This window comes from Limanda limanda, chromosome 4 (assembly GCF_963576545.1).
Source record: "Limanda limanda chromosome 4, fLimLim1.1, whole genome shotgun sequence".
Classification (NCBI taxonomy): domain Eukaryota; kingdom Metazoa; phylum Chordata; class Actinopteri; order Pleuronectiformes; family Pleuronectidae; genus Limanda; species Limanda limanda.
Genome location: NC_083639.1, coordinates 1,058,973 through 1,131,061, shown reverse-complemented (window position 1 = coordinate 1,131,061; position 72,089 = coordinate 1,058,973). Strand labels below are relative to the sequence as shown.

Below are 72,089 nucleotides of genomic sequence, written 5' to 3'. Positions count from 1 at the left end.
TCTCACCTGTGTTCAGTTTTTGTACGAAGCTAATTTAGCTGCTAGCTGTAGTTTAATATTTATGTCACGGACGTGAGAGTGTTATCAGTGTTTGCATCTAATTCTCAGCAAGAAAGCAAAGAATTGTTTGACTCGCAGACTTAAGATTTAAACTTCCAATATGTAAAGTATTCTCAAAACGTTTTCAGCAAAACTTTTAAATTTTTTGACTTTTGTTGATAATTTTTCTTGTTTATTTGGGTGTTTTGCCTCAAGACATGATTATTATTTGTTTCTTTCTCCATCTGTAGCCTGTCCTGTCTAACCAGGCATCAACCACTGTGAGGCGCTCATGAGGAGGCTGCTTTGCTAGCATGGGAATGCAAGACGGAACAAATAATCAGTGAAAGACAAAAAACAGACAAAAAAAAGCAGCTACATGCAGCAAACAACCCTTTTTTCTTTCTACACATTTGTACAATACTTATGATAACAACAACACAACGAAATCTTTCGCTGATGTCTGAACTCAAACGAACTGAGAACTGAACCCTCACAACACACACACACAAACACACACACATTGGAGGACAACTTTCCTACACTATTCCGAGGACAACAGCCTTACTTGATTTATCAGGGTTATCTATAATCAACTAACCCCGACCACCTCCTGCCCCTTGACCTCCCTGAGCACCACCACCCAACAGCTGCACGCCCCACCCCTGCTTCTACAAGACTTTTAAAAAAGAGAAAAGAGACAATGCGTCTGACTTCCTGCTGTCGTGTTGAACTGACTCCGACTGGCTGGGATCACGTTGCTCTCTCGCTGGCACAGTTCGGTCCAGATGAGTCTCTCCACTCTGGTCTCGTTCGGCCCTGTGCCTCTCAGCAGTCACGGTAGCACCGGGAGAGAGAGAGACTGCAAATCACAGCATCTTCTTCTTATTGTCAATTTAAAAGAAAACACTGTGTTAAAAAAAATAGGAAAAATACAAAGAACGTGGCACTATCCCTTTTAATACCTTCTTTTTTTTTCTTACGATGCAAATAGGAAAAAAATCTGTGCATTTTGTGATACTTTTTGATAGACGAGGGAAAATTTGACTGAACCATATTTGGGAGCGAGCGATTATAAGATGGGATCGAAGTGGAGATCCTGAAACTAACACAACCAGAGGCGAAGGGAGAAGACACAACACAAGCATGATGGAGTGTACTGACTTTGCTTCTGAATCTCACAATTATGGCAATCGGAAAAAAACAAAAAAACATCCTCAGTTAAACTCCAGTGAATTATCAACCAGCCCCGAGCACAATTTTGCACATTTCCCCAAACGTAGCATCTTATCCTTATCGTTTTTTTCACACCAATTTAGAATAAAGAAGAACACGTAAAAGTATGTCACTTGATAAATAATCCTAAATAAAATAAATGATTAAATTCCACGACATTAAAAAAAGGAGCCAAGTTTTTAAGAGAAAAGATGAATCTGGTGCGGTGGCGACGCGAATGGATTTGTGACGCTGAGGACGTGACACAATCTTTTTTTTGATTTCTATTTTGAAGAATCTTCCTTCTGCTGCACTGTGACTCAGAAATGCTCGTTGTGGAGTCCCCCCCCCCCCCCCCCCCCCCTCTATGTGTGCGCTACCTGCTGTGCGTGCTTGTGTGCCTTGTTCCTCTGCGTGTCCTCATGGGAGTTTGGGACTGTTACTGTTACATCACCGGCCACCGTCCTTGTTTGTGTGTTTGCTGCTGCTAGAGGGAGAGGCGAGGTTTCTTCTTCATCTTTCGAGCTACTCTCCGGTGTGTGTGTGTGTGTGTCTGCTGGAGACTGTTAAAGAAGATGTAACCGGTCTCGTGTGCGGCGGTCGCCATCGTTCTGACTGTTCACTGTTAGCTTCCACTGGCGATGCATGTTGGCAGTGTCTCCTCTCTGTGTGTGTCCTGTCCTCCCTCGATGCACTTGGCCTGAGCAGTTGTCGTTTGTACCGTAGCAGTGTCTCGTCTCCTCTCACTCATCTGCTTTTTATGTTCCCCTCCTCCTCCTCACACACAAATCATCCTCATCCCTCCTCCACTGTCGTCATCCCTTCCCCAACTACAGATTTTCTGTCACGTATGTTTCTCCCATTTTGTGCGTCACCAAGACAACCTGCTCCAGTATGGATGCGTAATATAAAAAGAAAGCATTACACTTTAATGAGCAGCAGCTATTTCAAGCAAGTTTTGGTGGCATGATAATGGCTGTGCATGTACCAGTCTCTTTTAACATTGGTGTTTTCCTTGTGTAGCTCGCCCCAGCGTTCAAGTTCCCGGATACCAAGCTGTGAGTTGAAGGGGAGCGGCCGCTGTGAGTGTGTCTGCGTGCAATGAGTTTAGTGGGCAGAGCAGTGGAAAGAGAAGAGAGGGAGGTAGGTAGAGAGAGAGAGAGAGAGAGAGCGAGAGAGAGAGAGAGAGAGAGAGGAAGAGAGGTAAAGCCTTACGAAAAACATGCAGGCCCGACCAGCGCTGCTCTGACATTTAGATCCCGCTGATGCCCCCCCACACACACACACACCACACCACACGATATGAAACCCACCATGACACGGACGAGACGCAACCCGTTGTCCCACATCAGCGGCCGAGCGGGACCAGGTGTTTCCCTCCCGTCTCCAGGAAAGGTCAGCCATGAAAGGTCGAGACTAACTCCTGGCCTCCGTGTGACTCTCTGATCTCATCATGTAGGTACTGTAATGTTTTAGAGCACCATAGACCATTAACGATATAGAGCATTAATGAGCATTTCTATAGATTCAGGTCTATGGGAGATAGTCAAAGCAGGGGCGGGGGGTGAGGAGAACTGTAACAGAAATGTAGAGACGAAAAGAAAAACAAACTTAAACTGTACCAGCATACGATGCTTTGCCCATGTTTTGTGGACAGAGTGTGGCTCAATGGAAATGTGATACTGTCTCAAATTTCAAAGCAATATTATATTAATGAAATAAGACAATGACAAAAAGAATCCCTCTCACGTCTGTTGTCGGCATGACTTTTTGATTTGGTGGTTGAGTGATAAAAGACAGAAAAGAGAACGTGAAACCAGCCGTTGAACAATAAAGAGACAACTATTACAACCTGCTAATTATTGAACGATTACAACCTTCACTGTTTCCCAGAGATTAGTGAGGTGTGTGCGACTTCTAATTTAAACCATCAGCATCAATTTGCGTGTGATTAAGTCTCGGAGCAACACATTTGGTTCTGTATCCTTTTTTCTGTATCGTCACAAACTCCCCGAACCAAGTGGATGAAGAAAATCAACAAAACAAAATGCAGCATTACTTAATTTATATGAAAATATTATATAATTTCCACTTATTATATTTTTATAATGAATTATTGCATTTGTGTTTTTTTCTCGTGCCGTAGTAAATGTGGAGATACGATGTTTCTGCCAATCTGGACTAATAATTGGGTTTAATCTTTTTATGTTGTTGCAGACTAATTATTCATGTTGTTAGAAACGTATTTGAGGATCCTGGAATTACCTTTAAAACCAAATGAAGTGTTTTTGTGTTTTTTGTTTTGTTTTTAAGTTTCCACGCATTTAAATGTTCAAGCCCCAAGAAGATTCCAGATCTCAAGAGTGGTTTAACACAAATTAATACAATTCCTCTAAAGATTCTGCAGAGAACACTAATGCTTTGTTTACTGTGGCAGGTAACCTGTGTATTTATTTCTGTACAATATGAAAATGTCCTCATGTGACTTGCTTGAATAGTGTTCAACTTTTCACCCTTTGAAACTTTCTTATGTTGTATAATCGATCACATGTCCGTGACCTTCAGGGACAACACATCCGATCTCGCAGGAATAAACTGTTAAAACTTAAACCTGCATTTTCATTTGTTTGTACGTCAACGTGCACTGATCAACCTGAATAAATAGAAAATTATTCAATGTGGGATTTAAGCACAGATAACGAGCTGTTGAATGATAATACAGCCGTCACTTATATCAAGTCTATGTTTGGTTTGTGAGATTAAGAAAATCAACAGAGATCAGCAGAAAAAGAGAAAAGTGGAAACGTACCCAAACAAGTTGTGAACATATTTCTTGGTACTTTTTTTTTCTTTTGACAGTGAAAGAGGTGAAACTGAAAAAACAAACCAATATTATTTTATTGTTATAGCCCCTAAAAAACCCTATTAACACACATCACACACCAAACTGTACCACCCTCTAATAATACGAATTCAGTTCTTGACCTATCCTGAGTTTTTATTGTCTAAATATTATAGTTTTAATGAATTATAACAGTATACTTTTTGGCATTTTATGACTTCTTCTTAAATGGAAGCAGCAGACTGTTAATGTTTTTACGTCAAAATAACAACTTAAAAAAAATAATGTATGCATGTGTACTGCTCCTCATGCTGAATGGAGGAGACCTGAAAAACCCCAACGAGTGAACCCACGACAACTTATTAAAGTTTGTTGCTTCGACATCTCTCGACTGATTTCCCATTTAACATCGTCGATCACTGTGTTAACATCGAAGCCACAAGCTCAACCGTCGAGGTCACTTCAGGTCGAGGTTACTTCAGGTCGAGGTCACTTCAGGTCACTTCAGGTCACTTCAGGTCGAGGTCACTTCAGGTCGAGGTCTCTGCGGCCCCGGCCATCAGCAGTTTCCGGAGGATCGGTGCAAATAAGGGACCAAAGGCCGCCTTGTTGAAGTGGACGATTTTCCTGAACACTGTCCACAGCTCAGCGAGCTCAGTTTTTACCAGGCCCAGGGGGGCGGGGGGGTCCAGATCCCCTTTGGCAGGACCAGCCTGCAGCATGGCCCAGAGGTAGCCCTTCAACCTTTCTCCTGTGTTGGATTGAGATAGAGAGAATGTCAGTTTTCTGCAGCGGTAGCAGAGATAACCGATGCTACGTGACGTTATAAGACATGTTTCTTTTGTTGAATAAAAATCAGAACAGACCAAGATATTAAAACTATATCAAATGCAGTTTTAGCCCGGAAGGTTTTTTTTATCAACCTGAAATGTACGAATTTTCTAAATATAAAGTGAACACATGACGACCATCAACCAGTGGTTAGCGGAATAAAGTTTTCAACATGGGATCAAACAATTAACACTTGAAAAATAAATATATAATATATATTAGCATTTACAATTTTTTTCAATTAATCAAATTTAATACATTTTAAGATAAAACTGCTGAACATCTCATGGTACCAGCTCTTAACACGTGAGGATTTAAAGCTTTAATTTAACATATGGTTGCAAATATACAAACATTTGTTCATCATTAGAAAGGAGCTGCAGCGATGGACAGTCTGAGGAAAGTCATGTGACTTCTATCAGAGCAAGTAAACCTTTTCAAGTCTTAATGAAATTAAAATTATGACCCTGAATATGAGCATAATAATAATGTCTCCTTTAATGGTTGGATTAATTCATAATGAAAATATTGAATGAGCTTTGAGGGGTTTGTATTCTCTATCATCTGTAAAACATTTCCTGAATACTCCTGAAATTAAATTAAAAAATAACCACCACTAATATCCAGCTATAAATACATGGAAATGTAAATATAAAAAAAGGAGTTATCGCATTTCCCCCTCATTGGTGCTGCAGCTATTCATTGATCAGTGTCTCGTGCTCTGACCTATGAGTGTCCGGACGCGGTGGTTGTGTTTAAACAGGTCACATATTTGTCCCTTCAGCATATCCTGTTTGTCCTGAGGCAGCGCCGCTCGTCCCTGGCTCTTCGCCGCGTCGTTCACCTGCAGCACGAGTTTCTCCCCGAGCCCCAGGAGCGCCTCCTTCAGGTCCTCCTCCCTACAGCAGCCACAGGCAGGCTTCATTAGATGTGTGTTAGGTCACAGGCAATTCACAAGCAATGCTGAGAGATCTGGGACTCGCTCAGGTCAATAAATTTGGGTCTTAATAACATTTTGGTCTCTCAGGAGGTTTAGATTGAATAAAATTACATTTTAATAAAGATAATTAAGGAAGAAATGGCCTGTGCTACATTTATTACTGCAGCTCAGCTCAGAGTGTGAACAGGCCTTTGGTTTCACAAGCTGCTGTTCCACATTTATCCACTAATCATGACCAGGCTTCTCTTGAACAGAAAGAATGAGGTCAGCTGGATCCGTTCTGACAGGCCTCTTGCCTCCTGTCACCTCCGTTGGTTTTCCTACTCGTACCATACCCGTTATTCTTGACAGGCGCTACATGCATCACCGTGTCCCCCTCTTACCTGGCCTGACTGTCCTCCAGCAAGGCAGCAGTGGTCTGCTTCAGCTCATCAACAAACCCCTGCAGAAAGAAAACCGCATCCCCGGTCTGAGCTTTGGTTAGAAGCAGCGCCGACGCCTCCAGGACCAGCTTCTGCAGCCGGAGGGCCACAGCGTCCAGGCGAGCTTTGTCCAGCAGCACGATCTGTGTCGGGGTCACATGGGGTTAATCACCAGGGAATCTCAAGCTAAATGAAAATTCTTCCTGAATACGTAAATTTTCACCACTTTTTGGTATGAGTTTGAGCATGTTAAAGCCCTCAAAAAGCCAATTAATTTGCCTGAATAATAATAATAATCCTTACAATTTCAATAGGGCCTCACTGTCTGTCAGTGCCTGTCAGTGCTCCTCGGACCCTAATTAGCCTCTTCATAAAAAAAAAAATGTCTTTATCTAGATGAAAACAATCTGGGTTGATAAGAAAAAAAGCTGCAATGGATATTTTTCACCAGTTTGTTTGATTCTCAGCAGGAATATGCAGAAACTGTAAAACAGATTAGCGCCAAACTTGGTGGGAGGATGTGATATGAGTCAAGAAAGACTTAATACACCCTGAATAATCAATAAATCATACTTCAAATCAAAAAAAGGCCAAGTGTGTGAGGCTGCCGCTGACCTCAGGATACTTCTGGTCCTTCGGGTCCCAGTAGAGAAGACGCATGTAGGCCCGGTTGAGGATGGTGGGGATGCTGACTTTGCCACTGGGACCGGAACAACCGGACTCTAACACAGCCACCTGAAGCCAAGCGATGGTATCAACCATAACATCTATTAAAAAAAGACAGAAATATTGTTAATAAATGTTCATATGAATAAGAAGATGAATAAACTGCAGAGTCACAGAATAGCTCCCATGTAGAAAGGTCTGGATCATCTCTCAGATTTTGCTAAAGGTGGAAATGAGGCTCTGGTTTGTTTCTATTTGAACGACACAGACGTAAAATCAATGTTTTCTCTGTTTTCTTGATCAGAAAATATTGAAAGTGTCTGAGCAACAAAGAGTTTCTGCTCCGTCTGGAGACAGTTGCCTTCTGAAGGAAATGATTGAATATTCTTTTGCTTAACAGCTGAAATTATGACTAAATTTGCCGAACCGAAGAGAAGTTACAATGTTATTTCATAATGTATTATTTTTCATTGTTTTTTAAAGACGGAAACAAGTAATCAAGTAACAATAAAACACTTGATGATAAAATAATAGTTCGATACGGTAATATTTTACTTATCAGCCAAAGTATTGGATTTGCTGACGATGTAGTTGGAGGACGGAGTCAAGAACAGACGACTAACAGTTTGTCATCAAGGATATTTAGCAGTTGAGCCAACATGACCTTGTCAGCTTGTCACTTTGCCAGCGACTGTGACTGCACAGCTGTACTCGCACAGAATATTATGGGAGCCCAAACAGCCACAGGTCATCGGCGATTGGCCGGACGGCGCTGACGAGCGACAAGGGGTCAACGTTTATTTTTAAATTGAAAAAACTGGAATGGCCAATGATCATAAATCCCACGCTCACAAAGTCACCTTTAACATCTATCACTCGTATCGCAGCAGCTGGGGGAACAGAGGTCCCCCCCCCCCCCCGGAGGGACGTCCTACTCACTCACCGGGCATCCTGTCCAGGATCACCTGGGACTTGCCCTTCTCGTTCTGCACGTGCTGCAGCAGGAGGTGGTGATACTGGATGGTGAAGACCAGCTCGTCACTCATCATCAGGCCCAAGACGCGGAGGATGTTCCTGAGGGGAGAGCGAGGGAAGGGGGGGGGTCATGTTTGCATGAAACGTTATTGGAAGGTGATATCTCAAAACTACACCAGCCTGCGAACACGCTAACTCTATTTGTGCAGCACTAGAGGAAGGGACAGACAACAGAACCAATACGTTTTTAACCCACAAAGTAAACGCTATCAGTAGTGGAAATCTAAAGAAGATGCATGAGACCTTATCCAAAGATAAACTGACATGCAAAGGGATTATTACAAGACACAAGTCTGATGAGGTTCAAATCATCTGGATTCAGTGATCTTCAGGCTCAAAGGAAACATATGATGCTCATATTCAAATTCATAATTTGAACATGTGTTATCGCTTGAAAAGGTTCTTATGCCCTAATGTTGAGAAAAAACACATCTCTCCTGTCCAGTGCTGCTGCTCCTCTTTGCACCCTCTGTCTGAAACACTTGGTTTTAGACCCACCTTCCAGTAAAGTTACTGCTGGAAGTTCATTATGCCAATATCGGCCATTGCGATATCTGCCGGACTACCGACACACAATGTTTCAGGAGCAGTGTTTTTTCTGCAGAACTACTGATCTCCCTTTACACTCTGATCTTTCCAACTTTGCCGAACTTTCACATAAAATACCTCTAAGACACGCAGAAGGAAAGAGAAACCAAAAAAAGCATCATGTGTCTCCTTTAAGCTCATTCTGCCAAAAAGGTTTGAAATCCGAGCGTCACCTCAGCTGCTCCTCAGGGTCCTTCAGGTCCTTCAGTGCCAGAATCTCTGGGATCCGACCCGGAGCGCTCATCGACGCCACGGTCTCGATGACGTACAGCATCAGCCCGGGGACGTCCAGCAGTCCGTAGTCAGCCGCCTTCTTGATCAGCTCCATGTCCAGAGACTCGTCGATCTGAGTTCTCAGTCTGACGTGTCGGGGGAGCAGCATCAGCAGGAGGATCTGATGGGAAACAGGTGAAGTTTACATGTAGTTGATGCACAGGAACTTTCAGTTTATCTGTCAAGGTGAATGTGAGCATGTGTCCTCTGGATTATTACAAAGATAATAAAGAAACACATTATCAGAAGCTGTGCATAAGAAAGATTTGATGGCATCATTTCCACTGCAGCTGTCGAAGTTAAAACTGTCCATGTGTCTCTGCTCCGCCTCCATTCAGCATCAGTGAATCCAACAGGTGACATAAACCACAAGCTGCTACTCTCAGGTCAGTACGTTTGGGAACTGCTGCAACATTATTTTAATATTTTATTTGAGCTGTTCAGATAGAAAAACACTGATCATGCAGAATAAGCAACATTTTAATTTAGAGATTGGTTGTTATTGTTGATTATTGATTAGTTTGAGTAAACCTTGAAGAAAGCAGGAGCATTTTTTTCATTTAATATTTAAATATTTAGATTTCGAAGAGGCATCTGGGCTTCTGCCAATATGTAATGCTTTTGCTTTATCACATTTTAGGACATTCCATTACTGTGCTGCTTAAAATAATATTTAAAAAACCACAATTGACAAACGATGCAAAGCCAGTAGTGATGATAAGATTGTATAATATTATGTTTATGACTGATCATATAATTTTCTGAACGTTATATGTACAATACAATTATATCTCCTGTTTGCCAAAACCATCCAGTTGTGTAATAATAGTTCCTGGTGTCAGAAAATCGATTAAACAGTCAACATAAATTAGTTTAAACTATGAAATAGTTTGACCTTAAATAGGAACTTAAAAATTAGTTTGATGCTTTTATTCACACGGCCTTTTCTTGCTTTATGTGTGAGAAGTGCGTGACTGATAGTCGGAGGTTAAATAACAGCAAATAGGTCCAATAAATTAAAGAGTAATGCTGAACTCTAGATCAGTTAGAAAGTCATTAAAACTAAGTTTTTTTCTAATATTCAGATAGAAAACTTTTAAAATATGAAGAATTCTAAACAGAATTGAGTCACTGTCTAAAAAATTATAATTAAGCAGCCTCCTGCATGCACGATCCAATATTACAACAACCTCACCTTCACTTTATACACAAATAGACCACAAGTATATAAAAACACTTTATACAGCAAAAATGTATTCAAGACTTCTGGACTTTAAAGGAAATTAGGATTAGACTTTCTGAAAGCTAATTCCTTTTGTTGAGGGAAGTTGATTGAGTTTGGGACTCACGGATTTGACCTCCTGCAGCACGGTGACAGCATGAGAGTAGTTTGGAGGATTCGAGTTCAGCTGCACATGGAGAATGTCCCAAAACTTCCTCTGACAGATATCCTTCCCTCCGCCTGCCAAACTACAGAGAGGAGAACGTTTGGAAGGAACATCAGTAAGAAGAGCCTGAACTCCCAGATTTATCTTTAAAAAACATGAGTAACTGGAGTCACGTGACTGAGGTGGAGTTTGCCGTGCCTGCTCGTGGGAGTCTCCTGGAACTCGAAGCAGCAGTTCAGGTTCATCACCATCTCGTATGCGAGGCTCATGTTGGAGAAACGCCTCTTCAGCTCCATCAGTCTGGCTAACGAGGCGTTGGGGGGGCTCTCTGACACCACAGACAGGACACACACCCACAGATAATTAAAACTGCCACTGTGGTTATAATTCCATCACTAATGGTCCCTGAACGTGCCTTAAAAACAATAAGTGCTATAATCAAGCTGCATACCTGCAGGAGGGTCACACGCTTCCAGCTGGGGAAGGTCATCCGCCGCCTTGTTTCTTTGATTTGCCATTTCAGCAACAGTCTAAACATTGCAAACAGTGAATCATAAATAATACACAACCTAATGAAACTGGTCTTGAGCAATTCAGGCATTTAGAGCAACAGTGATCAGTTGAACGATCATTGATTTGATGAACAGAAAATCAATTACAGCTTTGAAAAATTACTAAAATGATCAATGAATTGACTTTGATCTTTTCAGAATGTGACAGTTTGCTGCTTTTCTTTGTTTTAACAACACACAGAATAGTTACGAGGTGTTCACTGTCTGTGGGACAGAAGAAAAGTTTTGATGGCGTCATTTCAAGCTCTAAGTAACTGTGACGTTAAATCCTTTTTTTAAGTCTTTGGTCAGACAAAAGTAAACATTGGTGTTGTGAGTCTAGTGATTGGAAATGATTGCACAACTCTGATGTTTTAAAAACTAAACAATCAATTAATAATGAAATATAACATAATACATTAATAATAATAATATATATTATAATAATACAACTACTAATAATACTACTTCTAATTTTGAAAGTTGTACATTATCTAAATCATATATTTAATAAAATTCCGTGCAGGTCTATATTATGACACAGTGGGATGTTCGTACTTTGAACTTTTTAACAAATTAAGCATCATGATCAATGCCTTATCGTTTCGAAGTCTGAGCAAATGTTGTGCATTTAAATATTGTAGTACCATATTTAATTATGTTGTGATGAGAATTTATGTTATTGCCCTAATCTTAGTATCTCCTATATAACCTGAATGCATCATAGACTTTTTTTTAACTTTATATACAGTTTATGGGATACTTTCAAGTTTCAGGTTTTATTTACCTACTTTTGGTAGTAGTTGGCACTATTAGTATCACTATGTTCAGACTTGTAGATCTGTCAAAATCACCTGTTTCTGTCCAGGTTGTGTAAATCTTTCACCTTTGAAACAGCCTAAGACTTCAGAGGAATCGATGACCACCGACATGGTGACATTAAAGTAAACAAACAAATTCTTAATAATGAATCCTATGAAGTACCCTTTGATATAAAGTCTGGGTGGAGAAATAGTTTGTCACAAAGAAGTTTTGTTCTTTCATCTCAATCCTTTGATACACAACATGGGTCAAAAGTGACCCGGCTCAGTTTTTATTTTGTGAAATGTGTTCAGGTATTCCCCAAGTAACTTGGAAAAACAAGATCAAACCCAAATCCTTATTTAAATTTTTTTCTTGAATGAGAAGTCGTTTTTGTATCACGACCCTTCTAATGCACAATATGGGTAAAAAATGACTCAACTTCAATGTCATCAACAGAGCTCGGTTTGCACAAAGAGGTACTCTCTTCAGTATTGGGAAATTTGAAATTATTTCTGAGATTCAAAAAAATGTATGTTAATGAAAAAAATGTAGTGAGACAATTTTAGGGATCTGATGTGTTTAAGTGTGTATAATTATGTGCAGCTTGATTGAATTTAACAGAACTGTTGGACCTCCTCAGAGACATGTGCTCTACTTGGATTGGATTTTCTATTTTAGTTTATGGACAGATTTGTTTTTTAACTTTATTACTAGGATCTTATTGTAGTTGTAATAAGTTTTAGAACTTAGTTTTGATGCAGTGACACTTAAATCTCCCTGTAAGTGACCAAATTCAAGTACATGTCGTTTAAATATTATTATGTATTCCAAACTTTTTTGGCCTGATCAATGATAGAATCATTCAAACATTTGATGTCTGAATGATTAACACATAACATATAGTAGTAACATATAACAAATAAAGGCCGAAGCCAGAAAATACTTGAGAATAATATGGTTTCCTTGTTTTTATACCATAGATGAACATAAGCAACTATAAAACTACCAAGAAGAAAATCCAAACATTAGTCATTTCTACATTCACACACTCAAATAATTTCCCAAGACACAAATGTACTGCAAATGATTTATAATTGCAAAATGTTGTGTAACAAACCATTTTGATAAATACGGGCATTAAACAAAGCATTATCTAAAAAAGTTGACCTTCCATCACAGCCACAGACAAATAGATATGAACATATTTTCATTAGAAAAGGAAAATAAAAGCATTAAAAAACAACTCCGGAGCAATATTTATATATTTGCATATTTCAAAATATTAAAACACCAATAAATTTCTGTTTTAAAATAACAAGGATAACTTAGAAAAAATGTCAGTTTCACACTTAGTTACAGTCTCTTTCCTCACTTGAGCAGCTATGTACAAATACACTTGTTTGAATCACTGCGCAGATGCGACTCAGGACCGTAAAGCAAATGAAAAAGAAAATAAGTGCCAGAAGCAGGGATGTGCAGGACGCAGCACACCCAGATTAGTTTTTTAGATAACTTAATGTCCTATGAAAACAGTTGTAAGCAGTTTGAATCTATGGGAGAAACTTGCAAATTCCTCATGAGAGAAAAATCAATGTCAAAAAAGAAGATTCTCTGCATCAAGCTTTGTATTCCAGAACAGTGGGAGTGCTGCTGAGAAAAAGGCAAAGGGGCACCTCCTGAATTAGAATGAGCAAGTTAACAAACACTGGGCCTAATCTACTAAGATCCCAAATAAAGAGTGCTAAGTCGCGTGTGCATTGTAGCAGATTGCACACGTTTGGTTTGTGGGCGTTTTGCGGATTATCTACTGAAGATAATTGCGCAAATGATAACAGGTGCAAACATGGTAGAGGAAGTAGCATTTAAATGAGTGTTTGGCGTGCGTTACTGGTTTACTGGAGAGCAGAGGGACCACAAGCGCACAGTGAAATTGAATGCTATGGAATTGGAGGTGTTAGTGAAAGAGGCAAACAAACATGACGTTGAGCTACAGCTAAGACATATTAATATAGCTCAAAGAAACGCGACATTTGAGAGTACATGCGAGAAAGTAAATGCTGGGGGTAAAACTAAACGAACAACCGATGAAATTGAGAAGATGGCAGGACATTAGAAGAACCAAATAAAAAATAGCTCATAATAAAACAGGTGCAATCTCCTCCTCACCACAAGAACTGCAGAGCCATCTGTGCGTAACACTGTGCCGATTAGCACCTTCCTTTCAAACGTACTAAACACACAGTCACAACCACCGCAATTATTATCAGGCTTTGAAAATCGTATTTGTCAAGTACTTGCCTAACTACTTGCCTCTACTCCACCTAATATTTTTCGCACTCGGGTAGAAACGCACGATAATGCATTTTCATTAAGGAAACTGACTAAATGGACAGCGCATGTTATTCTGCACGCAATCCTCAGTGCATTAGTAGATCAGCTAGCATGTTTTTTGTAGGTGAAATCAACATGAGCAAACCTTTAGTAGATCAGCCCAGAGTCTTCGCCCTCATTCGCACGCTAACAAAACTGTACGAATAACATGTCTAATAACATATCGATAAATCCAGATTTCACTCCTGTGTCATAATGCTGCAATTCACCAATGACTGTGTCGCAGTGTGACCCAACCCACACACAACTGAACATTTTGTCGTACACTTCCTCACCTCATGTTCTTCCAGGCTTATTGTCTCCACTGGGTTTAACTGCCCTATTTACACCTGCTTATATCATGTGATCTGTGTTGAAACATGTCATCAGTTGAAGACATTTGATAAAGACCTGTTAGCCGCTGCCTTCGTCCACACCTGGTACCAGTAATTGCTTCTCTTATCTTAATTCAACCTGCATTGGGATCGGATCTTTGAGCGCTAATGCACACACAGCAAGGCACGTGAAAGCAGTCCAAGTCATCTGAATCTTTGTAATGAGCAGCTTGAGATAACAGGAAGAGGTTTAGTTGGGTGATCCATCACTAGCCAACTTTACTCAGGGCCATGCAGTGCAACCAGGTACAGAAGCCGACCATTTCATTCGGCATGAATGAATTACTGGTCGTGTTTTTTGTAATTTTGTGAGGGTGACGTCATTTATTTTTTGTTGGAGAGAACTTTGTTCGTGATGGATATCAGGACATGAAGAGAATGTCAACAAATAAGATAAAAGGTGTCTCAGAAACCATTTTCCAACCCTGCCTTGAGCTGTATCTGGATCAGATATCAGCCACATCAAGTATTCATATACTCATGTATATAAGAATCCACTGTATAATTTGGCACACTGTCACCGTGAGTTTTTTGGCTGTTTCTTTGTTGTGTACTGTGTTTAAATGCAGGCGACATCTTGGAGGGGGGAGATGTGCCCGAGAAAGGGTTGGGTTTGGTCCGAGATATTAATGCATTGTAAATAGATGTGTTGTTGAAGTGCTCGTGGTGAAAACACCATCGGTTCCAGTTTCAACAGTCACATGGTTGTTAAACATGAGCGTGGAGAGAAGGCGAGGTCACAGTGCCGTCAGTGCTACATCCTCTGCCCTGTGCCAAGGTACTTACACGTGTACACACACACACACACACACACACACACACACACACACACACACACACACACACACACACACACACACACACACACACACACACACACACACACACACACACACAAGATGCACTGGGATCAATACACACACTTTACTGCTATGAGTCTTTAAGCATGTTGATGCGTGCAAAGATCTTGAGTGCAGGCCCCAGTTTAATGTTCATGGTGCTCATGAGGTGGTCTTCCTTCAACAGGAGCAGGGCCTGTCCATCGATCTCCTGAGACCGGAACTCGTCAGCGATCTCCTGACAACCTGCGTGAAGAGGAGGAAGAAAAACAGACTCGTGTCAATCACAGTCAAACAGGATTCATAGGCAAAAAGTGATTGATTCAGAATGTAAATCGTTTTGGATGCACTTCCCGCAAAACTGACCTTGCAGTGAACAAATGAACTCGTAAACTTCCTCCACGTTCCACCTGGTGGGGTCGTTGGGTAAGAAGCGCTGACAGAGTGACGGTGCATCTCTCCCAGCGCCGCCCTCCTGGTCCGAGGCTCTACTCTGCTGCCGGCGGACAGGGACCTGAGCCGGGGCCGGGGGCAGAGCCAGGGGTCCCGAGCTGGCTGCCGACAGGGGGGACGCCGGCTCCTCGTAGCTGGACATTTCAGAGCACGGGCTGGACTCCTCCTGACTGGGCTGCGAGGGATGAGGCGAGGACACGGAGCCGCCTTGAGTCTGCTGCGGACACGGGGACAGCTTCTGAAAAGGGAAACATTCAGGTTGGACTTCAGGGTTCTAGATTTAGAGAAAGTTAACGGCTCATCAGTAAAAACACTCCTGGGACATAATGTTAGTCACAGCAAAGATTATAAGGGGTAATAAGTAAGATTTATACTCTAGATGACTGCTATACCTGCAGGGAGAGGAGTGTTGGACTGAAACCAAAGCCTCAATGATTAATTTGCTTATAAAACTCTTCGATTGGTCCAAACATGACAAAAGCACCCCCCAACTGGATATTCTAGACCGAACCCTTGAGACATTACATAACTCGAAAAGCTTTGACTTGGAAAGATTGTCCTTAAGCCAAATAAATATTTTCCAGCAATAAATAGTGTTATGTTAGAGACTTTGGTATTTTAAGGGTAAGGGAAGAGCTGAAAGAAGTAGACGTTTTGTCAGAGAGCTAAAAAAATGATTAAATAACATGCGCAGGAGGCAGAAAATCTTAACCGACAGTTTCCCGTTTTTGATGGTCGCCAATAACGGTTGACAAGGATCGTAAAGCACGTAATGACCCTTTAAAGGCAGAGGGAGCTGATCAGGCACCGGCACAAATGATGCTTCAATTCATTAAAAGGCACCAGGCGTGAAGAGTGCAGGAGACAAAATGTGCAAGAGAGGCAGTATGTAATGGAGGTAAAGTGTTGATGAGGAAGTTTTACAGCGCAGAATGACTGTGACTGTGTCTGTGTGTGTGTGTGTGTGTGTGTGTGTGTGCGCGCGTGCGTGCGTGCGTGCGTGTGTGTTTGTACAGTTGTTATAGATCCTGGTCGGGACTTTAGATGAGATACAAACTTTGACAGGACCAAACATGGGGTCCCTCCGGTATCAAACTTCTTTTTGAAGGCACCAACTTGTATGTAAGGTTCTGGTTGTTATTATTATTATTAGGTAAAGTTGAGATATTTAGCTGTGATGGTTATGGTGTGTGTAGTTCTGTACCTGCTTCTTAGCCTCTACACTGGAACGACCCTGAGATCTTCTTCGCCAGCGGTTGGTTGGTTTACTCCTCTCTGGACGGAAGAGGCCTATCCGCTTCGTGCAGCCCACATTGTACCTGTTCACAAAGAGTCATTATAGTTTTCATTTACAGAAGGAGCAGCTGATGGTTTAACTAATAGCAAAATATATTAAAAAGGGGACTTGCCTCTTTGCACAAACCATGGAGCAGAATCTTTTGGAGGCCTTGAAGGTGTAGGCAAAGTCGACCCAGCCGCAGTATTCACACGTCAGCTTCGGCTCTGGTTCTTTGTCTGTGGAAGTGGAAACGATATATAACCATAAGACACACATGAATAGACAAGAGCCAGGCAGGAGTTAGGTGAAGAGAAGCAGGAGCATGAGATTACACTGAGACACAAAGAGGAGCAGAGAGTACAGCACCATCATCATTCATCCCAGAGGCTCCTGATCTTTGTCAGGTCTGTACCACCAGGCATTTCACTACATTAAGTTAACAACAGATGGGTATGCTGGCGATGCAGTCTCATTTTGAACATTTATAACCCTTAAAAGAACTGTAAATAAAATTGCCAAGGTCGGATCGGAGCACAAAGAATTTCTTCAGCACGCTCACAAACTGATATGCACACACACCGGTGTACTTGTCGGATTCTCTCTGGCTCACCTGGCTGGTCCATGTCCTCCGGCTCGGAGTCGGTGTTTGCTGCGTTGCTGGCTGGAGTTTGGTCGGGGTCGGAGGAGAGCTGATGATCCAGCTTCTTTGGGCTATCGATGAGAATTGGCAGACGCTCCACCTGGTGTAGAAAATATTTACAACTGTGAATGAACAACAAACAACAAACTCCAGGCTCTTTTCCTACCACACCATTCATACACTGCAGGTAAAGACATCAGGGGCAACATGAGGGTCCAGTATCTTGCCAAAATACACTTTGAAATGCAGACTGGAGGAGCCGGGGATCAAACCACCAAACTTCTGGTTAGTGGTCCTATAACTTTCTTGTAAAATACAGATGTTATGATCTTTCCTGCTGAATACTAAGTACATTATATCTGTTTGTTTGGCTCTTTATCTTTAGAGTCATTTACACGCAATGTCCAGGAGGAGGCACTGGGGTCAAAGTCTAGAACATTAAACATTACCATTAAACAAAATGTTTAGTTTAACTTTGTTGTTTCTTAGATATTATTGAGATGCGATGATGCAAAAGTCAATGACAGTTCTGAAGTTACAATGTACAAACAATAACTTGATATTCAAGGGAGACGACGAGGAATAAAGATGGATTTCGATGCCTTAAGGTAAATAGCTGAGAGACTTTGATGAAGCTCATTATACAAACACCTTCATCCATCTTCAGAGTTCTTACCCGACTATAACTAATGACTGAATCAAACTCAGGCTGCGAGCTACCACAGGTAACAGGCCTGTGTCTGCCTGCTGACAGCTCCCTGCAGGCATGTGCACTGAAGACAGGAGGCTTCAGGATGTTTATCACGTCTCTCTGCTGGCAGAACTGAGATCAGGTACTTACGCAGACCGGGAACGGCTCGGCGCCTTCCTGGATGACAAAGCCTTCGATGACATGTGTGAGGACCTGGGGCTTGACAATGGCCTGGGGCGGTTTGTTCTCCCCGTTGTGCGGCGCGCTGCCTGTCACGCTGGGCGCCTCGCTCTCATTTCCTGAGGTCATGGCTGGAGGTGGAGTCGCAGGTGCGGTGGACGGCTTCTTGGCCGAGCCCCCTCCTGACCGAGACATGAATAAAACACTGAGTGGTTAATATTTAAGAGCATGTCCTCTTTGAAGAATAGTCACTGCTGAGGTCAGTTGGAAATGAAATCATGGATAATTAGACAATTTATTATTGCTGTCATTTTGAAAAACAAATCCAAACATTTGATGTTTGTTGGCAAACAATCAATAACTTATTAAAGAAGTTTAATTACCAGCCTTTAGATAAATTGTCAGTTATTCTTTGAACAACAAATGAATACTCGGGCTGGGCGATAAACCCATATGACCATTCATTCAAACTTTTACCTTAATTGTGATTAATGAACGATTTAAGTCATTTAGAAAATATAAATTTTAGTTTTTTTTTTTTTTTTTTTTATACTTTATTTTTCGTTTTACATATGAGCATAAAACAACAAACAAGTAAACAAAAGAGGGCTAGGACACGACAGTACACACATTTGGAAGCAGGTATAAAGAAGTTAAGCATAGGTGCAGTACAAAATACAGATATTTCTCGCTTTTGATTGGAATGGCGCGAGATAGAATCAGGAGTCTTTATGTTTGTAGCGATCCCATTTTTTCCAGTATTCCTCTCCTTTATCCTTTTGAAGCCGCAGCACAAAAGTCAAATTCTCCATCGCCTGGATGGAGTTTATAATGTTTGTTAAGAGTCTCATGGTAGGAGGATTCTTCTGGAGCCAGCATTTAGTAATTGCTTTTTTACTTGCAACCATGAAAATCTTCATTAGGTATGTGTCTCCTTTACTGAGACCTTCAGGGAGTTCTCCAAGATATAAACAGCTAAAAGAAAAGTCAAATATTATGTCCAGAGTTTCCACAATTAACTCTCTCACTCCCCTCCAAAAAGGCAGAATACAAGGACAAGACCAAAAGACATGAACACAATCTGCAGAAATCCCACCACACTCCCTCCAGCAGGAGACCTGCGTACCGCTGAATTTTGATGTCTGGTTAGGGGTAATAAAAAATCTCATCAAATTCTTCCAACAGAAATCTCGCCAGAAATAAGAGTTTGTGGAAGTGGATTGATTTTTCCAAATTTGAAGCCACGTTTCTTCTGGAATTACTATATTAGCTTCTTTTTCCCAGCGTTGTCTAATATAATCTGTTGAGTTTTTATTCAATAAAGTAAAGCTTTTGTATAGTTTTCCAGTGATACCTTTAATACTTTTGGAATCATAAGCATCTATAAAAATTTGAATTATTTTCGAGGGTTCAGTTAAATTAGGGGTCTTTATTGTTTCCAGAAAAAAGTGGCGGATCTGTAAGTAACGATAAAAATCTTCTCCACCCAACTCATAAGATTTACGCAAATCCTCAAAAGATTTTAGGTTTCCGTTCTTTATTATCCTACAGAAGGAGGTGATTCCTCGCTTAGTCCATTGTTTGTACCTATGGTCCTGTAAAGCTGGAGGGAAGTGTGGATGGAACGCAGGCCAGCTCAACACTCCAATCTCTCTACAGAGCTGATATTTCTTTACTACATCTGACCACATCTTCAGAGAGAAACTAGTACAATGATTATGTAGCTGGTGAACATCCTTAACCCTGCCAGGGCAACCCAGAACTGACTGGATAGGTATTTCAATTAGAGATAGCTCAATATCTTTCCACCTAGCCTCATAAGATGGGTTACACCAACATACAAGATACCTCAGCTGAGCTGACAGATAGTAATCTTTAAGACAAGGGAGGGCCATGCCACCCCTCTCCCCCGGCTGTTGTAAAGTTGAGTATCTCACCCTTGGTCGTTTGTTGTTCCAAATAAATCTTGAAAAATGTTTATAAATTTTAGTTTTGATACATTTTAGGTTAATTGCTCAACACTAAACAAATCCAAACATCATATCATTTAAGTTTTTAAATGTGAGTATTTGCAGTTTTCCTCACAGGATTATAACCTGACTATAATTTGGGGTTTAAGCTGAATGTTGGGCAAAACATGACATTTAAAGATCATCGGAAGTCGGAGTCTGTAATGACCAATTGAAGGGTATTTTTGCACATTTTAGATCAAACAATTAATCAGCAGATTAATCATTAAAAATGCATTAAATCAATTATTATTTGTGATCCTAAATAAAAAACCGGTAAGATTTAAAAAGATAAGATGAGATGGTGAAGAACTACTCACTGTGGAGAAAGTTACATGTTGGTTAACTCACCTTTTAAAATTAGATTCTCACAGTCAACCAAACCTTTGACGAGGAACTTAGTTTTGAATTCATTTTATAATAATTGATTTGTCTTCTTATAGTCACACATTGAAGCATCGGGTACTAAACTAAACGTCACGTTAAATCATGCAAACTAACTACCCAACACGCAAACACTAGATCGTCCATATCCACAACAACACATTGTCCCTGCGTGAGTGACCCGCTGTCGGTCCCTGAACGCATCACGGACCCGAACAACTACAAAGCGAAAGTAAACACCCGCCATGCTTTGTCCTTTGAAAAGCCTGCAGCGCTGAATGAGAACAGTTTCCTTACCCCATCGACTTCCTCTGCGTTCAGACTGGGAGCACGTGCGGTTTGGTCTGAGCTGGTCTCTAACAACGCTCCCACAGACACACACACACAGACACACACACAGCGTGTAGTTTGGGTCTGATCGGGGGTTTCACGCTGCAGCAGCTTGGACCCAGGATCCGCCTCCTGTTTCCTCCCACAGCAGCTCGGAGCCTCCACAGGCTGCTGCTGCAGGACCACATGGTCCAACCATCAATCTTTATGACCCAGTCTCGAGAACCAGTTCACATATGACCACTCATCAAAGAGCCAGACCAGCCGAGACACTGCTGCAGGGGCGTAGCATAGATATCTGGGGCCCACACAGGGGGGGTCTCTGATATTCTTATACTTGAGTCCAAACATCCTGATTTTATGGCAATTACGACTAGAGTAGCCAAGGCTCAATAGTCCCTTCATTAAGTCAGATTAAATCCACTAGATCTGGATCTTCATTTGGAACAGCACCATAATGTACCCCTAAATATGTAAGAATTTCCCCCCAAAGATTCACACATCATCCTCTGAGAAATCAATGAAAATGTTGATAGACACTAACTCACAATGTTTAAGAAAGTGAAAAAAAAACTGAATCTGCACCAAAATGTAATGGCTTTTTCCCCAGACACATAACACACGTCTTCCACCAAGTTTGTGATAATCAGTAAAGTTGTTTTTGTGTAAAGCTGCAAATAAACAAACTGTCAAACAGATGGGAATTTAATTACCTTCTAAGCAGAGGTTATACATTTATACTTAATTATTATTACTTGAAATTTCACTTATATCAAACTTTAAATCAGACTCTTATGAGTCTGTGCAGTAGCGATTGTGTGAAGAGTTGCTATCTCAACCAATCAGAAGTCAGTCTTAGCCGTCAATCATGAACTTTCAGTTCTTTATCATTGCATCAAATAACAAATTAAAGCTTACTGGAAAAATACCCAAGTGAAAAAACCATCAGTGTGATTAAGAACTACCTAAATTGACAGGAACCAGGTGGGGTTTACAACTTGTACTGCAGCCAGCCACCAGAGAGGCTGTCAGTATGAATTTGCTGACTTAGTAAGTTCTGAACACTTAGCATTAATAAACAACACTGCAGAGGTGGAGACATCAATGAAACATGCAAAACAACTTCTGGTTCACAAAGTTTACTGCAGCTGTTGTAGAACTGAAACTGAAACCGCTATTTTTATATTTTGTGTCTCAGTGGGACAATCTCTCACAGCTCATTTGTGTGAATGGAGCCATTCTGACAGCTGTCATTCCTGGAGCAAACATCTGCATTTAGTGTCTGTTAGCATACAGCGCAGTTGACGTTTGACTCAACCAAACAACTTTTCTCTAGAGGCTCTTTCTTTCAACCACACATTTTTCTACAGTAAAAACACAAACTAACAGAAACTTTGTAGATTTACCGTCATCAGCCCCGGCAGACAGTGGATTACCAAAATAGTTTCCTGCTCTGGATCTGATAAGTGTTCCACACATCACACCCAACTCATTGCCCTTAAGGAGCAATTTGTGGTTTACTGAATGTTTCATTTTACAAGGAACACAGCATTAGTACTTATTTTTCAAGCAGTTTGGAGAAACATCACTGTAGAGACTCATCTATGACAACATTTACGAGACACAAGTACTCATTATGTGTTCAGCGAGAGGACTTTAGCTGCTGAACGATCATCCTCTGGCAGTACTAGTATTATAGTGCCAAACTGATGACAACAAAGTCAAATGTCTTATAAAGAACTGTTTTTCCATTATATCCAAATCATCTGGACGACACAACGTGCACAAGAAGAAGAAGAAGACAGTTCTGGAATTCAGACATAAAATATAAAAAGACAAAGTCCACAAAATGTCCAGTCCCAATTTTCCGGACATTTTCTGATGTGTTGCAAAAAAGTGCCCAGTAACATTTTTAGGTAACTCTTCATGCACAAATATTCCATTATCGGTATAAAAAAGTAAAAACAACAAGTGCTTGAATACAATTCATAAACCATCAGCATTGATTTTCCAATTCACTGAAGATTTCCAGAGTTGACCAAATCAATGAGAGCAGCGATATCGTTATAGATTCCATGTCAAGGTGACAAGTTCTGGTTAACGCAGATTTTAAACTGCCACCAGACTTATAGTCCCAGTGGCTAATTATTTAAAGAGTTTATTAACAAACACATTTAAGTGTTGCACAGGAAGTCAATTTGCAGGTTAGAAAAACATGCTGAATCATTACCTTGTTGCTGAACAGCTGGTGTAATGGTATCGACCTTGGGCTGCTCTACAGGCTTGGCAGGTTGTGATGGTACGGGGGCAGGTTGCTGCTGCTTCTGTTGTTGTTGTTGTTGTTGCTGCTGCAGTTGTTGTTGCTGCAGTTGTTGTTGTTGCTGCTGGTGCTGTAGGTGCTGTAGGTTCTGTAGGTTCTGTAGGTGCTGTAGATGTGGTTGGTGCTGTAGTTGTTGTTGTTGTTGTTGTTGTTGTTGTTGTTGTTGTGTGGACGGGGCCGGACACGTCTCTCTGACCACCAGTGAGGTTGGCTTGTCTTTATTGTCCTGAAGCAGCCGAGAAGCCTTCAATTGGAATTAGGAACAAAAGACAGAGGGGAAAAAACGTGAGAAAGACACATCAGAGGCCATTAAAGTGCTTTTAATGCCAGTGAGTCAAAAACTGAAAACCATTAGGTCTGGAAAACATCACACCAGTGGGAAAATATTTCAGCAGGAATTCAGAAGATCCCTTATTCACATGTGTGTCTTGGAATTGACATCGATACTGTGGGTGTTGTTGGAACAGTAGTTTTTTGTTTTTCTGGTTACCACATTCAAAATATTGAATTCAAGATTGGGAACGACACAAGAAGTCAGGATGTGAAGTAGCACAGAGAGTCACGCCTCATTAGAAACAAATGGAAGACAAAACTCATGAATCACATCCATTTCACAATCTAGGAAACAAGTAGAATGGATGATGTTTGGTAAATTACTGTGAGCGAGGGATTAAATCTCAGCTGAGAATTTACTTTTATTAGCCTGCATTAAAATGTGAAGGTTTTAAACAAAGCAAATTAACCAACGAAATATTAACTTTGCTTTTGATTAAGCTACAGTTACAAGAGCTTTTTCGTTGAAGATCATATTTCAAGTGTACTCACTGTTGGCTGTATTTGAAGGTTGATGGCGGTGAGCTGGACGGGCTGAGCTTTGGCATGGCTGAGGGAGGAGTGGAGGGCGTGGGGGCTGATGGTGGAGTGGAAGATGGTGGCCTGCTGGCTGGGCATGGAGGGCTGGTGTGGAGCCGGTTTGGGCAGCACAGGGACTGGGTGCTGCGACGGCTGAATGGAAGCCGTCTGCAGCAGCTGACCCGCCGTCTTCTGGGAACCAGGACTCTGATGGACGACAAACTGCTGCTGCTGCTGCTTGTGCTGCTGAACCAGGGACTGCGGCTGAATCTGGGTGTACGCTGGAACGAAAAAGACTGTGACACTTACAATATATAGAAATTATTCAAGCACCTAACTGCTGCCTCCACCATATATAAGTGTTTCCTTGATTCTAAATTACTGACACCTTCAATCCTCACTTGCCATTAGTGCATTGCATCAACAAATCCACAAATCCACAAAAGAGAGCTAGAGATGTTGTTGGAGAGGCAGATTATTATTTAATCGTATTTATCTAAGTCAATCGTGAATAATTATAGTAAAGACTGTGGCAAACATCATCTTTCCCCTCTTCTCAAAACATGAATATTTACCTCTTTCTTTATACAAAAAAAGGTTTTGGACTGTTGGTCAGACAAAACAAATTAAAGACACTCCCCTGGGTTTCACAGAAAATTGTTTTCAAATGTGGAAAGACATACTAATTGTCAGATCAATCAATAAGAAAATAAAGTTTCCAGCCTGATGTTTAAAAATGTATACGCAATTTGATCACATATAATTGTTTTCTATAAAGTAGTTTACAAATATCTTTGCTGCATTGAACTGTGAATTGCCGCAGACCATGAGAACCTAGTGTCTATCAGAGTCAGAGGCTCAGAATTAATGACAAATGTAGAGGTCTGTTGTTTTGTGGGCGTCTCTTCACCTTCCTGATGACAGGAGCCAATATTGAGTGCAGGTTGAAAGGTGTATTGTCGCGGCAGTTACAGTTTTGGCCTGAACATTACTCACAAATCGTTTCAAAACAGCCTGTCATCACCTGTCAGTGGTGTTGTGGGTAAAGAGACATCCTGAGCTCATAACCTGCCCCGGAGCCCACGACACAGAGCATCAATGTTGCATTGTGGGAGCATGTGTGAGTGGGCGAGTGTTCTGGCGAAGTAGCCCGAGGCTACTCAAACATTAGAAATGCCTCAGGAACTAACATGAGTAGCCAACAGTCCATGACACAGTCTGTATAGAGGTAATGTTGAGTCAGTGGGTCCCAGTCACTCAGTCTGCTGCTTCCCTCCTCTCCAACGACTGTACCAGGAGGCAATAAGAACTAACAGACTCAGACATGTTACTGAAATCCAAACAAGAAATGAGTTGTCCCTGCAGAGAAGAACTAGACGGTAGCTTCTGCTATATGAGCCGCATGAACATGGAGGTGTGTTTAGTAATGTTAATGAACCCCTCTCCAATAAATCCGAGAATGGAAAACTGCCAAGTACATCAGCATTTGTCTCAAATCCCCATGATCCTCACCCTCCTCCTCCTTCTCCTCCTCCTGTTCTTTTCATGATGTTTTGTGTGGGATAGGCTCCATCTGGTTTCAAAGTTTCCCTGCGAGAGACTAACCGCAGTCTGTGCTCTGCTGCGGAAAATGTGGATGTTTCAATCCAGCGGAGTTTGCATGTCATTAGTCCCTTAAACGCTACAGGATCGGGTGAAAACGGTTTTCTTTTTCACGTGGCGAGACACAGTGGAACCCACCAACAGAAAACTGGGTTAGCTATGGTGTACGCAGAAGATAATATTTACAGTGTTCAGAGCAGGGTGGATATACACATAAATTCTTGACTTTGGAAATGTTAGTTTGATGAGCCTATAGCTGAAACAATCAGTTTGTTTGATAAATTAAATGTATAATCAGCAACAATACTGAATCTTCATTCATTTTCGGTTATTCATCAATGTTGAAAATAAGCATTTATGGCCTGTGATGACAAATAGAACTGTTTTACTTGGTCTTTATCAGCAGATGCACTTGGTCGTCTTGTGCGTGCTGACAAAGACCAAGACTCCAAAATCCTGTCAACAGTTCTGTGCGCCTGCTGAGCAAAAAGGAGGTTTAAATATTTCATGTTGACCATGTTCATCATTTTCAGTGAGAACAAAGTAGAGAGGAGTCTAGTGGGATTGTCTCACTGTGGTAACAATTCATCCAATGGTATATGAGAGGTTTCAGTCTGGACCCACAGACTGACAAGGTTGACTCTGCAAGTCTTTACAATACACATGTCAAGTGAGGAGCCAATAAGATGAACGGTTCTCCAGCTATGCAAGCCACAAACAGACAAAAGACTAGAATTATTAAATAGATCAATATAATCTTGTGGAATATATGGCCCTAAAATTATAATAACTAACGAAGGCAAACCGCCAAGACTCAAAATACAACGATATTTGTTTTCTAATTGAATTGCAGAGCCCACAATGGAACTGTGCAGTTTTTTACATTCCCCAGCTCCAGTCTGTGCAAATGAAGGGGAATTCTGAATCAGTGCACACCGGATACAACAAGCCTATCCCATGAATCCTGACAACTTTCTCAAGGCCCTAATGAGGAACAGAGACAAGTCTTGGAGGAGGAGGTAGACAGGGGAATTCATTTTAACTGCTCTTCCCCCTCAAGGTCTTGGGATTAAGGACAGGAATGACTCAGGGCCCCCACACCCACACACATATATATACACACATGCAATCATACAATCTGCAGCTTGGCCTCCAAGTCCACTTACGCATGCATATATATATATATCCATTGGTGCAGAATTGTGCAATGCTCTGAGGTTGAGGACAGTATATGCTTTCTAATGAGTTCACAGCACCAGGCCCTGGAAAATCCCTGAGGTTCCACGCTCTCACGGGCTGCTGCTTTGGCTTAATTTCATAAAAGGCACATTCCAGCCTTAAACAATAGAGCGGCCTCAGGCCTCAGGCCATCTTTCCTCACTTCAATACAATTCATCAGATACATAATCAAATAGGAGACTTGCACTGACGGAATAATGGAAACATAACAGCCAGGTCGTCCTAAATTAAACCTATTTTACAAATAACTGAAGTAGAAGTTCAGAGCCTAAAGATGGGACAGAAATAAAAAGCAAGTAGAAAACCAATGTTGAACTTCATTGGTATTCCTCACAATCCTGGTCCTTCCAATCCTTTAAATGAAATAACAGAGTGGATATTTCAGAAGACTACAGACAAGGCTCAAACAAGGTGAATTATTTGCTCAGTGAAAAAGTTTTACATACATTTGAAGGCTGGGTTTTCATTTTGTTTAGAGGGTTACTTCAGCACTTGGTGTTTTGTTTCTCGAGGTTTTGTTTTGTCATCATATTCAAGTTAAACTGGCAACTGATGCCGTTACTAGAAGCTGCATAATATTGCCAAGACACAGGCATCGTGTTCAGACCTGCTCTTTAATCTGTGAGCATGGTTCTTTTGGGGGTTCCCTGCTGTGGTTTTTATAGTAAGGTGGCTTGTTTCTGCCAAGAGAAGGTGATCAAACACAGACTGCAACAAGCCAGATGGCCAAATGCTGGTATCCAGCCCAATTCCTATTATTGGAGAAAAAGCAACAGACTTCTAACGTTTGTTAAGTTTCACTGTTACAGAAGCATTGCTCCAAAATGAACTGTCGTGTATTGGATAGCAGGATGAAAACCAAATATAGCAAGTCGGTTAATCACACCTCCTCTTTGTTGCTGTCTCAGCTCGGGCCAGAACTGAGACTGTTGAGTCACGTTGAACACAAATAAAGAAAAGATGAGTTTGACTAACTGGTTTTGATGTTATAATTTTGTTTACCGATATGGTTAATATAAGGTTTGTTATGAAAAGTTATGAGCCTCCTTAATTATTCACCAGCATATTATCTGTTTATTAGTTTGTTTGTGTCTTCAGGCAGAAGAAGAGACTTAACTTCAGTCAAAGAAGTAATACGACATTGGAGAAAAAGAAAAAGCACGTAATTGTTAGCAAAATAAAATATTTCAAGCCTGTCAGAGTTACTTAATGACTGTATCACGTCTTATATCAATCGATTCACATCATTATAAATATCCTTACTTATTACTTTATCTTTGCTGCTGTTACACGGCAAGTTAAACCATAGTGAGGCTAAAAAAGGATGATCTTCTTAATGTCTTAGTCCACAATTGACCCAATGAATTTGAGCTTGACACAACTAATTTAGGGTAGAAAGCAAAAGTAATATAGCAAACTAGTACAATCAGTAAAAGGCTCTTTTCAGCAGTAATAAGTACATAAATATCATTGAAAAGAAAGAACATTAAAAGACTAATTAATTAGATTACTATTTATATCTACAGTCATTAAAGCCAAAGTTAGAGACGGGGTGTGAACTTATCAACCACCACCAACCACAACAGACTTCTATTAGCTGGAACAAGACACAGTTTTATTTACAATAGACAGTGAGGGCCCTGCAGAGACACATTTTCGGTGACTTCAGTGAAAGTGCATAATGACCCAGTCACAGTCAAGTTGGATCCATCAGACAGCCGTGTTGCTTCTGCTCTTCCTTTACCACAGTGTATTAACTCCCCAGCATCGCGTGTGCACACCTGTCCCTCATGGGCTGCTGCTATGGCAACTCATGTTAATTTTTTTTCGGTGTGCAGTCAGACTTTCTGCTTCCATCCTCCCTTTCATTTTATGTGAATCCATTACTGCAACAAAGCAGGACGCAGTTGTGCACCGGCACATTCGGATAATCCCCACCCCCGCCACTTTTCCAGACACATGCTCCAAAAAACACACGGGCACGCAAACCCATCTGAATAGGGAGACAAAAACAGCAGCATGCATGAACAGCGTATTCCAGTGTAAATAAGATTTACACTCATGTACACTCCACAGACAGTACATTCATACTTCATAACTTAAAGCTCACGAAGCGTCCACACTGTAAAGTATTTTGTCTTATCAAGACCCTCTGGAAGATGAGATAATGCATCTGAAGGGACTTATCCTACAGACACTCTGGACTTAATTTGACTTAATCAGCTTGTAGTGCTGGCATATCCACACAATTCACACAGTGCAAGGGAAGAGAAAAAAAATAACAGCTGCCAACTTCCAATTACACAGTAAGTGGTTTAGAGAGACTCTTGCATGGCATTGTGCCTTTCACAGCTTCTGGTTCAGCAGCCCCACTGTTTCAGACGCAACCCAACACACTTTCTTTAATACGCCTGGTTTCACCCCTTTACTGAATGACTGGGTTTGTGATGCAGGCCCCGACACGTCATACTCCCAAGCCAAGAGAAAGCTATTAAAAGTGCAAAGAGTAAAAACACGTCTTCTCATCTGAGCTTACTATAAACACGCGAGCACGTTTCTACTGTATATCCATCAGTGGATTGAAGCCTCACGTTTATTTAAAGGTTTAAAATGTACAAGAAGCAGCAGGCAGCAGGTGGAACACAATCTGGCAGCTAAATCTATCTGCCCACAATAAAAGCATTCCTATGGAACACTGAGTGTATTTGTATGTACAGAAATAACATGGACCTTCTAAAAAGGCAGCTGGTTTAAATTTAACATACCCATCATTTACTGTGTGGCCAGTGTGGCCTCTCTGTCAGAGACACGGACAAATACTGACAGGGGATGTACTGAACCTGGGCTGGCTTATGGGAAATTTGGAGACAAGTCACTAACTCTAGCTTGTTTGATCAAATGATCGATATTCAGGATTTCAAAAGTATGTTGTGAAATACCTGATTTATAAATGTGTATGAAATTTAAAAGGAAGTTAACCAAGCTATCAGTGTTTCTTTTTGATTTGGGTCACAAATTAGGTGTGAGAGAGTGTAAAAAATGTTCATGAAGTTAAAGGAAAGGTCAATAATAAATAATGAAATCCAAATGTTTAAGCTAACAAAGGATTTTTCTATTTCATGCCTCTATTTGCTTAAGGGGCTGAGAAAGTTTTTGTCACATTGACAATTCTATCAGATCTGTCAGCGACTGTCTGAAATAATGCTTAAGTTGTAGAGTGCATTTTTATTCAGGCGCCTGAGGTCTTTATGGGTTACTTGACCGAGCTATAAAATTAGAAATAAAAAGTGAAAAGTGCCTATTGCAATTTCCTACAGGCCAAAGTGATGTCTTCATGTTGTTTGTTTTGTCTGTTCTCTATCTTTTAAGATATAACAAGGGAGTAACTCTTCACAGGTTGGCTGCTGCAACTAGCAAATGTATCAACTCTAATATCCATAATAGTACTATTTATTATTATTGCTTTTACTCCTTAAAAAGTGATTCATTTTTCTGCAGAGGTCTGGGCCCTTTTGGTTTAGCTGTGGTGTCCTCTGCTTCATTGCTAAAAGGCCTCCATTGTACATACTCTACCACTATTTGAGCTTTTCAAGTAATGGGATTACAAGATTTTCTTACCTGGGGCAATGAGAGGCTGAGCACTAACAGCCGTCACACTGCGGCTCATGTTAATGGCTCGGACTTCTGTGACTGCTGCGCTCTCGCCCTTCTTCCCTCCTTCAGAGGAGCTGTCTAGGGAGCTGGTCCTCCCTCCTGCAGTGACCTGCATGCCCTGGTTAGGATTCTTGATGAGTGGGGTGGGCTGGATGGGCACAGGGCTCTGCTTCAGACTGAGAGCCTGCATGGTCTGAGTCTGAGAGGAAGACGTGGCCGCCCCCTGCTGGCCACGTATGGCAAGGTTCTGGGCCTGATTCTGGGCAGAAACATGGAGACAACTTTCACATTAGGTTAGGCTTTGGTTTTCCAGAATAATGATAGTGTTAATAGAAAAAAACAATACTACAATACTTTCAAACTGATAAATGTGTTAAAATATTTTAAACTTCCATTTTACATTCTCCACTATGATGCTCACCTCTGCATATACGATTATATTTACAAGAGGGTTCCAGTCCAGGACATAAACACTACATTTAAGAGAGTAATTCTAATTTTATCATAATAAGGAAAACAAAAAAAATCCCATACCTGTGAGGAAGCCTGTGAGGATCCGTCTGACTGGACAGCCGTCACGGTGGCTGTTGGGGTGAAGATCAGCTGAGGGGACAGAGGAACGGCCCGGCCGAGGCTCCTGGCCACCTGCACCAGGTTATTCTGCTGGGCCTGAAGGGAAAAGACCAAAAGGTAAAATTAATGAAAAAAACACAACAAAAGTGTCTTTAAACTGAATGTTCTGGAGTAATCATATACCTCCACTGTTTTGAACATCAAATGGTGAATGTGTGGAAAAACAATTAATTCAAAGAAATGTAAAATCTCTGTAGGGCCTAATTTCACACTAATTAAGGCATTAATTTAACCCGAGAAGGCTGCACCATGAATAAAAGCTATGACAATCTAACCTGACAAATGTGTTTTGCCGCCTTTCACAATGATCAAAGACACCCTATAATGCTGTGTACTCAGTTATAATGAGGAGGCAGGAGCAGTCTGTTTGTACTGGCAGCTGCATTATTTACAGCAAATTGAAACAAACAAGTTACCGACGACCAGCTGCACCAAAATAGACCAGCGGAGGGAAGTGAAGACTTTCAATTCATTCAGCAATTCTTCAAAAACGACAGGATATTAACCTACAGACAAGGTAACACATGTGACCTTGTCTGCAGGTCACGGGAAAGGGTTTCTGATCATTCATACATATTCAAGGACTTCTCCTCTGTGTTTGTAATGAGCCCTCTGGGGCCGGAGAGATCATCCTGAGCACCTACTCTGGTGGCAAGATGAACATAAAGCCCCAATTACCATGGCAGAAGATGTATGCATAACATTCATGCCAAAACACACCTATTCTGCAGAGAAGTTAATCTGAACCGGAGTATTCTGATTTATTTAAGTTGTGGGTGTGTGTTTGTGTGTGTGTTTTTTGTGTGTGTGCGCACTTGTGTTGATGCATATATGCAGGCTTATGTAAATGTGGCAGTTGCTACACCCCAGGTCTCACCATCTGTGCTCGCAGGTACATCTGTGCCTGGCTGGCCGTGAGTGTGGGGCTGGAGGAGCTGCCCAGCAGAACAGCCTGCTGGGAAATACTGGTGGGGGTGGAGCTGATGCTCTGGGCCCGGCTGATCAGCTGAGCTGCCGCCGGGGATGTGGTCAGGTTGATCTAATGGGGGGGCAGATGAGCAGGAAATTAATTAGTTTACACTTCTCTGTACATGTACAGATATGTATATCATCATACCAGTACCAGGGTTTCCACACTTTCTTTCACACCAAATTCAAAGACTTTTCAGCACCAATTACCTCAACACAAAATAGTCAACCATCACAAATTATTATAATAACACTAAGAGTCTTTATAAGTATGAATATCAATATAACATCAATTTCTATTTTTTCTATTTTCAAAAGGGTGTTCTGTGCTTTTTGTCAAATACACACAATTTCAAAGACCCAGCACATTTCACAACTTAATTTAATACAAAAACAGCAAAATATACAGAGCTGCAGCAGTCAGGGGCCCATATTGCTTTAAGTATCTTGGTGCTAAATCAACTTAGTTTCTTGATAATCTAATGAACAACTACAAGTTAAACTTAAGAGGCTCTTAGAGGACAGAGCCAACACTCAAAAGTGCACTTACCGTAGCCTGAGTAGATCCTGTTTGCTGAGATGAAGTGCCGTTCTGTGAAGAGCTTTGCCGCCCAGCTGCGATGCTGGCCTATTACAACATGAGAGCAGGAAATAGGTGTAAATGAGAGCGATAGCGATTCCTGAAACACATCTTACACCAAGTCAACAACTACAGTAATGATTATCTCCAACATAAATGACTTGTTCATGGTCAGTTACTGACTTGCTGTACAGCGGCCAGGCTCTGGAGCTGAGCGGTGCTGAGGCTGTGCTGTTGCTGGAAGGCAGCGGTTTGCAGCATCAGATGCTGCTGCTGGGCAGCGTACATCTGCTGCAGGTACTGTGCTGCTGTGTTGGGCTGTCTGTGTAGCGCCTGCTGAAACACCTGAATATAAAGACAGACAAACAAAGAGGTTTGAGTAATGCACTCTGCACAGAAAGGGGAGCCAAGACACAGAAAACGAAAAAGACAGAAATTCAGCTACACTGATACACAACATCTGTCCCAAATCCTGCATGAATAGGAAATGAACTGCATTCATAGAGCAGCTATTCCAGTCTCATCGACCACTCAAAGCACATTCACACATACTTCTGTATACAGAGCTTTTTCTGTCACACACCATTCATAGTACAGCCGTCGGGGGCAATTTGGGGTTCAGTATCTTGCCTAATGACACTGAGGAATGCTGACTGGAGGCGAGGATTGAACCACCGACCTTCCGGTTAGTGGACAACCCTCTCTTCCTCCTGAGCCCTGCATGAAATAACAATGCAGCCGTCAGAACCTAAAACGCTGTGTGACAAGTATACGTGTGTGTGTGATTTTGTGTGTGTGTGTTTGTGTGCGCATGTTACCTGCCTCTTTCCTACATTCCCAAATCACACGGCTGCTGCCAGCTATTCCCCCCCACAAACACAGCTGTGTACAACACTGTGTGAAATCATAACGTTGTATCTGCAGTCTATAAAACGTGCAACAGTATCATAAAAATATGCCGGTGGCCCCACAAGTGTCAAAGCAGAGAGAGCATGAAGTTAAATTACAGAGAGGGACAGTTAACACCAGGAAAGTGATGCTGGCATTCATAGCAAATACAGCATTTAACTAAAGACAAAAAGGGTTATGAGGCAAGGTGCTTTTTTATTTACGGGGAATGTGACCAAACTTGAAAAGCGAAACCTAACTAAGGACTGAGACATGATATACTGTCAGCTGCAATTAAGTGAAAAGGGTATCCTCCCAATAGTTAGGATCAGGGTCCAGTGAAATACTGCCTGCGTTTCCTTACGTGACATAACTGTATGGGATAATTTGAAAAATAGAAATCATAACTTTTTTAGTTATTGTATATATTTTAAACCATATGACCAGTTTTGTCTCCTTTATATAAAAGTATGATTTTTAGTGTAAAAGTAGCCTTTTTAGCCTATTTGGTTATCATGGTTCCAAAGGGTCCTTTGGAGCCTCCAAATGACATTTTTGGAAAACGCCTAGACATGCCCTTAGTAAAACATCTGTAAAATATTCATTTTCTGTGGTATTGTGTTCAATTTTGAACTTGGGCTAGTCAAGGCTTCATGCTAGGGTCCCATTATGTTTTCCATTTCATAAGTCCCAGCTAGAGTCATCAGCAGGCATCTGTTTACCAAAAATATTCAGGCGAAAATAAAAAGCTTCTACCTCACTGTGTGCCAACTATTAGTCAATGCCAGTAGCACTTAGAGTGATTCTGACTGTTGGGGGGGGAAAGTTCAGAATGTTACCTTTCAAAGAGACCAAGATCATGCATGTACTCCAAATGGTTCAAGAACAGCTTTCAATAACATGGGTGTCCTCAAACAGGCATTTTTAGGCGAATTTCAACCGACTCTTAAGAGGTTAACAAAACAGATTTAACAATTAGTTAATTCAATCAATTCATTGATCACCACAAACATAGGTCACTTTTAAGCATCACCTTTGTCACAGAGTTTTTAAATGGGAATTTATGATTAATATTTGTTATTATTTTACTGATGATTTATAGTTAAATTTAGGATGATTTGTTAACATCAGTCGATAAAATAATTAAAATCTGAATTTGTTGCGGTGTGTATTTACATGTATTTGCAGTAATGTTGCGAGACTGGCGAGATAAACACAATTGGAGTGTTTCAAAGGAGTTACACAAATACAATCTCAATCACGGTCAGCAACAAAAGTCTCAACAATTCTTTGACCAAAGTTTAACAAAGCTAAACCACTGGGAATAAATCCTCACCCTTCACCTCTGGAAGGGCCCTCTGCCTGGTTGCCAAGCAACCAGAAAGGATGTTGACCTGTGGTCTGTGGTGTCAGTGGACCATACAGACCCACATCTCTTGGAAGGAGGGTACAATTAGCAGGGATGCAACACATACATGCATTCAGCTCTCATTGGCCACAGATGACCAGCAGTCCCTTAAGCTCAGAGGGCTTTTTGCTGTCAATAGGGTCTGCCCTCTAACTGTCAGCAGGATGAGCGCGAGTAAAGGAGGGTGAGATGATACAAAAACCCTGCTGTCAAAGCATCAGCCCTTAAAGTTGAGAGGAACCTATTCAGGGAGAGTAATCCTCTGCAGAGGTTTATCCCAGGGTCAAAGGGTCAAGAGCACCAAAGGACTGAACGCATTCCTTCCTTCAACTTGAACAAATCCTGTGTTGTGACAGTTTGTTTGAGCTGCTGCGTCAGTATATTGATCAGAGAGAGAAGTGCCTTGTATTACATGAACTGCTCTGATGAGGAAATGCCCAGACTTCTATTGAAAGTTTTTTGTGCACCAACAGAGGGCAGTAGAGCAGAGGAAAGTGTGCTTCTTTATGTGCATCTCAATGTGAATGCGGCCTGAGTTTGTAGCTCACAGACAGACAGACAGACAGACAGACGCACGGACAGACAGACAGACAAACAATTGTATTCAAGCCAAGCTCACCTGCACTGTTTGTCGGTCAGGTATCCCACTGTACACAGATATCTGAGGCACTGTCTGTCTTCCTGTTGTTGTACTACCACCTGAACTACTGGTAGTAGTGTTACTAATACTGCTGCTATTATTAATACTACTACTGGCGGAAGTGGTAGAAGTAGTAGCAGTAGTGTTGGAGGTATTACTACTGCTGCTGGCAGCTGTGGTGGTGGAGGAGCTGGTGGTGGAGGAAGTGGCGGTCCCGGTGCTGTTAGCCGTGGAGGCAGGGGCCCCCGGCTCACTCTCCATGGTGCCCTCTGCTCTTCTCACCTTTGACCCCCGGCTCTTCTGAATGGCTCTCCTGTGCCTGGAAGAGAGAGAGAGAGAGACAGAGGGGAATGAGAAAAAGGACACACTATTTTTCTTCTTTATACCAAACCCAATTAATTTGTTTTTAGTCACAACACAACTGAAGATAAAATTCCCCTGTGCACACCATTTCAAGAACCACTTAACTTCAGGAAAATGTGACACATTAAATGTCAAGGAAGAAATTAATTACATCAGTTAATGAAATGTGAGCAGTGAAAATGTATATATTCATAACTACAGATAAGTTTATTCATTCCAGTATTTTTCCATCTTAAACAAATGCAAACAGTTATATGACAAAATGTTCTGCAACCAAAGGCACCGCTCCAAGTTCAATCAAAACATTAAGCAAGGTTAATCTCCTAGTGAGCAAAATAGCTCAATATACAGTTTCTGGGAATGTCAATAATGAAAAATATGTATTGTTATTACCAAAGCCTTAATTTACCATATGCTCTTTAATTGATCATTGTAAATGTATGCATTTAATCTAAAACTAAACAAAAAAAACTTAAATTACAGAAATTTGGTGACAGCCCTGACAACTTCATGGATGTGCTGTCTGCCCGTTCACCTCAACCAGCTCTGCCACACCACTCTAAACCAGTTATATTCCCAGTATAATCCATGTGAACACAGCTGTGAACACTACAGCAAGGATCAGAGGGGCATTCCACAAATCTGCAGAGCGACCTGAGCCTCAACTGGGAAACGACTAGTTCCTCTGAAGTCTGTTGTTTTAATGCATGACAGGAAAAAAACAGAAACCACATCTAAATTCAGGAGCCAGTATTAAACTACTCCTCTAGTAGCTTAAGATAACAGACACTAACTTTGAAACTCTACTCTTTGAGTCTGACCTCATTCTCAAAACAAAAGTGGGGCAAGGCAGAGTGAAGCTGGTTAGAGTAACACACAAAAATGCAATTTGGGAATCTAATGATATCCAATAAATTCAGCTTAAAAAGCGAGAGTAGCAGTAAACTTTATTACTGAACTGTATCTCAAGCAGTGGAGCTTTTAACGTAAACGAGAACATGCATATTTGATCAAAGCTCAATGCGAAGGGAAAAGAGGCTGTTACAAATACAAGCATATAAAAAACAGAACAAACATTATAGGCCTAATGATTTCTCAAAATCCTCTAATTAGGATTCCAGTCTATGTGTTTAGAAAAAAGAGCAATTCATTTATATAAAACAACATTAATCACATAAGCCATCTCTACTTCTCCATCCGTTTGTTCATGTCAATCATGGTCAAGGACAAAAAAAGCACAATGATTTAAGGCCCTTCCATAAAAGCCTTTTTAAGGGTTGGTCCCCTGGTGCTCCGTTATCCATTAGCACGGGAGAAACAAGGTCCAGAGCTCTCAGAGCAGATGAGACGGGGAGGAGCTCGGCATGAGAAGTGAGAAGAAGCGGATTGGAGAAGACAAAGCAAAAATTAAGTTGCGAAAAGGATATGAGGCAACTTCAGAAGTCTTTGATGAAGCTGAGCTCTCACAAAAAGAGATAAGAATAATATGTTTTAAAACAGATTGAGACGCTGGTGGTGTAGAGAAGAAGGAGGGACAAATGAGAGTGTGGGGAGGAGAATTCAAACGGCGTGACAGCTGAGGTAACAGAGCTGAAAAGAAAGGCCAAAACGGGCAGGATGGAATTTCTAGCCCTGAGGTTAGAGGTGTGCACATGAAGTTATTTGGGGGGGGGGGGTGGCTGGAGGGGAAAGAGCGGTTGTGAAGGTCGAGGGTTGGGTGAGGATGTTGAGGGTTTTAAATGGGCTTGAGTAAAGAGAGAGGGTGTGATGGAAGTAATTAAATAAGGAGCAATGCTGCCGCCATGCCGCAACTCTTAAGCTATTTCCTCCTCCTCATTATTCTTTTGAGCGGATTAGGGGCCAAAGCACAGCTCGACGGCCCACTTATGCTACAAAGCAGAATTGGAAACAAACTGCAACCTCACTAAACCATATGCTTTTCCTTAAAATGGCAGCTTGAAAGAACCTAAACAGCTTTAAAATGTCTAAGTAAACAAATTAGGCACCGAATGAACTAAATGACTTCAAAATGAAAACTTTAAATGATTCTTAAGAGAAACCATTAATTTTAATTAAATACATTAATTAAATTTAAATAAATACTATTTACTATAAATCTATTGGGCAAAAACACAAAAATAAATTTTAAAAAATCCCAACACAAGAAAACAAAGAGTGCTTGTCATGTCATTTCCCATCCACATATTTGTTTCTATGAAAAAGCTGATATCCAGATAAGGAAATAGTGGGTTTGTGGTTGTAAACAAAGCACAGCTGCTGCCAAAGCCTGCCTGCCTGTATGTATTCATTAGCCTACATCCCAGTCTGCTTCCCATTGCCTCCCTGCGTCTGTAGATGAGAGGGAATCCCCTCTGGTAATAATGCCTTCAGTTCAGCCCCAGTCATTCTGAGAGGAGTCACTCATCCATCAGTGAACGGGGTATGATGGAGAACCCCCCACCCCCATACACACACACACACTCTGGTTTTTAACCCTACATCCAGCCTTGAGCCGATACCAGGAAAACCTGGTACCCATGAGAAGTGTCAGAGCCAATGTGTATGAGAACACATCAAAGCAGCACCAGCAGCATGCAGTGCATTTGCAAAGACCCGGTCAAAACCATAACAACACAATTTCAGCCCTTTACATCCCTCTCAAGAGGACATATTGATCGACTCATGCCGGCGCTGCAGGACGGCAGGGACCGGCTGTCAGATTCGTGTCTGGAGGATTTGCCTGGCCTGAAGGAAGATGAGAGCTGTTGAGAGTCTGTAAGACAGACTGGCTGTCTCTGCAGAGCTAAGATCACAGTGAGGAAGTGCAGGAGCCTCAATCAGTGCTCACATTAAGCAAAACTCTGATGAGCCACATTCAAATTTACCACAAGAAAACATTTGTCAGCTGCCCCAATCGATTGATGTGTGATAATGCCTTTAACAGCGAGCAGCTAAGAGATCCTGAGAGAAATGTATGCCTGTGTGTGGATGGGGTACTCTGCTGCTGCTGAGACAAAGCCCCCTAACCCTGGTGCTCCTACCTCCTCCGGCCCCCCCAACGCGATGCAGGGGTATGATGCCCCATCCCCCGGGAATGTGCTGTCCTCCTGCAGGATGTTGCTCTTCTTTGTCTGCCAAACTGAGTGGCTGGCTGGTTGGCTGACTGGGTGACTGAGTGAGCATGTGCGAGTGTGGTCCTGTGCTGTATCCAAATCCCCGGCCCCGGTTTTCTACCCCCAACACACAGCGAGCTCGTCGTCCCAGCATCAACACCCCACTCCGCCAACCAGGCCGCGGCCTGCCTCCTGATTATGTGGTATCCTAGCGACAGCCAACGGGGTGCTTATGGATTCCCCGTGCAGAGCAGCATGCTGATTGGACAACAGGATGCTCTCTAATGAAGATGATGGTAATGATTTTACTCGGTCTCTCCCCTCCCCCTCTGCTGGTGCCTGCATTTTTGGGGGGATACATAGACCCTCTAACATAAGGTGGATTGTTATCATCACCTTAATTCTTTTTTTATGAAAAGCCACACACCTAAGGTAATGAGGCATTTCATTAAAATGACAGCGCTGAGATGGCATATACCTTTATTTTGCCTACTCATGGTCTGGACAGCTGAAAATTGAACACTCAATTTTCATTTCAGTGCCTCAAATTTGGAGACTGAAGGTTTTAAACCATTTACACAAAGCACAATTTCGACAAATAACCTACAACTAAACATCTAACCCACCATCTAACTAGCAGGCCAGAAATCCGAATCAATTTTGAGACCGTTCTGACATTGAGGTTTGAGGAAAAATAATTGATTCACCAAGACAGCCATTACCAAGTATCTGCCACTTATGTGAGGTAATGGCAGACTATACCTTTAGCAAAACGTACCATAAACCTGCTGAACACCTGCTTAACGGGCACCATTAAAAGTAAATGGGAATCACAAGACATATTTCCTCCAATTCACAGCAAAGCAGTGACAAACCACCAATTAAAGCAGTTGTGAAATTGAAATGCAAAACAATGGAAGTAGAAAATTGCAAATCCCTCATAAATGTGAAATGCTTTGCATTTGAATTCAAACCACTCCTTGATGACAAATGAATGCATATAGGTGGAATATGGAAGATAAGAGCAGAGGATAATAGCATACTTATGGTCTGCTCCGCCACATTAACACGCCACCCAACTGTCTACATGTATGAAATCAAGCCATTTGAATGGTTTGCTGGTGCAATGTGGTATTGATTGGGGCCAACCATGCGTGCACCTCATTGATTATTATCTTGTCATTAGCATATAGATTAGCTGGCGGTGGAGCCAGACATGCAAGCCTTGAGTCTCACATTTGGCAGAGCATGTGTGTGGCAGAGTAAAGGGGGGGGGGTCAAAACAAGAGGAAGAGAACAGAGATGATGTGGATTTGTTTGGTATGAGCTGCTTGATGTTGGACGTCAAGATCTGAAGGCATTGGACCCCAAACTGCTTTGAGGTACAAGTATAAACAGAGTGGTCCCAGTGAAGTGGGGGGTCAGGGGTGATCTAGCAAGAGGCTTAAAGACAAATAAAGTCAACATTTTTCCCCCAAAGAAGAGTTATGCCTAACAAGCTCTTCTGTGGAGGAGTGTAATAATAAATGATGCAAGCACCATAGGAGCCTTCCTTTTAGATTTCTTTATCAAAGACTCTGCCAGCCCATGAAATCGTAGTTAGCTGGAAAATATATCAGTAAAGTTCTCCCTCCTCATTATGATTCATCTGAAAAGTCTGAAATTAAACAGAAAGATTCACATGTGGCATAACGAGTTCCAAAAGAACGAATTGTACCGAAACAGCCCTCATTGATTCAGCCCTTATGGAGCTGAATAAATTAATTAGATACTTTCTATGTCTGTCTCCACTTATTTTTGGGGGAGGGCCCATTGGATAGCGTTCGCCAGCCAGACTTATAAATCTCTATCGACAGAGCATTCAAGCTCGTTCAAATGTTTTTTTCCCAGAAAATGAACATGTTGTAAAGATGCTTTCAGACATGCACTGATGTGACATTTTCTTAGAATGTTTGGGGTGTTAGTTGCTCCAGATATTTTCCTAAACATTTCCTGCCAGCCCCCTCCCCCCACCGTTGTGCATCAATATATCAGCATTTCAAAAAAAGACAACCATGCACCGTATTTCTATAAGTGAAACGTTGATGAGTCCAGCAGCAAAACATTAAGATCAAATTAAGCACTCATCTGGTATTGAGCCAACCAAAGTTTTGGTGTAGTCAGTAAGACGTCTTCACGAGTTTCTACATATAGTGACATCCCTAATATCTTGACAGAGTGAAAGCGATATGTCATTAACTCTCAACTGATTCCTAATAAAAAGAGCTTGCATATGAATCGCTAATGTAAAAGTCAGCTTCCACATCTTATGCTCTAAAAAGCAGCACTTCTCCTGCCAGGCTGGGAGGGGGGGGGGGGTCATCCCCAGAGGCAGATGATGGTCAATGGGTCTTGTCCAAACATAACAGACAGGGCAGTGCCTTTGTTAGAGTGTGTAAGACATAGATATCCACTGATCCTAGGGCAAGATTGTTCAGCTAGCCGTAAATTGAGCTATCTGGCTCAGATGGACCTCGCCTACCACAGCTGAGTAGACCAGTACAAAGACACTCTGGCTGCTTTCCAGGTTAAGTGTGCTAAGCGTGTGCCATTCCGGCACAACATGTAGCCTCACGCTGTGAAAATACAAAACACGTTCACTTGACTCTCCTGAGAGGCCTTTGGTCTTTTTCTGTTCAGCTCTATTTAGTAAGACCCTCGCCCTCTAGCTGCACATTGCGCTAAGGAGACTAAAAATTGCCCCGACGCTTAACCAGTCTCAAAATAAATATGGGAGAAGTGGACGGAAAAGCACAGGCAAAGAGAGGGGCAGTGGGATGACAGACAAAATGAAATATTCTCCGTCTGATCTAAAAATACCATGGTTAAATTGTTCTGGCAAAGCTTGCAGATTAGCAGCACAGTTCAATTCGCACTGTTCTTTCAAAGCAGTCTCTGAGGCATCGCTCTCAGGAGTCGATTGCACCAACTGAAAAAAGAAATAGGTCAGGTATGAGCTGAGAGGAGCAGCAGAGAGAAACATAGTGCTTCATGGCTTCTAAGAAACCAGCTTCCACAAGTGAGCAATCATTCAGTGGGTCACTCAGAAAGATTAATGTTTATGTGCGCAAATATACATTTATTTATTACTTTCTTATGGACAAGATGAACTGTGCATTACAATTGTTATTTCATTTTATGATAATAGCAAATCCTGCATGAAATCCTTGTTATTTGGAAATCCTTGTTTCATTGTTAGACTGTAACACTAAGTGCAAAAGACAACATAATCATCTTTAAGCCTCTTTTCTAAGCATTCACAGGTCATCACTGGGGCAGAGAGGTCTTTGACCTGATTTGACATGTGTTGTTTTATCTGCTGTTCTCTTGAGATTATCTCAACATCCGAAGGCTTTGGAATGATGTTAAGTTTCAGAGATATGGAATGATAGGGACAGTTGGACACATGTCAATATTAATAAGTGGATAGTCTAATCCATGCATTTTATATTTAATGCAATACTGCTAAAACTCTACTCCTACTGTCTTGATTTGCTCGTAATTAAGCTGCTTGGTGCAGATGGATAATAAGCCATACTTTTAGTTGAACCTGATTTGTAACGATTTTAACATTTTTAACTCGCTCTACTTGACCAAACATTGATCAAAAGTCTGTGTAAAAAAAGTTGTCTGTGTGGCTGCATTAGGTTATTAACAGATGACCAAAAAATGGAGTAATCTTTGCCAACACCAGTTTTCGAAACAAAGACAACTAACAGCCAACATAGCAAATCATCTAGAAAAACAAGACTAACTTTTAAGCATTGGGAGGCTGTGTCAATTTTCCTATGCAAGGCTTTAATTGTGAACATATCCGAATTGGGACCTTGCAGTATGTCTGGCTGCAAACATTGGGTTGTTAGATTTATTTATAATTACTTTAGTACCAACTGCAAACAGTGAACTGCAAACTGAACCAGGGTAGTGAACAGAGATTCTCCTTACAACAAAATTGATTCGTTGAAGAGTAACTTCTGCTCCCTTCAGTCATCAAAATGATTTATCAGAGCACAAACTGGATGTTGATTTGACCCATTCAAACAATGTTGCCACAATTTAACAGAAATAGACCATCTTAAAATATTAACACACCTTTTCAACTTATAATTGCCCAATAAACCATGAAATTGACACAACCTAATCATGCAAACCAGACCGTAACAACTTTTCTCTTTGAATCAATTATTTCCTGATATGATGCATGGCTACTGTCTGTGACTGTGGAAATGCTGGCTGTTGCTGGGACTGAAACTGAGTCACCTTGAACAGCTGGTGAGAATCCTGCCAACAAACATGTATCCTGGTATGCTGACTCAGCTAAAGAAAAAACTAAACTATTACTGCCAAGTTAATGTTAAAGTAAAGAGTAAAGCAGCTCTGATGCTGATCATGATCGAGTCTAACAGATGGTCGTGCAAGATGCCAGTTAATACAAAGTGGGTAGAGATTGGGAAGTGGGGCCACCAATGATCAGCTGTCTAAACTAAATATTTGAATGATGTGTGGCTGTAACTATCTCTCATCAGATTTAAATCAGCCTTTTCATAACACTTAGATAACTCAACAGACACCAATTCACGACACCCCTAAGACAAGCATCTACCTGAAATTAACCCCAGAGGAGCATAAAAAAAAATGATGTTCTTCTATGCCAGGTGTGTTGCTCCTTCTAAACAGACATCCCACGATATTGGTGTTAAGAGCCACCATTAGATCATCTTTCCTTGCTCACACTGAAACAAGAAAAGCCAGCATATTAGAGTTCCTGTGCGTGCTTTTAGATTGTATGTCAGGGTTTCAGAATCCGAGGCATGACAGGTAACAACACAACGTCTGTATGACATTCATCCCGCTACTGCATCCTATGCTGGCTTACGGTGGAACAACAAGGGCCCTCCATTAATTGCTGGTACCTTTAATACAGAGTAACAAGGTGGAAAAGTTCCACCATGGCTGTATAAAAGAGGTTAATTTGAGCAGGTGTCCAGCATTGGTTATAATTAGCTGAGGTCCCAATAGAGAAATGTGACCCTTTATGAAGAATAATAACATTGTCAAGTACATGCAAAGACAGAATTCTGCATAGAAAAGTTGATAAATTCGGTTTATAATATGGTAAGAAATGCATCATCATGATGTCACAATAGATAGTGTAGTGTAGTAATGCATTAACTTCCGCAAACAATAATATTAGAGATATTAGTTTAGGTTTATTTGGATTAACCAATCATTCATCATGACATTTAATTATAAAAAGTTACCAGATTGGGGGACATGCAGTGTGTGCTCAGGGTTAACAGTGTCCCTCTAATGCTTTTTATGGGTGTTTTTCTTTTTTACTGGTGAACTGACTGACCCAATCCTTTTGTGAGAATTTGCATTTCGGGCAACCTCAAAAGAAAAGAGGACACTTGGGGCCTGTGGTACGAGCCAGGGCTGAAACTTTCAAATAGTCAGTCAACTTGTTGTTCAATATCAAAAGAAACGGACAGTTATTTAGAAAATCAACGATATGTCATGCAAGCTACATAAAAATGCTCATGTGCTTTTCTTTTAGTTTTATAATAAAAAGATAAATGTTTGGGTGCATTCTCACTTCTTTATGATCTCTTATAGAGTAAACACTAACCAAAAGAGGAGGGTAACTTCTGATTATCTTAACTAATTATATGGTCTATATTCAAAGTAGTATTCGTTTTCAATTCTCATGTATAACCTACACACCATAACATCTGGCTCAGGATGTTCTATACACATGACTTTACAGTTATGTGGTTGTACAACAAAGTTTTGTGTTTTAACTTTTGTCCGAACAAAAGTTGGAGTTTTTACGGGTAAACGGTGTTGCAGCCAAATCCAATAACGGTGACCAATTCTTCAAATGTATAAAACAACACAACATTCCTCCATACTACTCATGTGGTGTCCTCCTGGCCCTCATGTCCATGACACCAAACGACCGGTATGGACATATTTTGTTGTTGTTCTTGTTGTGTTATACCTTCATTGGATTTGGCTGCAACACTGTTTACCCCTAAAACTCCAAAAGTGTTTTTTTTGGACTCGAACACTTCACCCCACTCCTCCATCGGCATAGTGATGAGTAGATAATGAGTGAATTTACATGTTTGGGTGAACTATCCCTTTAACCATTTTTAATGAATTGATTATAAAAACTAATTACTGGTACAGCTCGTTTAATTTGCCTAATAAATAAATTGCCAAATCCTTGAAGCCTTAATGCAAACCCACAGATGTTTATAATAGAAAACAGAGTCAACAACAACAACAAGTCATCACTGCTTGGAAAACAAGACAGACACGATTAATCGGTTTACAAAACGTGACTAAAGTCGACTAACACCAACACACACACACTGGCTGCACACAGGGGAGGGGGGTCTGACTGTGGTGCTACTTTGCCCACACAGGGGTCCCTCTGGGCGGCCACGGCCACAGTAAACAAGTGGGGGGACCATCCAGGACTTGTCCCAAAAAAAGGAAAAACATCTGGCTCGTGACTTCACCCCAAAGGTCACGACCTCCCGAGGTCCTCCAGCGACCACCTGGCTAAGTTCAGCTACAACCACCGGGGTCAGAAAAGTTTCTCCGCTCTCACGGTCACGTTCATTCCACCACAACACGGTTAGCTCCCGCTGTTAGCCACACTTCACCCGCCTCCATGTTGCGTTTCTTTTTGGCTGTTCTCTGTGAACCGACACGAGGCTCCGTGCACTCAACTCGGCCGGGGAGGTGGCGTAAGCGAGCTGGGCCGAGCCGAACCGAGCCACGGACCCCGAGGAGACGTTAGCTTGTAGGACAGTCCATCTCGCCTCACGCGTTCCAAAACACACACACACACACGGACACACACACGGCGTGCCCGCTGCCCTACCTCCCTCCCCCGGTGTGTCCCCTGCGTCTCACCGTTACTCGCTGGTCCCCACGGGGCTCGCTCCTCTCTACCCGGGCTCCCTCACCGTTTCTCCGGCTCTTCTCCTCATCAGAGTCCGGAGGCTCCGCGCTCCTGCTGCTGCTGCGTCAGACCAGAGGAGCAGGAGCAGGGGGCGGGGCCTGGACACTCGTGTCATTTTGCATTCCAAACTGGGAACGTGACCCGGATATGGCCAATGAGCTGCGAGGGTTGTGGTATACCCCGCCCCTCTTTGACTGTCAATCAACAGCGCCAGCCCGCCCCCTCTCTAACTCCAATGCTCCTGTCAAGGTGGCCGCTGTCCTCATCACCATGGCAACACCCGAGAATTTAACCCATGCACCGTTCTGTTTATAGTTCTGTGAAAACAACACATGGGTTGTTCGAGGTGTGAGCTGAGGACACAGGCAAGTACATTTACTCTAGTACTACATGTAATACTTCAAAAGTACAGGTTCTGAAATTAACAAAAGCTATAAAAAAGAAAATTCCAGCTGTATCTGTGCAAAGCCACCTAAGAGTACTCGTATTTGAAGGATCACGTGGTTTCTTCGTGGTGTGAGCTGAGGACAGAAGCAGCTATTTTTACACTGGTGCAAATTAACTGGGTACCTTCACTCTATAACTATACTTAATACTATTAAAGTATAGGTTCTGAAATGCACTCAAAGTATAACATGTTTTCTTCAAGCTGTATCTGCAAATCCAACATGTCAGATTTATATAGTTGGAAGGCTCACATGGATTCTTCATGGTGTTAGCTGAGGACAGAAGCAACTATTTCTATACTACTGCAAATTAATTGAGTAAATGTAAACGTAAAAGCAGAATGTTGCATGTATTTTACTTGCAGAGGTGGTAAAAGTACACACATTCTTTACTCAAGTCAAAGTATACAAGTGCAGGTTCTGAAATGAACTCATTTTCTTTCAGTTGTATCTGTGCAAAGCAAACTGAGACTTGTGTTACATCAAAATAGTTTGAAAGCTCGCAACGACTTTTACACTGGTCCAAATCAAAGTACATTTACTCAAGTACTATACTAGGGTAACAGTAAAGGTAAAAGCACAATGTTGCATATATTTTACTAGCATGGGTGGTAAAAGTACAAATTCTTTACTCTAGTAAATACAGAAACTACTGAAGTCAAAGTATAACTATACAGGTTCTGAAATGCACTCACAGTGTTTTGCCTTAATACAAAATCTCTCAACATTATACAAACAGTGTGAAGTAACATTGTTTAGACATTGAATCTATACTGTGTATCCAGATGGAAGTGACCAGGTAAGGCAATAAAACAGACAGCAATGAATCGCTAATGCTTCAGCGGTGTCCTCATTGAGTTGCCTGCAATATGAGCAGGGCGTGCGTTCATCCGCCTGCAAATACTGAATAATTAATCAGAATATGACTTATTTGGTTGGCCCTCCGAGTTAATTACCTGCTCTTTCATAGCTCCCCCGATACGTTCCCCGCAGCATCAGCACGAACACAGTATCGTTCCAGTAAGTCGGTTGATCCCCAGAGACACGTTATGAGCTCTCAGCCAGGCCAGGCCGTGTGATAGTAAGAAGTACAGGAAACACTGAGCTTCTGGGCCACAGCATACCTCCAAAGTGATGTGTATTAAATATCCTGGGCCACATATAATGCTGTGTAGATTATACATGAAAATCTTAATGGAATATTTATGTGGGCTTTCGATCAACTTGACTGGTCGTCGGTTTCAACAAAGTCAGAGATGTGGTGTTTTGTGTCCCAGTGTCTCCACAGCCCACTGCTTCTAAACGGAACAGCAGGAGACAGAATGAAAACATGAAACTGCGTGAGTAGGTCACCAAGCCTTTGTTACCTGATCCTCTTATATGTAGAAATACAGAAACATTTCTTTATTATAAATATACATGTTTTTATAACATAAAGTGAAGCCTCTTTGGTCACATGGTCACGGTCACAACATCCCCAGTGTTCAAAACAAAACATAGTGAAGCAGCATTAGTTCCAGTATATTGTTCCACACGACTGAAACAAACTTAGATCATGAAAAAATTATGTCAACTTTTAAAATATCAAAAAGCTATGAATTATTATTTACATTGTTCAAATATAACATTCATCCAAATTTATTCTGTTCTCATTTTTCATCTATAACTTCTTAGTTGTCCTTATTTCTGACTGATTATAAAATATTTATTTCAAATATCTAAGATTATTCCATAAATGATGAATAAATGCAAATTATTAAGATTGACAAAAAGGATAATTTCTGCATTCTAGTTATCTTTTTATTTAATTTATTAAATTGCCTAAATATTCTTTTCAGTTAAACTTATTTTAATGTCTCATATTTCTTATTAATGTCTTTCAATAAAACCCTGTGAAAAAATGAGATTAGACTCAGAAGGTGATCTGAAGGTAAATATAATAGCGTACTTATTGTTATTATTCATGTTATCTGATTTATTTGATTGTTTACTGAGGATCCAGGTGGATATTGAGGAAATAATCTCTGTGTCCTCAACAACACACAACAACACCATTCTGGCAGATAAAGATAATTTTTTACGATATGTCTTACAGGGCAAATAATAAATGTTGATTCTTCAGTGAAAGTGAAACCTCTTGATTGGAGAGTTTTCACTGTGGAGAATCTCAGGCCTTGCACCTCTCTTACACATCTACAGGTCATGGGGTCATGTCATTACTACATATGAGAAAAAAACAAGTTCCCCTTTGTGGCTTCTCTGTCTATGAATGAATGGAAGTGACTTCCCCCGGGAAATTGTACAGCAATCATTACATAACATGGATGTTTACTATAGGGAACTTGTGACCTGCTTTGAAAATGCTCCAGTGACACTAGGCTGAGGTTTTGAACCCTACCCCATAACCCACCCGCGAGTAAAGTGAACAAAATGATATGGTCCTGTTGCTCCTTAACTAAAATCCAACATAGTGATGCAATTACTTGTTGACAGACAGTCAGGTAATTAGTGGCACAAGAAAACTTGCTTACGATGTCAGTTTCATCAGAGCAAATATGACAGGCATGAGGAAATGTTCCATGTGGTGAAGAGGTTTGGCTCAGACCCGACTGGTTGGACTTCACTGGAATGGTTTTGTTGGTAATGCATCGTCAGTATCTACGTGGTTTTAGAAACCTGATGTGCAGTTTAAAAAATGCTGAACATCTGCGGCAGAGTTTATTCTAGTGAAGTTAGGACTTGAAATATCCTACGGTTGAAACTCTAATCTGCTTCAAAGTCAGACTGTCCTAAATTAGATCTGTCAATAACTGCAACCTTGTCAAACTGTCCCGGGACCTTTTGACCTTATAGTTGTGAAGCCACACACACTGTTCCCTTTTTTTTGTCCCACACGCTGCCGATGAGTTTCAGTGTCATAATATATCTTCGAGATCTTTCACCCGGTTATTGCAGAGTCAATAACTCCTAACCCTTCAGAACTATTGTTTTGTTTCTGTTATGTCTCAACGTTGTGCAAACACTTCAACACAGAGGTTGTATTACAGAATGACGCAACCCAGGCCTGACCAATGCAGAACCAGCGACCATCATCAATTTATGGTTTTCCCCTTAAGAAGACGTAAAAATCAAAGAGCAACATAATCATGCCTGAGATCATCAGAGGGACGTGTGATATCATGGCAGTTAAATTAGTCACACAGGAAAAAAGCACACATCACAGGACTGATGAGGATAAGTAAGAGGATGACGGGTAAAGGCTGTGTTTTTTTTACAACCTTTATTCATCCTGAACATTGTTCTCCAGATAATATTGTGTCATTCAGAAATGCCCCACATATACCCACATACTGTATATTAGACTGTAAAGATTTGAATAGGTATGCGTTGTTGCATTCTTCATCCAGAAGAGGGTGCTACCATGTTACCATTCTGCAAAGGACAAGCAGCTCAGGATCAACTGTAGAGGAAATAAAGTCACAACTAAAAATAAAGTGTAGGAAGTAGTGAGACAGACTGAGCAGGACTCATTTCACTCCTTTTAATAGAGGAGTCTTATGGTTTCTTGAAAATATGTAAAGTTTGTATGAGCATAACACACAATATCCAAGGATTGTTTCATATGTAAAACTGAGATTTGAATCTACCAACATGCAGAACATGTAAATGTTTAACCTGAAGTTAATTTCTGGTCTTAAATCTGAAACAGTTTATGCGAATATTTCGGTAGTATATTATATATTCAGTACAATATTTCAGGAGAGGTGAATGTGTTTCAAATAGAATCCAGGAACAAGGTGAATTGTTCCCATGAAACAATGAGAGTCAAAGGCCGTGCACAGTTGCTTCCCCACTGGCCTCTGCTGTTGTGTGTTTGCTTTTATTATTTTCTTCAAAGCGAATCGAAACCACCACCTTGATGCCTTTTTGGAACTGCTTTTGAAAAGAGCCAGGGAGTGACGGCCGAGAATCAAAGTTTGCTTATTAGTTTGTGAGTTTCTCGCTTTTTCCCTCATTGTTGATTTGTCTCACTCTGTGTTTGTACAGTAGGGATGACAATTGTGAGGAAGGATATTTAGTCTGATTCAGCTCCAGCAGACATCCCCTCCCCGCTGAATGAGACAGATTTCACAATAATTAAAAAAAAAGTTTGGCAAATACAGACATCCTGGTGCGTTGACCTCTGCGTCAGACACTTAATCATGGTGCTCTGGTATCACTATGTCCAATATTTACCCGACATTAATTTACAAGCAGTGTGAGGCAATCGAAGGAACTGCCAAGCCCACATTCATACAGACGAAGTGACCATTTGACCAGTGTGTTCCAGTAGCTGCTCTGGACGTGAGTTAAGACACTTCTGTGGCTTCCTGGAAAGCGTTCACAAGAATTTCCTCTGAATCACGTCCCTTTCTGTCGGCTCGTATCTCCACTCGAGCAGCCTGACGTCTCCTTTTCCTTTTATTTATTCTTTAATGACAATGTGCTTCTTCAAAGAGCCATTAATGGGAAGAGAGCTCAGCTGAATTACAGTAGCCTACAGTGTCTCCTGCGTCTCGGCAGAAACTGAATGGCCATCGAACCAACGCGCTCATTACTTCAATTTCCTCACACCCGATCAAAATAATAGGATTTTTGCCATGGACATTACGACACGCTGAGTAAAGTGGGCACGGATGTGTGTGTGTGTGTGTGTGTGTGTGTGTGTGTGTGTGTGTGGACGAACAAGGGTCCAGTTTCACTGCCGGTGAATGGGCCGTACAACTGGTTTGTGTTCTGTGGCTGCATCGTGTTTTTATATTTACTTTCATCAGTTTCTATAATGTCGTATCAGTTCTAACAAACACACACACACACACACACACACGTCTATTATAAAAGCAGAACCCCAGGTTTTAATACCTTACCTACCACTTCCTGCCTTTGTTTTCATCTACAACTTAACTCCTGTGATGTAAAAGGTATTTAACCTGTCACTGTTCCTGTTCTTTTGGATGGGTGATGAAACATCAGATAAAACCCTCAACGTTATTATCTTGAATGAGATAATGAGCTCACCTGCCCACGTGGAACCGTCTTTAGATAAATGTGACAGTATGTGCTGTGTAAGGCTTACAACTTACCGTATAAATGAGAATCTTTGAATCAGTGATATTCAAGTTAACATTTTGTCAGGAATTCTCTTTGTCTGAGTCTGAAATCATAAAATATATAAACATTTAAATTACAGGCACGTCAATTATTTAGTTTATACATGGCAGAGAGAATGCTCAGGTCGGTGTTTCATGTTTTCTTGGTTATTCTCAGTATCTAGGTCGTTATCACACTGGCAAAAAAAAGGTTAGTCCTGGACTGGTCCCGGTTCCGGTTTGTGTTAGGGACAAGGGTTCCCTTTTGAAGGACCTTTTTGAGCTTAGACCTCTTGGAGTGAGGATATTTTGGGAAAGTGAGAAAGTGAGGACCTACCTCAAAGGGATATTTGAGGGTTTACACTTGCTTTTGGCGTTAGAGTTGGAATTAGGGTTAGGCTTTCAGTTGTGATGGCTCGGGTTAGGGTAAGGGGCTATAGGGAATGCATTATGCCAATGAGTGCCCCTTACTAAGACAGAAGTACAGTTATGTGTGTGTATACTGTATGTAAGGTTAAATGAGTTGACTTCAAAGGAGTAAAGGGGGTGGGGACATACAAGCAGCACTGCACACCAACACACCACCACACACACAAACACACACACCCACAAGTTTGTGGTGTGGCCTAAAACGAAGCTTGATCACTTTTATAAAGTTTACAGTTTGGTAGTTCCCCCTGTGATGTCCATCCTGTGTAAGAGTAAAGTCTATCACAACAGTCTGCTCAGCTGCTCGCTCAGTAGGTACGACATGCCTGCCTGCACGCACACATTTTGCTATTTCCATGTCAGTGTGAGAGCGTGGTGGCGGTTTGAACCACAGGGACCTGTGAGCTGCGAGGAGGCGGAACGCGAAAGTCGGTCTCTTCTGGCAACACTCAGTGACTCAGAGTGTGAACATGAGGCCTAGTGCACGTCTGCCATGAACGCCTGAGAGAAGCAGAATCACATAGAAAAGAGATTACCTCTGCCAAGAAAGTTATGTTTTCACCCCTTAAATGACTAAACAGATTTCCATGTATCAGGAAATTAGGTATGAAACACAGATTTGAGATGACCATTTTTAGATATCTTCACACCAGTAAATTCCTCACATGATTAGTCATGTAGTGAGTGTCTGATGATTTGGCTCGAAGTACAAATATCTTGTTAGACTGGTTTCATGAGATGCAACTTCAGTGACACACTAGGTGTGATGAAATTAACTCGAACACCTGATCTCAGCTCAAATAAATAACAGCGATATTCACCAAGGCAACGGACAGCCGAGCGGTGCAGTATGCCAAAGTGTGCTGTGCCCTTTAAGAGAGCTGGCACGTCCGCTGTGGTCACAATGGTTCGTTCAGACTCATTCATTTCACTTCACCCAACTGCCAACAGGTTGTGAAACTGACTGGTTGAGATAAAGCACAGTGTCTGACAAAAGAAAGTCAAAAACAAAATCTCAATCATATTTAATGTTTTCTACTCACACACAAGTCCTTTAACTTCACTCTGTCATGCTAAAGGTTGGTTCAGATCTTATCAACCATCTTTCTGGATGCCGACGTGAAAGGTGGCGATAGGTCACAGTGTTTGCAAAGTGATTGATCACAATGGATTTTGGTAACTTAGAAACAACAATCAGTAAATGTTGCTCAACTCTTTGCTTGACCTATGCAATGCCTAAATAAAATAAATTGAATTTGTAATTTGCCTGGCTCCTTTCTTTGTATACTCTGTCTCTTGAGCACATCTAAGCACTAAAGGCAAGTCACAGCTCAGTGCCAGCACAGTACCAACCAGAAGCCCTCGGAACAAATGGGTTCAGTTGGTTCTGAAGCAGGCAGAGTCCCCACTGAGGGACTGAATGCCCGCTCTTACACTCTCCTCCTCGCCTCATCTATCTTTGCAAACTCACCGCGGTACAACAAGGTCTTGATTCACTGTAAACGGCCCTGTAACTCTGCCCAGTCGCCCCACACAATCTCAGTTGACCAGGCCGCAGGCGAGGGGCCAAACTAGGCTGAGGCTGTCAGCTAAAATCGCTGACACACTCCTTTCCGTTCTTTGCAGGGCCCACAAAAGGCTGCACCCCCAGTGCCACGGCCCTCCTAAGTCCGCCCTGATTAAGATGCCCGTGAGGTGCATGGAGGGGAGAGCAAACTGGGGAGAACGAAAAAGTGTCTAATCCCACAGTAATTAAACAGTCAGAGACAATGGTAGGGCGGTATGAAGTATTCGACTTTAATGTAAATGTTTAGTGGTAAACTTTCCCATGACCCTCGTGCCTTTGTCAGACTTTGCCTGTAACTCACATCACCTGAAATTCTCGGTATATGCATTTCAGTTTCCGAACGTCCACTTGCTGAGCTACGAGGCATCATCGGTGTTTGTGCAAGAAAATATATGAAAAGTAGACACAAATTAAATGTTAAAAAAATTCCAAGAATACTGTTAGCAGCACCAGGGGAGGGATTGTGCAATATGTAAAGTAAGTGTTATTTGTGTGTGATATGTGTCACAGTTCCAGGTAGGGTGTCAGATTAGCAAAAAGAGGAAGCGATGATGCTATGCTCACATCCTCCACCAAGTAGGTCATGGTTTGTCATGTCAGTTTCTCTGACTGTTAGCAGGTTTATGAAAAAAACTACTCATAGAATTTTATTTTAACTTGGTGAAAGGGACTTTTGTGGTGGACACCTTTTTCTTCTCTTTAATGTGTTTTTAAAATTTTTGTGTAGATTTCTCAAGAAATAATATCAAGAAGAGTCTGGTGGGCATTCTGTTGCAGCTTTCCTCAATTCAGCTGAAAATGTGATATAAGGTCATTATCGAGATTTTCATGAAATAAAGTATCATCGAGGAGTTGCACATTGTCCTTGATAAGAAGAGCGAGCAGTGAGCTCATTACAATCTCAAACTCGGAACACCACCTCCGTCTCTCCTCATCATTATGTCCAATTAGAAACATGTCACTCCCGCTGCTGCCTCCAAAACCGTGCAAAATAGAAAAACAGATTGTCACATGGCATCAGCGCGCCACGCCAGTGTTTGCAGAAATCCACTGGAGCATCTCGGAGGACTGCAGCCTGAGCCAAATGAGGTTGAGAGGAAGCTAAGCCAAACGGAGGACATACAGCGAGGCCCCTGACCCTCCTGTGAAACCGACTTCTGTCTTATCAACCATAGGTGTGAGGATGCTGTTAATAACTCTTAGGTACCATAAATGTACAAAGATGCAGAGTTTGCAGATGGAAGTTTTGCTTGGTCATAGACTATTGGTCATAATGTCCCTGTCCCCACATGACCCCGACTCCTCTTACAAAACCATAAGCTCTCACTAAGCTACTACTGTTATTGCAATGCATTCCCACAAAGGGAAACCAAGACTCCTGCCACTTCAAACCATCGGGTGAAATACCTAGAATTGAAAAGAACAAGCTGACATTCAGGGGCATTACAGTTATAGATATTTGTTTCCTTTTCCCCTGTCTTTCCAGATATGTAATTCTTGCATCACTGCTGACAGTGAAGGTACTGAGAATGTTAGCATCACCATTTTTATTTTCTGTCACACGCCAAGCAGAACTATTATGTGGTTAAAGGCCTTTGTTTGCGTTTCATCACACGGTGGTGAAAGCTGTGTAAAACTGAAGTGACGAGAAGTCGAGGGAAACCTGAGGCTGGTTGTTGTCGGTGATAGTGAATTATTCATCATGGGTGAGGAGGAACCAGTTCAGCAGCAGCCAGCACCTTCAGGACACCACGGGTCCAGCTTCTATCTCGGTGCATGTGACTATGACTCACCAACCTGTCCACATGTCTGCCAAAATGTCTCTCTCTCTTTTATCTTTTTTCTCATCTATTGTTTCATGTCTCAACTAGTTTCCAGTTTTTTCTTCTCTTTCAAGTCAGGGTGTTTGGTGTCGAGGTGCCTTTTTAATTTGCATGGCTTCATGCTGTCATTTGCCAGCACCTCGCCACACAAAACACACTGAGGACGTTGCTCAGTCGTGCCAGTGACGGTGAAACCAAACTGCAAATAGCTCTTGTCATATTTGCGAAGCTTTGGCTTCTTCGCAACTGGCTCATCGGTTGCTCGTTTGCTGATACAGTGTGTGTGAAGTTAATAAAGTTCTAATTGCAACGTCGTGGTCTTGTGAATGTGTTTGTATGTGTGGCTGTGAGCGACTTGCACACGAATAATGAATAAGGCTGTGCTAGGCAATGGTTCCTAACAAAACGAACCGTACACAATGCAGACAGGGACAGCACAGAATAGTATTCAAGTGCTGGTGTTTTATTTGTTGCAATGCGGTGGATGATTGAAGATGTAAAGGTAGGTGTTAAGGAGAAAAGGGCTAGCTGCAGTTGGAAGAAGTTAGCCTGCTAGAAGGCTAGCTCTCTGGGCTACGAGCTTTCTAAAAGGACTGTGGAGCAAATTACTCCTTAGATAAGGCTGTGAATAGGCCTACTGCACGTGCAGGAAGGTATTACTAAGGAAGGAGTGAGTCTTTAAAAAGATTGTTTATAAAGAAATGAATATCTGATTGATAGAGGAAACAAGAGCAATCGCACAGACTCTGCAGAGTGTCGTCTCAGTGAGGGTGAGCGCTGACCATGCCTGCAGTTACTTTTATACTCTGAAGCGTATGTGCAACTCACGTTCAAATAATGACACTCCTCTTTTGATTGGTGGATCAGGAACGAAACAGTATTTGATTTGTTTGTGTCAGTCCAGCCCCTTGCATTTCGCCACTGAGGGAGCTTTCACTAACCAGTGACAGGTCGGCGGCCATTTTTTTTTTTCTCCATCTGTGACATCACGCCCCCCCTGGAGAGTGTTCGCGCCCCCCACTTTGAGAACCACTGCTCCGTCATCACCTTGGGTCTTCTGCAGGGACAAAAGAAAAGTGTGACGGCAGGTTTCTTGCACTGAAGTAAAACTTACATAGCCTACATTACTTCACAATAGAGTTACTTCCTGGCTCCTTTGACGCAGAGGCATCGATCCTTCCCCTATTGTATCTGACATGGACCATTAACCACCAGCAGGCAGTGTGTGGAGATCTCAAACACAGTTAGTGGAAAACAAATGTATGAGCACAAAGACCAACTCTGTGTTAGTGACATAAGAGCTTAGCAGGGTTGGAGTAAACAAATGCATGAAACAATGGCCATGTGTTCCCACGTGAATATGTTCATCAGCCCACTCTACACTTACTGTACAACTAAGCTGAATTACGCCAAACTGATATCCAGGAAATGAGTCTGTATCTGTCATGTTTTAAGAATGGGATGCTTTGTGCAAGACAGCGTGTCAGAGTTTCCCAAAAGATTTTCATACTGTGCTGAAATGATTATACTGTGAAAAATATTTAGCTGTAAATGTGACTCGTAGGACTCAAACTGGAAAAGTAGCACTTGACCTTTTTAAATATGTTTTAATAACAGGTTAATGAATAAAATAATAAAATAAAAAGAACCCAAATAAAGTAATTTTTTTGTCCCCTGTATAATATATAGGCACATATATAACTGGAATTCATGTGAAGCAGGTAAAGTATGTGAAACGACTGCACTGTTTTTGCATGTGTCTATAATTACACTGCTTATTATAGTTATTGACGCCGCAATACTTCCCAAAACCATCCCAGTATTTGTAGGGTTATTAACAAATCTGAGTCCCAGAACTCAGGGCTTTCTGTAGGATCGGATAACACAGATATGTTATCATTTAGTACAAACTCCCATAATGATAAAAAGGATGTCATTCAATGCTTTTTGGGCTGACGTCCTTGGGAGCTGCTGTGCACTGAAATTGGGCAAAAAATACTGGAAAAGCCGGAAAACAACCCCCCAACCTGTAATCACAGACCTCATTAAAATGATCGTCTGACTGACCCTTCAGTTTGCAGTGGTTCTGTTTAGATCACCTGACCGTGCAGTGACCGGGGAGCAAAGACTTGACGTTTGTTTTCAACAAAAGTCGAGAGTGGTAACTTTGCCAAGGAACAGCTTTAACCCTCTTATGTCATAAACCACGGGTTTTGGCACAAGTCATGAAGATTTCTTCCCAGGTGTACATGCTTGAGGTTCAACCTGTCCCTTCTCAAAAACAGACGGAAATAAACTGCTTCCCTGGACAAGTTGGGTTACTCTTAGAATACATATACTGTATTTATAGATACATGGCTCAGTAGGTATGAAAGGAAGTATTTTAATAGCAAACAAAACTTCAAACAACTAATTTGCATATAAACAAATCACTGATGATTGCTGCCAACATAACTTGGGTGAAGATGTGCTTCAATTGTTTTCTTGGGCGTCAGAATTCCCGCTGTTATGTGACATATTTATTGTTAATCCTCTGGGTTGAATGAAAGCAACATGAAAACCAACAGGTAAAGCAGACTTTATATTTTTTTTAGATCCACACCTCTCCCTCCCTGTTTTCTCCCCCGAGCTGTTTCCAGCAGCAGAATAACCCTGTTGGCACTTGTGTGTTGAAAGAGTTGTTGGATTTGAAGAAGTAGAACTTTGCTTTCACCTGCTTTACCTTGGAAGTAGCTGGGAAAAGGCTTCTTGGACGAGAGCCACGATAATAAGCAGTTAAGAGGGATTCAGATTTGCATGCCACAGCTTTATGAGGTCACAACAGAGGTTCGATTGTATAGCACTTCTGAGGAGAGTAGAGGATTAATTCAAATGAGAGCTTTTTTGGGGGGGTGGGGGGGAGAATTATTTTCTCATTATTTTTTATTTGTATTGAAAAAGCTGCGAAAAGCATATAAACATTGTCAGCTGACGCCAGGGGCAGAGGTCAATAGGTAAGAGGTTATCAGTGGTCTCCAGCGCAGCAGCCTGTCAAATGTAATAAGGCACAGTTTACCTAAAATATGTGTTGCAACATTTAATGTTATACAATTATACAATACAAAAAACAAGCAGATATGGTATAAATATGAAATTGAGGCAAAAAGTATAAATAGAAATATGAAAAAAGCACAGATTATCAATCTTTTCTCACTACTTTGTTCCAACAACATTTTCAAGCTTTTAATTTTTGCTAGTTTATCATGACATTGCATATTGTTCGCTTGGTTACATCTCTTTGAAAAAGGAGACTAGAGGACTTCAAACAGAGAAAGTCACCATCTGGATTTGAAAGCACCTGTGAAACATTCCTCCCCTCAGATAAGTCAGTCACACGACCTTCCTGATCACGGCCCCTGCCTGTTGCCTCATTGTCTGTTCACCACTTTGAACCAGACTGAAATATCTGAACAACTACTGGATGGATTGTAGAGACATTTAAGACAGACATTCATGGTCCTCAGAGGATGAACTTTGGTGATCCCGTCTTTTAATAGTACAATAAGTCATTCATGCACAGACGTGCGCAAAATGTTTAAGAGGCCCCCCCAGACAATATCAAATGCTGATTTGATACTGCCACTACTGTCAAGGTAATACAGAGATAAAGATATTAAATGTCCAAAAAGTATGTTTAAAGGCTCATTGACATATTGCTTAACAACCATGCCAACATACAAGACGTATGGAAGTATGTGAGCAGTGATGGTTACAAGATTTAAAATGGATGGACCTCTTCTAAATAACTTTGCCTTTAGACCGTCTATCTGCCCAGGGTTGACCTCACATCTTGCCCAATGTCTAATGGATGGATGGGAGTTAGTTCTTCTTCTTCTATGGCTTTTGACCAAACAACCTGCAAGACTCATGACATTACATCATCATTGCGAGTATTACACTATGCTAGCATCTAGCAGGTAGCAGCATTGTTAGCAGTCTCAGGCTTGCTTGACCCCAGAGGATCTTTGCAGACTGGCCCTGCTCCAGTGTAATCTAGGCTTTAACCATTGTCTTGCGACAGAGGCTGCAGCAGAATGTGAAGTGCAAGGAAACTCCAGCAGACAGTCCGCAATATTCCCGTTGAATGTAGATATATAACCTATTGTTTTTTCTCAGGGGTATGTATCAAAGCTGATGGGTTTATCTTAGTGACAGATTGGATTCAATGGGGATATGTGAGTTTGCGCGCACACATGCAGTCCAAGGTATCAGTCCCTGCTGATAGGGATAGCACAATATAGATTAGCCAAATCAGCTGTCCCAATTTTAGACGTGTTGGCATTGTCCTGCGTCAGCTCTCATTTCACAGCTCAGAGGAGGGTGAATGAGGTGATGGAGTAGAACACTGAAGTATACATTTGTAGGCAGTGGGCTCTTGCTTGCTACTGTTGTTTTTTCGCTGTTGAGTATATGGAAGAGATCTGGGAATCAGATTCCATTGATGAGACACGTCAAATTTTGTGACAGACAGAAACAGTTGTGTCTTAATGCTGCAGTGAATGGAGAGGAACTGACATGGTTGGGAAGTACAACACTACTTCATTGGGGGCCTTGCAACAGGATTGGCAAAGCAGGCAATATAATTTCAGCAGAATAGGTCAGTCCACAGCATCAACAATTTAGTCTACGATCAATTTAAAAGCCTCTAACAAGGCCCAATGCCACTTACTTTCTGTCACAAGCTCATTTAGACGTTTGGCGTACGACTATAATGTCTAAATTTGTGTGAATGATGTGCCTAGGATTGGGCGGAAGTGTATTTATGTTATGCTGGTATTTATTTGTATGTGTATACAAATTATGGATACTTATTTGGAGGGGTTCTGGCTCTGGTTCGATTGTATGTAGGGCCCCCACCTCCAAAGCCTCTTTAAATGCTCCTGGGAACATGAGATTTCAGTCTGAACCAACCGACAGACATACATTGCTATCCCCAGCCATATCAATAGCCAGCCTTGAAAAGGTGTCCCAATAACTGTGGTTCATTCCTTTTGTCCCAGAATACATTTGTTTACATTTGCTGTTTCCATGGTTTTACAAGTAATGCAGCCAGGAGTAATGGTCGCCCTGTACAAGCCCCATTCAGAGGGTTGGCATAACTGGCAGCAGTATTAGGCCCAGCTTGGCATTAAGTCCAGTTGGCCAATTAAATACCAAATGCTTAGAGAGATGAATGACAAGTCAGCTTAAGGGCTCGGCCTACCAGACATGTAAGTGATGAGCCAAGGGGTACTTTCAACAAAGAAGCCTAGTCCGTAACTCTTCGCCAGTGGCAGAAAACCAGGTCCACTGGAGGGTCACTGCTCCATTACAAGGCTTCTGTGTTCACAGCTCAAATATGGGAGATCCACAAATGTGACATAAAATCATAGAAACCAAATTCAATGATTTAAATATTTTTTGGGGAGTGTGCTTATGCTCAAATGTATCTTAAAGTCCCTTGCGGCAGTGTATACAATAAAGCCTTTAAATTATATTCTTATGTAATAAGAATGTAATCTGTAATCTATTTGATTTAACAACTGAATCTTGTGACGTGTAATGTCTGAAGATAACGGCCTATCTGACATCTCATGGTCTAATCTCCCATGTACTGTAAGCAGTAGTGACGAGAACAACAGACACAGACAGTGATGTACTGTTGTGACCCCAGAATAACAGAAGGACTTTGAAGCATTCCGTGTTGTTCTGGACCACAACCCAGGTTTATTTGTGTATTTGATAGAAGCCCCGGCTCTTGGGAGTGTCCGCATTGCGTCTGCATGTTCGCTTAACGGAAGAGCTCCTGCAAAGAGGTGGATGCCGTAATACGTATCCTGTTGTCGCATTTCCGTTCACAGAATACCTCAATGACGTTCATCATCACTAAACTGTGATCCGATAAGATCCTTTCAAGAATGAAAGTCTTTCTTATGCAGAGATAAACTCAAAAGATTAGTTACTGAGACTTTAAAGGAATCATTTGATGTATTTTGAATATTTGTTTATTGGCCACTTGAATTAGATGAAAAGGTTGACCCGTAGCATTTGGATGATAATCATGTTGCTTCAGCTAGTAGCTATAGTATAGTTAAAAAAAATCACCAACCAGCATTAATGCAACTCATTGCTTATTAAATCTGGCTCAATACTATTGTACAGATATGATTGTCTGTAAGAAATTAACCTGAGTTAACCCATGACTGCTCCATGCTAACACTGCAGTGATTTTCCACAGTCCTGCCTGTAGTATTCCATTGCAAATCACTCTTCCAGGCATGTGCATTGGGGTTTAAATACTCCACCGCCCACATTCATGCCCTACCTATTAACACATACCGACACAGGCTGAAATTAGGTTGAATGCTCTCCAGAAGTCTTCACCTGATTATTTGGCTTTTGTGTTTGACACTTTAAGGTGTGTAAACTGTTTCAACATCATCGAGTAAATTCAATCTTTCTCTACATGAGGCTTTAGTTTATCATCGGTTTCATCAGGTTAGTTGTTTTATTGATTTATTTGAGTACCAATTATCTCATGTGAGGTTTGCTCTGCAATAGAAGTCAGTTATCATTCATGCATGAAGCCCAAAACACCCATTTGAGTACATTCCCAGACGAGCACCTGTATTAGGACTCCTAGACATTGGGAGTGACTCAGAGTTTGCGGATATGAGGAGGATGCTTGCTGCTGATTATTTTTACAAGGTGCAGATTGGGTGTAGCTCACTGTTTTAACAACAGATTCAAACAGAGGAGTCACTGAAGAGCAATGGGGAGAAAACTCTGAGCTCCCAGAGCATTGAAAGCTCGTTCTGAGAAGAGTATTAGCCAAACAAAGGCCGGTGTTGGACACTGACCCGTGAGAATAACATGGCAGGGGAGCCTACGTGCACGAGGGCACAAAGCGAGTCCGATGCTCTTATTGTGAACAGGAGAATTTGAGCTGCCAGTTGACTTGGGTGAAAATTTGCCAACACAAAAAAAAGGGGAGCGTCTGACGTAATCTACAATGCAAAAACTTTTATGATGAAAAGTCCGAAATTTGGCCCAAAATTCTTGTCCACTTTTTAGTTGCAAGGTAGATGACGAGATTATACCAGTGTTATGCCTATGATGGATATTTGATCTCACTATCCCGAGATGAGGCGGCAATATCAAGGATATGAATGTGGTAATCGTGCGCCAGACATGTCATGAGGAGAGTCTGCTGAGTAGCAAATGGGAGCTGGAACCTTGGTCGTGAGGCCACATGGGAACACATGCTCCACTATTTGACCTTTTTAATTTGACCAGTGTCCCTTCCACTGACTCTATGGTTGTAGATAAGCGAGAGCAAGCAGGTGGTTATCTCAGTGCAGCATGAAAATGAGATGCAGAGAGAAGTGGCCAGCCTAGTTTTGGTCACATCATATTTGTATCAAATGTAAAAAACAACAAATGTAAACTTGTTTACATTCTTTAAATTAAAAGAGAACTCTTATTTAGCTTTACTTTAGTCTAAAGATTGGAACAGGAGCATACAGCCAGTTTGCCAACTTCGTCGAGAGTATATTATATAATAAAATCCACCTACCAGCACTTATATAAGTCCTAAATACACACCTTATATCTTGTTTATTTACAACCTTGTGCCTTTAAATGTTAGTGTTTGTAAGGATTAAACAACTGAGCTTCAACATGGGTATTAGTGAGCTATAGATATGCTATTTTATTTACCATAGAGCCAGCTGCCTGGTGATTTATACTGTATTTACTGTACAGGTCATCAGGCTGAGTTGTGTCAACCAGGTCATTTAACTTTATACGAGAAAGGGAGTCATGAGCGTTTTTCTCAATATGTCTCCCTATTCCTCGAAATTAGTCATTTCTCATTCCTTTAAATTCTCTTTGGCTCCAATGGAATCCAGGTAAAAGAGGAATCGTCTTTGAACAAGTAACCCAATCTTTAAAGATTATTGTGCGCCACAAAACTTATGAACAGTTAATAATGCGATGTATTTTATTTGTTCAGCAAAGGCTTTGCCTAAACAGGACAAGACTTGGGACTCGTCGTGACTGGCATCCTGAGCGTTTGATTTAGTGCACAATACCATCCTTCAGAACCTTCGTCTGCGTCTTTGTTCCATAAAATGTCTGTTATTGTTTTTATTGGGCTTTCAAAGGATTTACATTTTAGAAATGAAACATCAACAAACTTGGACACTTTTTCTCCTTGTCCGCTTGCAGTTGTATGAATGCAGAAGCGCTTCCTCTTTTACTATAACGATTATTTTCTTTCCATTCTATTGTAGCGAGAGCCGCGCATCACAGGTACAGTCATGATGGTACTTCATATTTGGTTGTGTATGGGATATAGTTTACATTGGTCGTGGACAGGAAGAGGATGCAGGGGAAATACTTTACATAGGTTCGATATGACTGATATAGTGTAAATAAGCGAGAAGGTGAGTGATACCTGGAAAAATGGTTGTGACAATGTTTGACAGTGAGTACATACTGAAAGTAGCTGGATTTGTTTCCTTTTACTTGTTTCATTTGGTTGGAAATACAGTTTTATCCATTTGAGGTCCAAGCTCTTCCTCAGTATTCCCCTGTTATCATTTCCCCAATGTTAAAAGGTCAAAAGGCAGCACGTATAATATAAAAGGGACCTAATTTTTACAAAGTCAACCAGTTACCCTGCGTGCTTTCATACGCTGTGCAAGCACACGAATTTCCCTTTTGGCTACTCGAATTATTTTCTTAATTTTTTTCTCACATTCACTCTGAGACCCCCCCCCCCCCCCTCAATCCCAAACAAAAGGTAGTGCGTAGTTTTCATTTTGTAATATTTTTTCCAAGCCTTTGCAAACAAGCAGTGCAGATCAAAGGAGGTGAAATGGAGGGCAGACATGTGGAACGATTCACTTATTATTAAAAGGCTGAGAGCTGAAGATGCTGCACTTTTAAAACCATTTCAACACGACATGGAATAAAGATCTGTATAGAATAGAAAAATCTTCTATAGTTGCTACATATGGAGTATATTCATATATACAAAATAAAGTAGAAAGATCAGAAAAATATACTAGTAGCTCTGACATAACTGTTTTTTTAACTTTTTGGGCAGTTATATGAAATCCCTCATTAACTTCAAAGTAACAACCAATGGCTTAATTGAATAAACACTGGCACTCACTTAACAATACATGGTATTTAATAACTAGTTATGATCCTTTAGCTGAGGAAAAGTAGTATACTGCTGTTGTGTACTCACTCTATTATCAGGTACTATCGCCAATAATAAGTACATGGGAGAATTGCTCGTAAACGTCTATTAGTTTTTACACAGAACGGATTGCAACAACAGTATCCGTGAAGGGACAAACTTAGGCTGTCAATACACAATAACTGCTGTATACAACTACTCCATTACAAGTAAAACTCCTACACTTACAAGTAAAAGTTAAATGTATTATCAACCAAACGTATATAACAAATAAATTATTAATGTTTCGATTAAAATACCTCATTTCTGTTTTGGATTATGATTTGAATGCATTAATGTGCGTGTGACGTTTTGCTTATATAAAATAGTGAGTCAATTAATTTAATCATTCAGTCATTTTTACACTCATGTAAATGATTCAGCTGCGACATGAAACCTCACCACTAGATCTCACTACATTCTGCACACTGAACCTTTAATGATTTAATCTAAGTACTCAAAAAGGAATGAGAAGAAGTACCAACCTATTTAATCTCACCCCTTCTCCGCAAGTCATTAATTAACAATTATCTTGTACAATATGAATAAATAATAAAGATAAGGCTATGTATATATATTATTGACCTTGTATATCCTAAATGGTGGAATGAGCTCCCCATCGACATCCGGACATCGGAAAGTTTAGACATCTTCCGCTGCAAACTAAAAACACACCTCTTCTGACTATACCTTGAATTAAAAAAATGTTGAAACTAACAATTTAGTAGCACTTAAATGGCACTTACTTATAGCACTTTGTAGTTTTGCTTTTTAATGGAAGAAATTGTACTTTCTTGATTCTTGTTGTTCTGGGTTTGTACCTGCCGTGGGTTGAATGCACTTATTGTAAGTCGTCTCATTGGATAAAAGCATCAGCTAAATGAAGAATGTAAATGTTAATTTCCAATTTAGTTTAGCTCATAAATGCGTCATGCAGAAAGCACATTTTGAGAGGCGGGGGCGGGGCTCTGATGGAGACACGCCCCACAGACATTGCGTCAGCCCCAATATTTGAGCCGGGTCCGAGGCACCAGGGACGGGACTCCTCTGAGCCGAAGCCGCGGTGCAGCCTCCTGAGCTCCACACTCAGATCTCGGGGAGAATAGAGACTCACAGAGGCTGAAGCATCGTTTCCACCTAAAGACTCAAACTCCCAATTTTAAGTTTAGAACCCGAACCTCCGTGATGAGCGACCTCTTGTGAGAGACCCCACCGGGAGACCCTCGCCTCTGTCCCCGCCGCCGCCGCCTTCTCTCGCTGCTTCTCCCGGAGGAAGCTCTTTCACATCGGGCGACTTTTTCCAGGAGGAAAGAGGAAGGAAGACTGAGTCCATTTCCTCCCGATCGCTGCCATTATGGACTCAGGAAAGGTAAATTACTTCCGTGACTCATTTGTTGTCAACGAGCCTTGCGATGAGACCGGTGTGTCCCCTAAAGTGTCCCAGTGTCCCCCACTCTGGAGACCTCTAGTTCCGCTCCCCACGCGAGATCAGTGGGTTAGAAATGTGTATTTTGTTGTGCTTCATGTGAAATGATGGAGGGTCGACATCACATTGACTAAATCCGCTGCGTCTCGTAATTGTTGAGTATTATTTTTGTAGTATTTAACTTAAAGAGGATATTTTTATTCTACTACTGCTACTACAACTCATTCTGCTTATTTCTTTATCCCCATTAATTAGTGCAAAGTATCCAGTTATTTTTTTAATATTTTCAGAGGGAAATATTTTACTTTTATTATACAGATATATATATATTAATTGATATAGTATAGGAGCAGCTGAGGAAGAAGTGGCTTACCGTGATTTATTCCAGAGGTAAAATGGCAATATAACAATGCAAAAATATTAAATACCAAGTAAGTCTGCATTTTTGCTTGATAACGACTTCTAAAAATGAAATGCACTGATCGATTAATCAACAGTTTCAGAATAGTTTCTAGACATTTTAATAATCAATATTTGCAAATTTATTGAAACTGCAATGGGGATTTTGGCCCCAATTTAAATGAGTATGAAAGACGAAACAAAATGTTCACTTGTAATTTATGTAATTTATTAATGTGTTAAAGCCTGACATTCTCACTAATCCCAACTGTATGGTTATAATGATTTAACGTGAGGACGTCACTCTTCAGTGTCTCAGTCTGTGACGCTCTCTGCTCAGAAAGTAAATAGAACAGATCTCGTGTGATGGAGCATTTTCCATCCAGCTGAGACTTGTGGTGACTGTTGCGTAAACGCAGTCCTGCAGCCCAGTGAGGTGCGTACGTCATTCACCCAGGAGAGCAGCACAGGCCAGCTCAGTTTGACACAGTGGCCAGAACTTGTTTCCCTAGCTGTGGCTGTTCCCTGTCTCCAGGCTGTGTTTCAGCGTGCACAGCATCCTGCCGGCGCCCTTCAGCTGCACGGGTTTGTTGTGGACGTGATGGGAATCGGTCCCAGTTGCCGACGGCAGATTTGCAGGGAGAAGTGGTCAACCCTGTGGGAGGGAAAGTCTTGACCCTCTCCCTCCCAGACTGGGCTTCACTCCCTCTTGGGGGTTTTGTTGCTACCATCACATTTGGACTAGTGGGTGACCTAGTGTAGAAATCCTCCAGAGTATAGGAAGTTGCAGCTTCATAGATCTGGTGACATAAATCCGATTCAGGGAAGTGTTTTAGTAGGATGTTTGATCAGTGCGTGTATTAAAACCTGTCCTGGGATCGAGTCAGCTAGGTGTGGCTCAGTTAATGTCACACAAGGCAACTTCAACCGTCTTCTGGTTTGTAATTTTCCATTTAAAAAAAACAACAGTTTGCTTGCTTCTCCGTCAAAATGTGAAACGAATGACGCTCGCCGTCCCACTTTGTCTCTCTCAGCAACACTCAGCTTTGTTTGGGCCTGAAAACTCACCTCATCCTCTAATCTTCCCCCAACAAAGAAGGGGAAATGCTAATTGGGGTCAAGCATACAGTTGACCAGCTCTGTTTTGAGCCAACCAGCTCCTACACATTTGATTTCTGACAGACTCGACAGCACAGGTATTTTGATTGGGAGCCCGGAGCCAACAACCAGCCTCACATTGTACCGAAAATTAATTGCACATGCGGCTTAATTCCCCCTCCATCCTCTCTGCCGCTCAGAAATCTGCCAACTCCTGCTCTCCTTAAGACCCGGGTCCAGTAGATGGACTTATGTCTGCATGACTAGCTCCGTTCAGTACGTCTTAGAGTGGGACCACGTCCTAATGAGTCATAATGAGGCTGTGCTGCGAAAGTTGGGATTAAAAGATCAGTTCGGGATTTAATTGAGATGAACCAGTAAGCGAGAGTGCATGTTTAATGTTTTTTTTTATAGTCACTGGACGGATCTCTCACTTCTGCTTGCCTCCTTCTCAGCGGGCTTCGTTTAACGTCACCAGGAAAAAAAGCACAAACCTTAGTTAATCAAAACCCTTCACAAAGGCGTCAAAACCTGCCTTTATCAATATCATCATGACAAATACAAACTCTGATCTCACAGAGGCACAACAGTCCCACTGTTCCCTCCACCCAGGAGGTCGTGTTTGTCCCGCTTGATTGTTTGTAAGTTAGACAGAATGATAATGCAAAAAAACTAACCGTTGGATTACCACAGAATTCAGTGGAAGGGTGTGGGTTGGTCCTTGGAAGAATTACTCAAACTTTGGTGCTGATCCAGGATCCTTTCCCAGCGTTGCTTCCCAGGGAATAATTCATGGGTCTTGATGAGAAATCAGACACATTTTGGGAGGTTATATCTATGTAAAATTTGGTGCAGATAGATAGAATTTTACAGGACTGTTGGTCCTTGGCGGAGGTTCTGTACACCAACGTTCCCAAACAGAGAGCAACCACTGTAAATACATAGAAGGCAATAAAACACTTGATAATATAATTCTTTATTGATCATTCTTTATTGTTCCAAGCGACCAGGAAATGTTTTTTCAAGACTCATAGTGAGTGATACTCTCTTCCAAGGAAGTCTGAGCAATGAGATTTACCAGAGAAATAAACCAGGGGAAGATATTTAATTACAGACAACACAATGCTCTTCTTTAACTTTGTAGTTTACACCAATTCATCAATTGTTTTTGTCACGAGTAAAAGTAAAGAAAAAATGGAAATAATTTTTCTTATTTTCTGGGCTATTATTTGAACAGCTTGCAAATTGTCTTTTTGGTGAATGCTCTTCTCCAATACAACAAAAAGGCAGATCAGGACGAGGAGGCTTCAGGGCTGAATAGAGCGCAGTGGGAGGAGGTGAGCTCAGGGGGGACAGATTGGATTCCCTGCCGCTGTGTAAACTGAGCCTGAAGAGGCGACGTGCAGAGGGATGTGATGGTGGCAGCGTAGGCCATCGCATGCACTCTGTCACAGCCCTGGAGAGGAGGAACTAAACCCTGACGGAATTACAGAGAATCGCCCACTTCTTCCTTTTATTCTTTAAAGTTAGAGACTGTCTGAGCTCATGTAGAGGAAGTCCCCTGTGAGTCTGACTCTGATGATTCAAGAAGTGTTTAGTTGGAGTAATTTAGAAGTTGTATTTAAGAGATAACAATAAAGTGTCAAAGCATCGTGCAAGAGAAATTCAGGATCACTTTCTAGTCGACCTGTGGCCAAACAGTAGCCAGAAATCCACTAAGATTAAAGATAACCACTCAAGCTATAACGTATCTTGTATTTTCTAGTGCCTGTAAAGTGATTATCTCTAAAAACCTCGTATCATCTGTCTTGCCGCCATTTCTGCTTCACTAAAAAGTGCATCACATCCTGTTTACATGCTTAGTTGTGGTCAATCTCTCCTATTTTAAATAAACCACAACATCCTTGTGTTTCAAAGAATTTACGTCACTTTGTCGCTGACTTTGTCTCGTTAGACCGCAAGTTAATACAGTTTTCTTGCTTGTGTTTTAGCATTAGTACATAATACGTTTGTTCAATGCCTGTGGTCTGTTTACGATATGAGCTGCTGGGATGTTTGCACTGATCTTCTGCAAATAAACTGCATCATATGCTTTATTAACGGGCTCTTTATAAGTCCTGTGGCCTGCCGTCAGTCGTGAGGTCGTGTTGTCAAGCAACGGAAGCTGCTATCAACAGTGTTAATATTCACCACAGCCATGACTCGACTAGAATTTACTGGCTGCCTCCCCACATCACATTTTACTTTTCACATGCAAAGAGGATGCATTTGCATTCGTGTTTGGGCTCTAGGGGGCATTTACATAAAATAAAGGCTAGGAAGTAGATAATGGATATTGCCTTCTTGCAATTATGTCTTGATACTTTTACATAAAGATTTTGTCCTCTGTTTGTGGCTTGAAGAAAATTCTCCAGAAGCCACACTGTTCATTGAGTCAGTCTTGGAAGAGGAAAAGCTGGTTTTCAGAGGCCAGGTTCCAAAGTCCTGCCAGATCCTGGTGGATCCTGGCAGCTGAGACTGAGGCTGTGTCTGCTTGTTAGTTCCAGAGAGTCACGTTTCTTTTTCCTCTCTCTCTCTTTTTTTGTATCTCAGATTGAAAAGTAAAGCAGTGAAAAAGTCACTCCGACTTGTACATGGAGGATTCCCTCAGCAGTAAAACTCAAAACCTATCAAACTTTCGTGATTCTTTATTGACAGTGTATTCCTGTAGCCCCAAACATGACGATGGCATTTCCTGAGATTTGCTCCAGGTACTGCAGAGAGAACCACAGCAGCGGATAAGGACCGATCACTTACCACAGCTTCAAGGACATAGTCACAAAAATACTTTTATTGGGTGTGACTCCATTGTTTCCCCAGTGAGGAGGTTGTGTTTTGTGTTGTTGCCGCTTCCCTCGTACGAGAAACCGCATCAATACCCTCTCCTACTCTGAGAGTTGTTGTTTATTAAAACGCTTCACATGTTTTTTGTCATTTAAAGAAACAGTGTGATCACTATATGTGGACTTAAGACACATTTGCCCCTTGAAACGCTGTTTGTTCAATGAGGCCAGGCCGAGGGAGGTCTCTTGGTTTGTGGGTTAAAGTTAAAGATGTCACAGAGGCGTGTTTGATTTCACAAGAACACACGCTGCCGTCTCCACGCTTGCATCTGGATCCTGAGGTCCACCTTCAGGGGGAGTTTCTGCAAACAATTACAGCCCTTCCCCAGACGGGAAAGAGAGGCGTTTTGTGTTTGTAGTGAAAAGCAGCTGGTGGTGTATAGATCTGTTCTTGAATCAGCAGCAGCCTGGGCTTGGCTCTTATTCTTGCTTCTGGTTGGTTCTCTCGTCTGCAACGTGGCTGAGTGTGTGTGTGTGTGTGTGAGTGTCTCTGTATGTGTGTGTGTGTGTGTTACATACTGTGCCTAAACAGTTCTGTCATGGACTTGATGACCCTCCCTAACAAGAAACCTGATTGGCCTAGAGCTGTTCTCGGGTCTTTAAGTCTTTCTAGCCAGCCCCATTTTTCAGACGGAGCATGCTGGAGTTACTGCCTCCACAACTACACACAGAGGTTTTTCTTCTCTTTTTTTTCTTCCTCTTCCTCCTTCTCTCCGCCCTCTTCATTATGCAAGAAATGGCTTCTGAGGCTCATAAATAGAAGCTCTTTAAACTTGTGTGTCAGGCCACTGCTGTCACAAAGAATACTGCTAGTTCCGGGATTGGCCTTTTGTTTATCTTCTCAGGAAATTAAAATTTCAGAGTCTGCCTCAGGGTGTGACTAAAAGTGGAAAACTTTGCAAACCTGACTATAATTCAAGCATCTTTAATCACTATTTTCATATTAATTGTGGATCAACTGGTTCTTTAGAAATAAGTTGAATAATCAGCCAGCTCTGCAGTTCTCAGCCCTACAGAGTTTCTTTCAGCATCTTTTATGTCAACTTTAAAGAGGTAAAAACCCACTGTGTTCTGCCCGTCTACCACCAATCTGCTTAACAACCAGGTGGTGAACAAAGCTGAGTGTATAAGTCGCAAAAGAACCATATTTCCCCCCGAGGACTTAACATAAAAATGGACGAC

At 41.4% G+C, this 72,089-nt stretch overlaps 3 protein-coding genes across 3 annotated transcripts in view; 1 reads left to right on the top strand and 2 right to left on the bottom strand.

Moving 5' to 3' along the window:
• Positions 1 to 4,626: 4,626 nt before the first annotated feature.
• Positions 4,627 to 10,757, bottom strand: LOC132999444 (T-complex protein 11 X-linked protein 2-like). The gene is made up of 10 exons (XM_061069126.1): positions 10,691 to 10,757; positions 10,438 to 10,567; positions 10,201 to 10,321; positions 8,752 to 8,972; positions 7,899 to 8,029; positions 7,636 to 7,727; positions 6,905 to 7,024; positions 6,251 to 6,432; positions 5,654 to 5,826; positions 4,627 to 4,847 (listed from the first exon to the last, which is right to left on the bottom strand). Exons 1-10 carry the CDS (start codon positions 10,755 to 10,757, stop codon positions 4,627 to 4,629), a joined length of 1,458 nt encoding a protein of 485 aa, XP_060925109.1.
• Positions 10,758 to 15,261: 4,504 nt separating this feature from the next.
• On the bottom strand, positions 15,262 to 37,138 carry phc2b (polyhomeotic homolog 2b (Drosophila)). The gene is made up of 15 exons (XM_061069125.1): positions 37,134 to 37,138; positions 35,929 to 36,268; positions 33,197 to 33,358; positions 32,984 to 33,061; positions 32,342 to 32,503; positions 31,366 to 31,500; positions 30,796 to 31,090; positions 24,310 to 24,617; positions 23,395 to 23,728; positions 18,412 to 18,623; positions 17,541 to 17,670; positions 17,061 to 17,166; positions 16,856 to 16,970; positions 15,565 to 15,889; positions 15,262 to 15,444 (listed from the first exon to the last, which is right to left on the bottom strand). The coding sequence occupies exons 1-15, from the start codon at positions 37,136 to 37,138 to the stop codon at positions 15,290 to 15,292; spliced, it is 2,862 nt and encodes a 953-aa protein (XP_060925108.1). The 3' UTR covers positions 15,262 to 15,289.
• A 28,996-nt stretch (positions 37,139 to 66,134) lies between these two features.
• Positions 66,135 to 72,089, top strand: part of slc2a1b (solute carrier family 2 member 1b) — a 17,978-nt gene continuing 12,023 nt past the window's right edge. Inside the window, exon 1 of the mRNA XM_061069813.1 lies at positions 66,135 to 66,471. Coding sequence (XP_060925796.1) covers positions 66,457 to 66,471 — 15 coding nt within the window. The 5' untranslated portion in view covers positions 66,135 to 66,456. The remainder of the gene's footprint in view (positions 66,472 to 72,089) is intronic.

Excerpts from the sequence above, each read along its gene's own strand:
- LOC132999444 (XM_061069126.1), bottom strand. The coding sequence starts at position 10,757 with ATGGCAAATCAAAGAAACAAGGCGGCGGATGACCTTCCCCAGCTGGAA. Across the intron at positions 10,322-10,437 it reads CAGGAGACTCCCACGAGCAG|TTTGGCAGGCGGAGGGAAGG; the intron begins GCACGGCAAACT and ends TCCTCTCTGTAG. Across the intron at positions 5,827-6,250 it reads CTGGAGGACAGTCAGGCCAG|GGAGGAGGACCTGAAGGAGG; the intron begins GTAAGAGGGGGA and ends TGGCTGCTGTAG.
- phc2b (XM_061069125.1), bottom strand. Across the intron at positions 24,618-30,795 it reads TCAGCCTCTCATTGCCCCAG|CGTACACCCAGATTCAGCCG; the intron begins GTAAGAAAATCT and ends TTTTCGTTCCAG. Across the intron at positions 16,971-17,060 it reads TCCATGGTTTGTGCAAAGAG|GTACAATGTGGGCTGCACGA; the intron begins GCAAGTCCCCTT and ends CTTTGTGAACAG.